Here is a 72,089-nt window from a genome sequence, read left to right as displayed (position 1 = left end):
TGTCAATGGAGAAAGCAGCGACTTAAATCTGCATAACAACCGTACCTGTGCTGCCTGGTAAACGCCCATAACTGGCTCCCCCTCTCCCCAATATCTTCTGTCTTTAGCTGGAATTGGTATTTAAGGTGGTGGATTGGGCCATTTCTGGGAGTCAGTTACTCAGTTTTCCTGGGTATTTCCTGTAGATACAGGCAGTAACATGTTATTACACTTCTGTTTGTTTTTCTCCTGTTTATCTGTTTTTTATTACAGAAGATCTCTGCCAAGAACCTGGAAGGATCGAGGGAAAATTATTTTTCATCCCCTAGGAAAATTACTCCACTAGTCGGTGGAGGGAGTTCTATTTATACACTCACACTGAAAGTCATTGGTTGAGGGCTGCTCCTCAGAATATTAATTCCTTGGCACCTCTGATCTGTGAGTCCTAGGACAGAGCAGCCTTCAGACAAAGTCATCAGACGCAGACAGCCCAATACTGGTCTGTGGAAGCCCTGCCTTCTGAAGCGATGGGACTGAGGGATATGGGCTGGGCACTGAGAGCAGCTACTATAATCACTTTATTATCATCAGATTTAGGTTCCACGTTTTGCAGCATTTGAATAGCTCTTCTAATCTATCCTTATCAAAGATCCATTTTGCTATGACAAAAAACTATTTATTTTAGCCTTTGGGGGAGAGATAGAATTGCAAACCTTCTTTTAGAAAGGTCACGTTCCTTAAAATAAAAGGGCTTAGTAAATTTGAAGTCTTTGAGGATTTAATTTGCCTTCCAATGTCAAGATTGCCTCCCATGTTCACGCAAGGCAGTTTTTATTTCCATCTGTGCAACTACCAATGTGTTCAGTTGGTAACGATTTACCTTTATTCTCCCAAACATTTAAAGAATAATAGGGCAGGGTTTTCTCTCTTTTATACCCCAAATGTGGATGTTGATATGCAGAATGAAAGTTGCAATGATAGTGAGTTCAGGCAAGCCGACTGTACAGTGCCTGCATAAGAAGCTCTTCTGGTTTAGCTGATGATAACATACTTTAAAAGACCAAAATAAATGTGTTCAATAATATACCCAAAGTATTATAATCATTTCAGAAAATCTGGATAATGCAAAAACATATAAAGAAGAAAATAAAAATCACCTATAGTTGTACTATCTAGCAATAACTACTATCATCATTTGTGATATTTACTTCCATTCTCTTTTATGGACACTTATTTTCACATCATTAAAATAATATGTATAAGCCCTTTTCTCATTCTATAACAAAAACATTTCATAGGCTAGTAGTTCTTAAACTTTAGTGTGCCTCAGAGTCATCTACAGGCTTTATGCATAAAATGCAGATTGCTGGGCCTCACTATTTCTGGGCCTTCTAATTGGGCAGGTCTGGGTTGGAATCTGAGAATTTGTAAGTTAGAGAATCTAACAAGTTCCCACGTGAGGTTGAAGCTGCTGGTCTGAGGACTATACTTATAGAACCTAGGTTTTTAAACTTTTACGCATTGCAATGAAGGTAATGCTCTGTTTCTTGATCAGGGTATGAGTACACATGTGTGTTTATTTTGTGAAAATTCTTCCAGCTATGAATTTTTATATGTATGTTAAACATCAATAAAACTTTACAGAAAACTTCAAAAGCATGATTGCAATGACTTAGTAATATTTTATTTATGTAGGTGCCATAATTTACTATGCCTTTATTTTTATTTGTTTCTAATGAATATTAGTGTATTCTAATATTAATTCTAATATCAATGTATTAATATTTTAGAGAATTTCAGATTGTTTTATAGCAATGCAGATCCAAGATAAAAACAGACATGAATATTTTAGCACTTGGCACATATCACCATAATGCTTTACCCAAATTATAATAATTCATATTTCAAACAACAGTTATACAATTTCTTGTTTGCTAAATGGGTGATTGCCCTCTTTGGATGAAGGTAGTATAATGTTTCCTCATTGTTTAGGTATATGTATATATCTAAGTGTATAAATATTTATATGTATACTTGTACATTTAATTTTCCTGAGATTCTTGAACCTAAATATTAATAAGAGCTGAAAGAGATTTTCAGTACATGTAATTTTTCTGTGTTCAGAGAGAATCACAGATATAGTAATCAAATATTGTGTATCACTCATTTTTTTATCCAGTAAACACTTCTTATAACTGACAAGTATTCAGCTCTCTAGAGTTAATGGAATAATTTCCAATCTTTCCCAATATTACTTCTTTCTGATGAAAAGGGATTTGGGTAGACTGCTATATGTGTTTGGACAAGAGGGCACATGGTAAGTGTAAAGTAAAACTGGAATTTTTATGAAACTGACACACAGTAGGTGCTCATGAATATCTTATACAAATATATTAAAACTAAAACTGATCTTTCTTTAACTGGGTCATGGCTCTGGGCTAGAAGTCAAAGGCTTGATGATGGAAACAGTTGCTGGTTTTGTTTCTTGTATTTTTCTAAATGTTTGGGAGATAAATAATAGGGATAAAAATCAAAAGATAAGGGAAAAAAGGACAATACAGTATGTTCTCCAGATATTGCTTGCTTCTTTCATTTCCTTTTATCTGGATGTTTACCCTTTAACTGTTCCACAATCTGAATTTAATTTATTAATAAAAATAGAAAGAAAACATTTTATGTAAAGATGTATAGATTTTAGGTATTTCAGGATTCTGTATTTTTCCCTCCTTAAACTTTCTCTTGCCTTTTTCTTCATTCTTTCCATATTTATCATTTATATTTAAAATTTGGCTGGATGTATCACTCGGCTGCTATAAAAATGTGATAGAATTATATACAATAATGAAAAGAGAGTGAAATCTGTATGAGAGAGCTTCCTTGGGTCTGGTGGGAAGACCAGACCTTCCCTTTTGCTCTCCAGTTACTAGTATTATTAGAATTTGGAAAAAGTGTTTGATTCAAATTTTACCATCTCAGAAAGTCTTTAAGAGAGAAAACAGGCAATCATTTTCAATAGTATATTATTAGGCACAATATAATACCAAGATGGGTAAAGGTATGCAGCAACATATATATGTCATTATTAAACTATATATATCATTTTGTATATATAAAATGTGATATATATAAAATGATATATACTACATTTATATTCGTGATTTTATATATATATACCACAATTCATCTAAAAGCATCACTGAGCACTTCTCAGCCAATTACTGGTCTTAAATGTCAGTGAGTGGATGTGTTAATTTTTAAGCAAAACCAGAATGACTTTCCTATCTGAGCAGCCTATGAAATTCTGCATCTAAGGGATTTTCTCCCACAAATGCCAAACTGGATATATTTGCATATGTTCTCTCCGATGTATCAAGAAGTTGGAAATTGCATGTGACTTTAAAACAATTTAAGAAATTACTTTTACAAGCTGGGTGTTTACATCTATGTACAATTATTTTAATTTTTGCTGTTAGGTGATTGCAAAAAATAACTAATAAAAATTGATTTCTGTTTTTTCTTGTCTATTATCTAAATGTAGTTAAGCTTTTAACATTGATAACTTGATATTCAAGTTTATAGACTTAATATAAAGTATAATGATTATTCCTAGACCAAAAATGTAAATATAATTGAAGTTTGGTACATCAGGTCAAACAATATTACGCTTGAAAGCAAATAAATCAATTCAGTTTTATTATATCATTTGTGACACTTAAATTATTGGGGACTTCTCATTCAAACCTACCACAGAGAGCAAGTGGTCATATGGATCTTTCCTTCTTCTGATTAGCTAATTGATTAACTGGCAGCTGAAATTCATAAGCAACAATGGTCTCAACCCCTCTTCACTAGAGGAAACCATTGGTCACTAAGTTAACTCCTTTCACATATATTCAGAGAACCATTAAACTTCTGTTTCATTATGTACCTTTATATATAATCAAGAAATTCACCCCATATTTCATACAAGCTTCTGAATAAAATTTATATCTAAAGTGACAACATTCACTTAAGAAGAATGTGTGCCTAGTAACAGTGAAACATACTGGATTATTTTGGTGCATTTCAGGGCTTATTCATATGAAATTATATTTTAACATACAGCATAAAAACAGTAAATATGCAATAAACACTATGATAATTATGCAGAATTGCTTAATAGCCCATTGCTATTACTACCCAATTTTTAAACAGCAATCTTTTCCTGCTCAGACACCTAGAACCACTCTGTGAAGTGACAACCAGGAGACTATGAGTACATAATATTAAAAAAAAACTCCACAAAGTATGTATAAGTACTTAATTAAATGGGTACTTTTGGTGACAGACCACCAGGATAAAAAAAAAAAAAGAAGAAGAAGAAGAAAAAGTAGCCATACAAAAAGAAACTAAAATAATCCAGGCAGGAGGTAGATTTCTCCTCCTTTTCTTCTTTTTCTGCCAATTCTAGCTGTGAACACCAAGGTGAGGAATAGGGAAAATGAGAAGACATTTTATTTCAGGCTGGCTGTCTCTAATTTCCCTTGATAAGGCAGAGGTACATAAAGAGGTATCCTCACATGCATAATTTTTCATAGTGGAAAAGAATTTCCTTAAATTTGGAATTTATATTTTGACTGATTGTGACAAAACAATCCATCCTGAAATTATTTATTAACGATAGATAGATAGATAGATAGATAGATAGATAGATAGATAGAACTATCACGTATTATTATATGCGAAGACATTGTTAGGAATAAAAAGCAAAGATAATACCACACAGTGCTCCCTTTCATATTTTCCCATAGTTATTATGGCCCAGTGAAAACTGCATTATTTAGCTTCAACCAGCTTGAAATGAACTTTTTAAACTTTGATATAGATTCTTTCTATTCATTCTTCTTAATTTCTTTTTCTAATATGTTAGTTAGTGCTCAATGTCCTAACATTGAATCTACAGTGAATTGTTCGATCTGGGAGTACCATAAATCTTCATTTAATATGCCTGCTGTATACCAAGCATTGTACCAGGTGCTATGAAGATGATGGAAAAAAATAAGTGTTGAGGCCTTTTCCCTAACTGGTGTTAACCATACAGTTAGAAGTGTTAATGAACTCAGAACTAAAACAAACAAACAAAATGAGAAGCAACAAGTCTGAAAGGGAAAAAATTCTCCAAAGTGTGCCCTTATTGGTATTGAAATATTCAATAACTAACAAAGATCTTACCTTCTTTACATCAAGGGGTGGTTTATTCAGATCAATGAACCCACACATTTACGGAGATGATTTGCACAGCAAATATGAAAAACAGCTCCTAAATAGCATCTATTGTGGTGATTGCAGTTGGTCCATTAAGAACCTCTGGGTGTCCACATCAGTCATTCCTAAAGTGTTGCTGTTAAAAAGGAGTCACGAGCTAATGCCTCCTGAGATGGCGAGTGCCTGACCTTGTCTGGGGCTCAGGCACTCGCTCAAAGGGAGAGACATGGTGGCATCCAGGTAACTGCAGGTGAGGTCCATGCTCTGACCAGAAAAACTGTTCTCAGGAGAGGCTATTTTTCTCCAAGTCTAGATATTTTTATGTGCTTGTTTTTAAATAAGGTGGGAGTCGATTGCTTTTCCTCTTCTGTGGTTTATCTGAGATCTCTAGAGAAGCACTAAGAACTTATGGATTTTAGCAACAATGATGTTTTGTATTTCTCATGTCAAGATTTCAAAGCATTTTAATAAGAACAGGAGTGCCCTCGCTGGGAGAAAATGTAGAGCAGGTTGCAAGGGAAGGCTCTAGTCACTAGCTCACACTGCTTTCATTCAGAGTTTTATGATCTCCTGTGCCAGACATATGGCGGCAGAATGGTATCATGGTCTCTTCTTTCATTGTTCTTTTCCTCAAGACAATGTGGTCTCCATTTAAAGAATGCTTGTGAAGCAGGAGGAGTCTCTGGGGATGCAAGTTCTTTGTTTATTTACAGAGCCAGAGGATTGTCTTTCCTCTCTTTTGTTGCCTTTAGATATTTTGTTGAAAGGGGTGAAGACCTTCATGACTGTGGGCATTCTCTTTCAAGAACACATACGACACCAGGCAGAGCCTCTTGGCGGGCACTGGGCATTCCAGGACCGGCATCTCATCTCTCTCCATGAAGTCTCTTAAAGATGACATGACTTCAGATTTTCTTCCTTATGTTAGAACTTTGAAGGGCGGAGGTGTGAAATCTGGCTTCCCCTAAGGCTCTCATATGAGTGTGAGTGTTGGTTTCACAAGCCATCTATGAAAAGTGTGTATGAACAGACTGTATAGATGCTGCGTCTGACTTCATTGTGCCAAAGAAACTGAAGGTACTCTGCCACCACATTTTCTATTCCAAGACGGCTTATGTATTTTTGCTTGTTTAATTTTTTACAGGATATTTTGTTGTTGTTGTTGATAACTCATCTAAACCCTGTGGTCAGTGAGATGGAAAATGGCTAACGTATTCCTTTCTAGCCGGACATCTCAGATTTGTGAAAGGAGTAAAATCCTCAAGTTGTCATATGTTCACACGGTAAAACATTTTAAAACTTGATTTGAATATTTGAAAATAAGTGGAACTAATGTCTTCATCTTTAAAATTTGAATTTATTTGAGTGCAAGTTGCTCATTTCTCCTCTATCTCCCTCTCCCAAGGATCACATGCCTATGAGACTTCCACTTCCTGGGCCGCACAGCATGAGATATCTGTGTATCACCATGTGAGTCATACAAAGGCACATCTCTGGCTCTCCCACCTGTAATTCCAGAGATTCTAGCCCCATTATAGCTTCCCCTTCTCTTTCTGAGCATTTTTAGTAAGTGCTAATGAACTAGCTCTTGACTTGTATGTGACTCTCAGCATTTCCCTCCCCTCTAGTGGTTTTCTTTCTTGTGTCTTCTCTGTCACAAATGTGGGCTGATCCAGCCTGCTGCTCTGGCCCTTTGTCCCTTCTCTGCCTCAGTGAGTTCCAACAGTTGCCCCAAACAGAGGTTCTTGCCAGGATCTGAAGCAGGTGAGCAGCGAGGCCATTCTGGTCCAATACCCTATTTTAATGAACGGCTCTTTAGATTTTTATCACTGTTGAGTGGTACTTCGCCTTCTCAGAAGTGAGACATTAGTTCATGAGAACAGGAAATGGATAGCAAACTCTGATAAAAATCACTGTTTCCTTTGGAGACCAGCCTATAATGCCCTGGACCAAGCTTCTTCCTTTAGGACGAGTTCTTTCCCAGGCAAGACCTGGTCCTTCAAACATACCCCGAACCTGTCAGAATAAAGGGTGAACATAGTTGTCTTGTCAGTGGTGATCCATGCTCCCTTAGCATTACTCCTTCATTGATAGGTTCAAGATGATAAAAGTAAAATAAATTAAAACTTGAAATATCTGTATAAACAATAATAATATATTTTTTGTGTGTGTGTGAGGAAGATCAGCCCTGAGCTAACATCTGCCAATCCTCCTCCTTGTGCTGTGGAAGACTGGCTCTGGGCTAACATTGTGCCCATCTTCCTCTACTTTATATGGGATGCCGCCACAGCATGGTTTGACAAGCGGTGCGTCGGTGCGCGCCCGGGATCCGAACTGGCGAACCCCGGGCCGCCGCAGCAGAGTGCGTGCACTTAACTGCTTGTGCCACCGGGCTGGCCCCAATAATAATTATTTTTAAGTTGTTAGATTCTTAATTTAAGCGTCTCTTTCCTGTTCTCCTGGACTCTGATCAGTACTCATATTCCAAAATATGCATTTTTTAATCTTATTTTTAAACACGTTAATTGTTAACTCAAATGGCTGAGCAGTTTAAATACTTTGCCGTTGGAACGAAGGGAGGTAATAGGCGTATGAGAAAAAACACACTTCTGCCAAAACTTTGGACACCACACTGCTAAATTCTTTGGAACTGTGACACCATCAAAAAAAGTTCTGTATTGCATATTTGAAAGTTGCTAAGAGAGTTGATCTTAAAAGTTCTCATCACAAGAAAAAAACATTTTTGTAACTATGTATAGTGACAGATGTTAACTAGATTTATTGTGGTGATCATTTCCCAATGTATACAAATATCAAATCATTATGTTGTACACCTGAACTGAATATAATGTTACATGTCAATTATACCTCTATACAGAAAAAAAAGTTCTGGACATTTAGAAATTCAAATGGAATTGAAAGAAAGTTCAACTAAAGCCTAAAGTAAAATCAGTTATATATTAGCCTGAGAGGAATAATAAATAGGTATTACTGCAGAAAAGAACTAAACTAGGTGACCTTATTTGTCTATTTATAGAACTATATGTTTTTAAACAAATATGAAAAGAATAATATGAATACATATATTACAATTCTCTGTAACTTTTTAAAATAGAGGGTACAATTGAGAAGAAAAGTATGGTAATCCCAAAGTTATGGGAAGTCTGTCTGTCTGAGACTCTGGTTATAAGCAAGACACCACTATTCCTCTTCTAGCAAATAGCTCTAATTATAGACAAAGCCCCTAGGTAAAAATAAAATCTCAATGTAAGCCTTTCAGCAGAGACCACTCACTCACCAAATCTGTTCTTACTTTCTTCCAGAGTGATAGAACCTTGATTTGTAGCCCAGTACATGGCCTCCTGGAATAGGCTACATTTACCAGCCTCCCTTGGAGCTAGTAGTGGCCCTAAAAATATAAACAAAAATGTCATATGTGATTTCCAGAAAGTAACCTTAAAAGAGTGGGTAATTAATATCTAGAATATATAAAGAACCCCTACAACTCAGCAACAACAAAAAAACCTGATTAAAAAATAGGCGAACGGCTGGAATAGACATTTCTCCAAAGAAGATAGGCAAATGGCCAATAAGCACATGAAAAGAGGCACACCATCACCAGTCATTAGGGAAATGTAAATTAAAACCACAATAACATGTCAGTGCATACATATTAGGATGGCTATCATTAGAAAAAAAATAAAAAAAAGAAAGACAAAAAATAACAAGTGCTAGCAAGGATGTGAAGAAATTGAAACCCTTGTGCATCACTGGTGGGAATGTCAAATGGTGCAGCCACTGTGAAAAACAGTATGCCCATTTCTCAAAAAGTTAAACATACAATTACCATATGATCCAGCAACTCCAATTCTGGATATATTTATATTCAAAAGGATTGAAAGGAGGGACTCAAACAAATATTTGTACACACGTGTTTATAGCAGCATTGTTCACAATAGGCAAATGTGAAAGCAACCCAAGTGTTGACCAATAGATGAATGGATAAACAAAATGTGGTATATACATAAAAATGGAATATTATTCAACTTTTAAGAGGAAGGAAATTCTGACACATTCTACAACACGGATGAACCTTGAAGACATTAGGCTAAGTGAAATAAGCCAATCCCAAAAGGATACTTATTGTATGATTCCACTTATTTGAGGTGCCTAGAGTAGTCAAATTCACAGACAGAAAGTAGAATAGAGGGAAGGGCTGAGGGAAGGGGCAGGGAGTGGGGAGTTGTTTAGTGAGTATAGAGTTTCAGTTTGGGAAGATGAAAAAGTTATGGTAATGGATGGTGGTGATGGTTGCAGAACAATGTGAATGTACTTAATGCTATTGAAGTGTACACATAAATAGTTAAAATGGTAAAGTTTGTTATGTATATTTTATCAGACACACATCAGACAAAAAAAAAAAACAACATAAAAGAGAGGGCACGTGCTTCTTTCTTTCTCTGGCTGGGATATAGACCTGACAGGTGGAGGTTGAGCAGCCCCCTGGGGCTGCGAGGTCGAAGCCACAGGTTGAAGGTGGTGGGGCAACAGGACACGAGGAGTCTGGGTGTCTGATCATCACGGAGGTGCTGTAGCTGTACTGGGCAACTCATTTTAGATTTTGTTTGAGTGAGAAATGAACTTCTATCTTCTTTGAGCCACTATTAATTTTTCTGTCACTCCTTACTGAACTTAATCCTATTTTAACCACCTTAACACTGATTTGCTTTGCTATAAATGAGTGCCCTTCAAATTTTTAACCAGAGTATTTGGTCTGTGCTTTACACAGAACTTCGCTATTCTCCGCTATGGCTGTGACCAGCAATGGCAAATAAATCCACAGGCAATAAGTCATAAAAATGATGATTATCTTCCTTCTTTATAAAGAGGAGGTGCAATAAACCAGGTAGGAATGTACGATTTTAGTCTTTGCTTCCCTTGAATTTTCCTGCACTTTGGGTAGATTGTTTCTGTAATTTGCCTCGGTCACTTACAACTTTAATTCAGTCTTCTGGGCGCTAGCAACCTGGCAATCCTGGTGTCATTTATGCTTAATTTTCTCAATTTTGTAGTTAAGATGTTTATAAAAAATATTAAGTGATACTAGACTCAGTGTCAAATCTTTAGAAGCGCCGTTTGAATTTCCAGCCAGTTGGAGGCCAACCAAGAGATTACTCCTTTGGGGGCAACAAATGCAGGCATTTCGGGAAAAAACACAAAAAATAAAACCCAACTCTTCAGACAACTTGTCTTTAGTTCATGGTTTAAAGTAGATTTACAAAATTAGGTAGTGTCTTATGATTCATAAAAGTTACAAGGCATTTTCTTAAGTAACTGATAGACTATCCATTCATTACTATATATTCAAACCCACAATAACCTAATAACCTAAACTGAAATTGTACCATTGTTTCACACTGGAGGAGACCAATTATCAGACCCTCAAATCCTTGAAGGTTTGAGTTGAAAATAGTCATTTGCACATAATCATTGTCACTTTTATAGTTTTGGAATGTAACTATCATGCATAAAATACAAATATTTCTACTATCTAGTGGAGAAAAAAATCCCTATGTCTTTTCTTTATAAATATTTACTTAGTCTATTAAATCATACATGCCAAAGAAACTAATATAAACTTCTGGCAGCCTCTGGGATTATTTTATATTTATTAGTAGTCTTCCAGGAGAGCTGAGATTTGGCCATTCCTGGATTACTAATTGACTTGATTGTAATGTTGACAAAAGAAAGATGTTCAACCTGGCATGAGAAGAGAATGGGAAAAGGTGAGACTGGAGGGTAAGGACTCTCCTGTGCCTTCAGGTCTCATCCCCTTACTGAGAAGATGACCTTATCATCAGATTAGTTATTCCCTGCACTCTTTGGAACTCCATCTACCACCTTATCTGCTTCTTTCACCCATCCTTCTCCCCTCCCTTCCAATTCTGGAGGACAAGCTGTCTGTTTTGAAGTTCGAGGTTAATTCTCCACATAGTGTGTGTCTCATCCCTCTGTGTCTCCTCCAGGTCCTTGTAACATCTCTTTTATCTTCCTTCTCCTTTGGCTCATTCCCCTCAGCTGATAGAGTTATTTTCCTTCTTTACAAAGTAGCAACCAAGTTTTTTCCAACTCAACGTATTGATCTGTTGCCACTATCTCTGTCTTCAGCCCTTCACCATCAAGCTACTTGAAAGAGTAATCTACGCTCACCATTTCAATTGCTTGCCTACCATCCACTCCTAACCTGGACTCTATCCCTCCCACTCCACTGAAAGTGCACTTGACAAGATTACTGATGATCTCATCAATGCTGAGTCCAATAGGTACTTTTCTGTCATTATTTTACTAGTACTCTCAGCATCCTCTAGTACCTCTTTTTCTTTTTCTGATTTCATGTTATTTGACATTTTTCCTCCATCTCTCCCTTAAATATGATTGTGTTCCCTTGGATTCTGTCCTTCACCCTCTCTCTTCTCATTCTCTGCCACTCTCCCTGAGAAATCTCACCTCCCTCACAGCTTTATTGCCTGTCTTGTCTTTCAAATCTATTTCTCCAGCCAGCCTAGACGATTATAACCTCAGAACCCAATCTTTCCATTTGGACATTCCATGGACATGACCACCTCAACATGCACGAATTTGGGCTCATCATCACTAAGCTTCCTTGTCATCCTATATTCCCTCTCTTGATGTATGATGTTACCTAGGCTTTCTTGCAGTTTCCCAAACAAACAACATGTGCTTTCTTGCCTCTATGCCTTTGCATGTGCTAACCCATCTGCAAGGAATATTTACCTAGTCCACTTTATTTAGCTAGCACTTTTTGTCATTAAGATCTCAGACGAAATGCTATTTCTTTCAGAAATCTTTTATTGAATCCCAGGTCTGGGCTAGAAGTCCCTACTGCATATTTTTCTTGACCCTTTTCGCTTGTCTATAACCACTCTAAACTGTGAGTTCCTTGAGGCTTAGGGCTGTGTCTTATTACTGTATTAACGGAGCCGGGACACAGTACGTGCTATATATAGATATATATAGATATATATCCTGAATGACGGAATTAAACTAGAACCCTAGGAATCATCCTAGACACTTCTTGTTTATTCCACAATGTACCACGTTCTAGTGATTCAACTTCCTGGATTACTACTGAATCAGTTTCTTTACTTTCTTCACCTAACCTGATTTCTTGCTTGGTTATTGCAATAGTCTTCTTATTTGTCTTCCTGCCTCTAGGCATATTCTTCTCAAATTCATCACATATGTTGACTCTATAATTATGTTTCTAAAATATAAATCTGATCATGTCACTTACCTACTCAAAATCCTTCCATGGCTCCTCATCTATCGTGTTATGTCAAACTACAAAACATGATATACAAGGAGATTCATGCTTTGTTCCTTGCCACATTTCCACATCCATCTCCCATCTCCCACACACCCACATGACATTTAAGTCCTGCCAAACTTGCCATAGTTCCCCAAATGAGATGTCATATTTACCCCCTGTGCCTTAGTACAAGCTCTTTCTTCTGTTTACAATATCCAGTTCAAAAGTTGACTTTTAAAACTTGGATCAGGTTTCACTTTCTCAAGCAGGACTCTCAACTCGTTTAGAGCAGATGAGGTGCCCTCCTGCATGTCTTCATAGAATCTTCTGCTTAATTCTATATTTTAATGTGGGCTAGAAACTCCAAAGGGTTCTTGGACGCTGACATATATGTACTTCTGAAGGCTGGAAGTCTTGATGTTACCCTGTGGCAATTTTATCTTTCCAACTCAATTTATTTCCTTTGAGATTTTTATGATTTGTAAGACTTAATGCTAAAATCTTCTCACATTTTTCAAGGCTGTTATTCATGACTATAGACTGAATGCTTTTGGTCTGCTGAATGTTAAATATCAAAACAGAAGCAAGACCTAGTCCTTCTCCCTGGAGCGTGACATTCCGTTTCCTTTGTAAACGTTCTCATTCCTCATAGCTGTACGCTTATGGGCACTTTTCTTTCCTTACATGTTCTCCTGGGATTTCATTCTTACATCTGCCTGGCAGAGAGAATTCTGTGGCACATAGCAATGTTTTGAGAGCTGCCAGGAGAAAGAAAAGAGGTACTTCACCGAGCAGTTATGCCAGGGAGCACCTTCAACCACGCATTGGGACTCTGATCTGATATGCTTCCTTTTAGTGCAAAAAAATACAACTATGCCGTAGACCTCATCTCACTCCACTCATTCATTTGTAGATCCCAAATAATTATGGCAATGCTAGCTGCTGAGGATACGAAAATGAATACAGCAGAGCTCTTTTCTCCAGGTAACTTATAGTTCAGTAAATAGAATAGTTAAGTTACAAAATGCATGCATAAAGGTCAATGATAGACAAAAAATATTCTCCAAAAGTGAGCCTGATCAATTCTAAGCAGTGGAGAGAATCAGAAATGAAAGACGATAGCTTTTATTTCAGCCATACTGAGTTTGAAGTGCTCGTGTGACATTCAGGGGGAGCTGTTGCATAGGCAACTGCCATTACAAGCGTGACAGTCAGGAGATGATCCTATCTTGATAACATAGATTTGGGATTCACTACGTGAAAGAAAATATTTGAAGCTGTGTAAAAATCTCATAGAAGAAGGCTAATGGCAGTATTATTTAAGGGATATTAGAGAGGAGAAAAAGAAGCCAGCAAAAAAGAGTCAGTGGAGATAGAGAAAGAGCTGGAGATGGGGACAACATTTCAGAAGCCAAAGAAGGATATTTACAAAGAAAGGAATGGTCACCAGCCAGGTGTTGCCAAGGGGTTAATAACAAGGCCTTAAGAAGAGTCCATTGGTTTTAGCATTGAGGAGGCCTTTGGTGACCATTGTCTGAGCAGATAGAGCAGAATATGGGAACAGAAGCCAGATTGGGGGACCAATACAAGGTAAGGAAGTTCAGATGGTGAATACAGAGTATTGTCAAGGATTGTGGCTATGAATGGATAAGAGCAAGAAACGAGAAGCCAGGAGAAGCATGGCTAAAAAATACCCTTTATATTTTAAAAATTTGGAAGACGTGAGAATGCATAAATGTTAAGGAGAAGTCAGTAGAGTGGAAGAGATTGAAGATAGATGAGAGAGAAGAATGAGCTGATAATAAAACAAGGTCCCAGAGAGACAGGAAAAGATGCTATCATGCTCCCCATTTCACACATGGGGTTGGACAAGAGAGCAATTCAAATAGATACACAGGAGCTCACGAAAATCCAGCATCACTGGTGCTCTTAGGAAATCTCTCTAGCCCCTTTCAATTGCCTGTTGTGTAGAGACCTCAGCAAATGTGATGAATTTATTTTTTAGTTCACATTAGCAAATAAGAAAAATGTTCCCTAGTGCCGCAGAAGTAGTTCCAAACATTCATTTCTTTAACTAGAACAAATCTCTTCAGTTCTCTCTGGTACTGGCGAGATCACTTAACTGCTGCACTGAGAATCTTCAGCTTCCCTCACTTCACTGATCATCCAAATGAGCTTCAGCTGCGTCTTGAGCAAAGCCCAGACTGTCTTTGCAGTTCCTAAATCAGACTGAAAATCGGGTCACCACCACAATATTTATTATGTGCTCAAACCACCTCGATCTTTTTCTCCTATCAATAGTCCATAATTCATTACCAAATGCCATACAAATTCTAATGATCATAAATAATTTTGTTCTCTCTTTATTTAAAATAAAATCCATAATAGTTTGACCAGCTGGCCATCACCAGCACCCATTACACAACCAAGGACTGATTTCATTTGCACAATTTTAATATCTCTAGATTGTGGGAAATAAATGCCTTCTAAATTGAGCGGCATGTTGTATTCTTGTGGATCAATAATATTAAAATGGGAAGTGAAGACTATTTACATTATTTTGCCCAATGGAGGGTAAACAGTTTTCGTTAAAGGCAGATATCTGAAAATGGAGGGTCTTGTGATCTAGGACTGCAGTGTTGGGGACAATTGGGGCTATTGTTTTCTGGGCTGGAATACTATTTCTCTAGCTTTAAGTCTAGAAGTGTCTCTTTCTGAGACTGTCTTTGAAATCTCCAGCATGAGTGAGGTCTTCCTCCTCTGAACTCACATCTCACCTGCATGCACAGACAATGGCAGTGAAATTGCTGCTTTACTTTGTCTACACCACCCGACGAGACTGTCTCGTTAACTATTGCACCACCCAGTCCTAGCCCAGGCTCCAATTCCTAGCTGCCCTTTAATAAAATGCATTGAATAATGAAATGAATGAATGATTCTGTCCAAATATTGTGATGTTGATTTGGACAGTTACAAAAATAATCTGTCTAATATGATGAGGGGCTAACGCCTCACCATGGTGTGTTTGCTGCTGCTTAAAAGCCATGATTCTGTCAGTACAGTTGATACCGGAAGCTTTCCTATAATCTTGTATCCTCGGAAAATCCCATATTCTCAGAACACCTGGAGGAGTATTTTCCAGCTCCCAATTTAGTGGATAATTTTCTCTTTCTTTTTTCAAATTTTCATAGATTTTTATGTCTTTTTTTTTTTTTCTTTTTGGCATTTGCCACAATTTGAGATGTAATAGCTCTACTAAAAAAAATAATCCTGTTTTCTTACTGGCTTGTAACTTACTTGAAGGGAGGGATTGCATTTATTTCATTATCTCCAACAGTGCTTTACACTGAGCTTTGCTTATAGGTAATGATTAATAAATATTTGTCATATTAAACTTCATCAACAACTACCACTTAAATGGGGCAGCAAAATGCTAAGGGACTGGGGTGCAGCAGTGGTAGTTGATGGCATGGAAGTGGGAGCAACGGATGATGCTAATCACCACCGAGTGATGCCGCCTCACAACAGCACGCTCCTCCGGCTCTGACAAAGCCAAGTGTGGCGCCAGGGCCTCCTGCTTGGCAAAGGCGGGTAATGACTGAGCTAATGCTTATCCCAATCGCCAGGAAGTCGTTTACTAAGTAGATCAACACAGCAGTGAAAGAAACTCAACCAAATGGGAAGGACCTACAGGGACACTTAGGTGCTTGCTAAGCTAATACTTCTTAGAGGAAAATAAACCCCAATACCCCTTAACTAATAGAATTCCATTCACAGTTGAGGTCTCTCAGGATACCTGGCACTGATACAGTGAGGTAGGATTGAATGAAATAAATTAGAAATTTGCGGTTTGTTATAACAAAAAGTACCCATTACAGCCAAATAGATAATCTTATCTGAATACGTAATATTAACTAGTCAAATATCTACGTATATGAAAAAGAGATGGGACAATGTACATTCAAAACCAGTGCCAGATATCTCCTTTGTCATATTATGTTCCTCAGTGTGTTTAAAATCTGTATGAGAGTGCATTGCACAGCAACAATTGAATTTCAGCAATGTTTAAAACATAGCTTAAAACGCATTATCTTTTCATTTACTAAAAAAAATGAATCAGTCATCCTATAAAATTGTTCAATATCCGTAGGATTTATGAAGCTGAACAAAATAACCTTTCCATTTATAAGAGGAATAAGAAAACAAAGATAAACATGGCAGCAGCCCATCGTTTATCACACTTAATAAATTAAGGTGATTTAGAGAACTGTGGATTAGAAAACATTTCCTGCCAAACACTAATTTTGGAAACCTGAAGTTATTTAGGAGATAAAAAGTGTTTATGTCTGTATCTTAAGTTCTGGTTATGTAGAAAAAATAGTATCAAAGGATGGCTTTATTAGACTTTGAGGCTATGTTCGAGACACAAAGGAAATATTAAGAGAGAAATAGTACAATATAACTCAAAGTTTAATGGTTTCTATTACAACTACAGAAATTACACAGAGATCTGTGATTGTTGAGTTAATTACAGTAGAAAGGCTGGTTAAAAATTCTTATGCATAAGGGGCTGGCACTGTGGCATAGTGGTTAAGTTCGGCATGCTCCACTTCAGTGGCCTGGGTTTGTGGGTTCGGATCCCAGGTACAGACCTACACCACTCCTCAGCCATGCTGAAGTGGCGACCTACATACAAAAAAATAGAGGAAGATTGGCAAGATGTTAGCTCATGGCTAATCTTCCTCAAGCAAAAAAAAAAGTTAAGAAGATTGGCAACAGATGTTAGCTCAGGGTGAATGTTCCTCACCAAAAAACATAATTCTTATGCATAAGAATAAATGGTTAATTCAAAATATCACCCTCAGATTATTTATTAATTACAAAGGGAGAAAGTATCTTTACAGTAGAGAAATCTGGTGGATGCCACAATAAGTGATAAAACCTATAACGGACAAATGAATACACATTACCTTGACAAACTGTTTAACCTAAGTCTAATCATTGGGAAACCGTAAAGCAAATCCAAATTGAAGGGCATTCTTCAAAACAATTTTTCTGTACTCTTCAAAGATGTCAATGACGTGAAAAACAAAAAAACATGGGAGAGCTATCCCGGATTAAAGGAGACTAAAGAGATGTGACAAGTAATCGCACTGTGTGATCCTTGGCTGGATCCTGGATCCAAAAAACTCAAAAAACTATAAAGGGCATTATTGGGACAACTGGGGAAATAGGAATATGGATTGAATATTTGGTAATATTTGTGGATCAATGTTAAATATCCTGAGTGTGACAATTAAATTATGGTTATAAGGGAAGATATTTTTGTTTCTAGGTGGTACGAGCTGAAGTATTTGAAGTGTTTTTATGATTGCAACTTACTCTCAAAGTGATTGGTTAAAGACAGAGAATAGATAGAAAGAAAATGTGGCAAAGTGTTAACAATGAATCTAATCTAAAATACACTTTATATGGGCATTCATTGTACTATATATTTTTCAATTTTCTATATATTTGACATTTTTTAAAAATATAAAGTTAGAAGAAAAAAGGTTGTCAAACCTAAGTTTGAAGAAGAATCGCCAGGGGTATTTCTTAAAAATGTAAATTCCTGGGCTCTACCCTCATACTTTCAGTGGGACTAAAGTGAGGCCCGACTGGACAAGAGCTGTATAGGAATTAGAAGTATCAGCTTTCTGCAATACTATTTACAAATGCATTAGTATTCTGCTGACTTTGTCCGTTATATCCATCCTGTCACTAAGCTACCAACAGAGCCAACAAAAATGGGCAGGTGAATACAAATGTCTTGGTCTGGTGATCAGGAAGGGATTCTGGGACCACCATGTTGCAAATGAACATGAATCTCAGGAGAAGATTCTAGTCTGTCCACCATTAATGGGGTGGAGATACATTCCCAGTTTTGCACCTGGGCTCTTACCTACTCACAGCACTCCTGGTTACCAGCAACAGTCTCAACTCTGTCTACCTTTTTGGGAGTGTGATATAGAAAGATCAGATGCCAGTACAACCAACATGTGGATGTCCATTGAACTATATCTGATCTGGGTTTTATTAAGATCTTTAAATTTTTTTTAATTGAGATGTCATTGATACAACACACAATTTACTCTTATAAAGTGTACAATTTTAAAATGATTTTTATTTTATTTACAAAGTTGTGCAAGCGCCACCACTTTCTAATTCCAGAACATCTTCATCACTCCGTAAATAAATTCTGTACCCATTAATAGTCAAACCCCATTCCCCAATCCCTCCAGCTCCTGGCAAATGTAATCTACTTATTCTGTCTCTATGGATTTGCTTATTCTAAACATTTCATAAAAATAGAATCATGCAATATGTGGCCTTTTGTGTCTGGCTTCTTTCCCAGAGCATAATGTTTTCACAGTTCATCTATAGTGTAGCATGTAACAGTACTTTATTCTTTTTTATAGCTGAATAATATTTTATTGTATGAACATAACATATTTTGTTTATCCATTAATTACTTGATGGACATTTGCTTTTTCCTCATTTTGTGGCATTCTGAATAATGCTAACATGAACATTTGTGTACAAGTTTTCGTGTGGACATATGTTTTCATTTCTCTTAGGTATAATTTACCCAGGAGAGGAATTGCTGAGTCATATGGTAACTTCATGTTTAACTTTTTGAGTAACTGGCAAACTGTTTTCCAAAGTGGCTGCACCATTTTATATTCTTACCAGTAATAACATGAGGGTTTCAATTTCACCACATTCTTGCCAGCACTTGTTATGTTCTGGGTTTTTTTTAACGTAATATCCATCCTAATGTGTGTGGAATAGTATCTCATTGTGCTTTTGATATGCATTTCCCTAATGATTAGTGAGGTTCAGCATCTTTTCAGGTGCTTATGGGCCATCTGTATATCTTCTTTCGAGAAATGCCTATTCAAGTCCTTTTCCCATTTTTTGAATTAGTTTTGTTGTTGTTGAGTTGTAGGAGTTCTTTATATATAGGATGTTAATCTATTCTTCATTTTGTTGCCTGTGCTTTTCGTGTTACATTCAAGAGATTATCGCAAAATCCAATAACATGAAGCTATTCCCTATATATTTTTTTGAGTTTTATAGTGTTAGCTCTTACATTTAAGTTCTTGATCCATTTTGAGTTAATTTTTGTATATGAACTAAGTAACTTCATTCTTTTGCATGTGGATATCCAGTTTTCCCAACACTGTTTGTTGAAAAGACTATCCTTTCTCTGCTGAATGGTCTTGGGACCCTTGTCAAAAATCATTTGACTATATGTACGGATTTATTTATGGGATCTCTAGTGTATTCCATTGATCTATATGTCTGCTTTTATGCCAGTAATACACTTTATGCCAGTATGGTAGCTTTGTAGAAAGTTTTGAAATTAAGAAGGATGAATCCTCCAATGTTGTTCTTTTTCAAGATCCTTTTGGCTCTTCGGGATCCCTTGAGATCCCATATGAATTTTATAATGGATTTTTCTATTTCTGCAAAAAAACATCATTGGGGTTTTGGTAGGGATTGCGTTAAATCTATAGATTGCTTTAGGTAGGATGGATATCTTTACACTATAAGTCTTCCAATTCACAAATGTGGAATATCTTTCCATTTATTTGTGTCTTCTTTAATTTCTTTCAGCAATATTTTATAGTTTTTTTTGTGTGTGTGTGTGAGGAAGACCAGCCCAGAGCTAACATCCATTGCCAATCCTCCTCTTTTAGCTGATGAAGACTGGCCCTGGCCTAACATCTGTGCCCATCTTCCTCTACTTTATATAGGACGACGACACAGCATGGCTTGACAAGCGGTGTGTCAGTGCGTGCCCAGGATCCACACCTGTGAACCCCAGGCAGCCGAAGTGGAGCATGCACTTAACCGCTGTGCCACCAGGCCAGCCCCAATATTCTACAGTTTTAAGTGTACAATTATTTTGCCTCCTTGGTTAAGTTTATTCCTGACAATCTTATTCTTTTTGATGCTGCTATGGACTGAATGTTTATGACATCCCAAAATTCATATGTTGAAACCCTAATCCCCAATGAGACGGTATTTGGAGATGGGGCATTTGAAAGGTAATTAGTTCATGAGGGTGGAGCCCTCATGATGGAATTAGTTCCCTTGTAAGAAGAGACGAGAGAGCTTTCTTCCTCTCTCTCTTTTTTTTTTTTTTTGTGAGGAAGATCAGCCCTGAGCTAACATCCATGCCAATCCTCCTCTTTTTTGCTGAGGAAGACTGACCCTGAGCTAACATCTATTGCCAATCCTCCTCCTTTTTTTCCCCTTTTTCTCCCCAAAGCCGCAGTAGATAGTTGTATGTCATAGTTGCACATCCTTCTAGTTGCTGTATGTGGGACCCAGCTCAGCATGGCCGGACAAGTGGTGCTTCGGTGCGCGCCTGGGATCCGAACCTGGGCTGCCAGCAGCAGAGTGCGCACACTTAACCGCTAAGCCATGGGGCCGGCCCCTCTTCCTCTCTTTCTGATCTCTACCGTGTGAGGACCCAGCAAGAAGACAGCCATCTGCAAAAAAGGAAGAGGGCCCTCACTAGAACTCAACCATGCTGGCACCTTGATCTCAGACTTCTCAGCCTCCAGAAATATGAGATATAAATACTTGTTTCAGCCACCCAGTCTATGGTATTTTTGTTATAGCAACCTGGCTAACTAAAACAGATACTGTTGTAAATAACAATGATATTGTTTTCTTAATTTCCTTTCTGAATTGTTCATTGTTATTGCATAGAAATGTAACTAATTTTTGTGTGTTGATTTTGTATCCTGCACCTTTACTGAATTTATGTTTTAGTTCCTACAGGGATTTTTTGTGTGTGTGGAATCTGTAGGATTTTCTACATATAAGATAATGTTGTCTACAAACTAAGATGATTTTACTTTTTCCTTTCCAATTTGGGTGCCTAAACATTCATTTTTAAGCCAGAGTTTTTTGTGGTAAAAATGGAACGATTGTTCACATATTCATTTCAGTTTTGAAGTTACGCTTGAAATCTTACACATAATTGTAAGAGAGACTTCGATGTCTCTTGTGTTTTAAACAAAAGGACAAATTATAGTAAGTACTCACTGGTACCTGTTATTTTTATCTTCTTACCAGATTTTGGCTCCTCCATATGACCAGTTCCAAATTCAAGCAATGACATTTAAAATGAACTGATTTAACTGCTTTGGCAAACAGGACTGGTTTGTAAAAAGAAAGGAAAATCTTATTTTACTACCTACATTTCTACTGGCTCTGGGCTGGATCTATATAATTGATTCTTTCACATTGACTGTTGAGAATTTGATTGGTTCTCTGTGACCAACATTAGTGACAGAACCCAAAACAACTTGGCCTACAAATATTGAACTTGGTAGTGTTATGAAATGTAACTCACATCAAGCAGCCATACAACAGTTCAACAGCAAACCCGTTAGTCGGCTGAGGAAGGAAAACGCCACAGAGAAAAAGCCATTTGAGTGATGGGGCAAATTCTTCCAGGTCAACTCCATCTGGAAGATATTCTTTCTCCATCTAAAATCCAGAGTTTCATAAAAATTTTCCAGGGCAACCGTAGAAACTTAGTAATGAATTTGCCCTGCCAGGTGAATGTTTTGTGAGTGAGAGTTACATAAAAGTGGGCTGTAAGCATTTAGTATTCCCTGGATTCCCCGGTTTGGGGAAATACAAAATAAGACCAAAAATAGAGGCAAGGATAGCAAAAACAAGAGAAATTGAAATTCAGGTGTTTAAATTTATGTGGTTGATGCTGAAAAGTTCTGTCCTCTAAGGATTCTTTGGATAGGTGTACGGAGAGAATCTAAAATCTGTTATTCTCTTTGACCCCAGAAAATGACAAAACAAGTTTCCTGAGCTCAAAAAATATTATTAGCAGTGTTTTGTGTCCATGTTAGAACTCATTAGCAGGTAAAGTAGAGAGGATTTATGTTTTAAGAAATTTTGCTTTTTCTGATACAGGAAATGAGAGCAGATTATTGCTACTACCACTGGTCTGGCAGGATTTAACTAATCAGCTTCTGAAAGAAAGTAGTTCTGGTTTGCATTTTCCAAGTACCACTGAAAAGGGGCTTGTTTATTATAGTAATTATGCTATCAGCACACATTTAAAGAAAACTGCTATGGGAAATTTGATGAAAATGGGCTTCAAGCTTTCTTTGGACCCCATGATTTAAGCTTCCTTTTAACAGGGCAATCTACAAAAGCCTGAAGCTGCGAAGTGGCATTTTTCCACCCATCGAAATTCATGTTGAGAATTAAGCACTGGTAGAGTCTGAAATGAGGAACAAACAGTCACTTATACAGCATATATTGCAGAAATATCCCATAAAGATGCAAGAATCTGCATTAATCATCTGAGTGGGACAATGGGTGACCTTTTCTAACAAGAACTGGAGCATCGAAAGTGAACATTAAATTTCACAGCAGCCCTATCTGCTGTCTATCTGTGGCATTCATCACTGCTGAGTTGTAAACGTCCTGAGACTTTTGGACTCTGACAATCCTACCTCATGGAGAGGGAATGTTCTGAAGCACAGAAAGCTTGTTCACCCCCAAAGTTTGGCAACCTTAGGGCCATTACGGCTTCATTTCTCTTTCATCATGAAAGTAGAGCAGCTGTTGAGTGAGCAAGGTTAACAACCCTTGGAAAAACATTCAAGTTAATTTGTTTTTAGGGCTTTCCTAACCCCAGAAGTTGGAAGAAGATTATTTTATATGGACCCATTAGTTTTTCAATAGTCAGATCTGCAGAGCTACTTATAAGATTTACTCTTTGGGTTTTAAGTAGATATTATCAAGGGTAGGCATCTGTTTAACTGGCATTTGGAGTCACTAAGGGCCGATGGGTTGGCCTAAAAAGTGCTTTGGACTAATGACCTGTTCAGAGGCTGGAGAGTCATGAAATCTCAGCTGAACTCCTGACATTTAAAAAGACTTTGAAATTAACTAGTCAAGAAAGTTGATGTTTACACAGAATCAAAACATCTAGGTGGAGAGAGGAAAAGTAAGTATAAAAGGTTACTTGGGTGAATTCAAACTTTTAATTTAAAATCAATAAATTTAAGTCAACCAAATTGGAGCAGCAGTTTGGAAATACAATGAGAATGGCCTTTGGGTCAGTCACATCTACTTCTTAGCTACCCAAAAGGTATGTGATCTTCTCTGAACCCGTTTCTTCATCTTGAGATTGTTATAATGTGTGACCTGCAGATTTAACTTGAAGATTAAATGTAATAGATAATAAGATTAAACATAATCAAGTCCTAGAGTTCACATTTACACGGTTGGTGATCTACACAAATGATACTGAGGGCTGTACAAATAGTCTGAGGGATATGCATTTCAAGACACTCTAAGAGTCTTTTATATAGAAAAACAGAACACTTTTAAGACTTAAGGAATTAAATCATAAATGGCAAAATTTTTGGACTGTTACAGATGGACAATAAGGAAGATTTTTTTTTTTTCCTAAGGAAGACCAGCCCTGAGCTAACAACCAATGCCAATCCTCTTCTTTTTTTTTTTTTTTTGCTGAGGAAGATTGGCCCTGGGCTAGCATCCGTGCCCGTCTTCCTCTACTTTATATGGGACAACGCCACAGCATGGCTTAACAAGTGGTGCATCAGTGCGCGCCCGGGATCCGAACCGGTGAACCCCAGGCCGCCATGGCAGGGCGTGCACACTTAACCACTTGTGCCATTGGGCCGGCCCCAGGAAGATATTTTTTAGGAGACCTGTCCACTGCTATTCAAAACATACCAATTTGGGTTAAATATTCTGAATTTGAATTCTAGTCTAAATGTTCTCTATGTGAATAAGTAATTGCCCTTATCGTGGGCTGTGAGCTGTATCACCTGTTTCTAGGATAGGGGTGTAGAAGCTCAGCGGCTGAGGGACTCCAGACCAAGGGTATCGATATATCAATGGGAGAGTTGAAGCTGAAGATCAATTTAGAACAGAAGGCTGGGTCTGAGTCTAAGAAGTTGGGATTTGGAGGGACAGAATTCCTGGGGCACTAAGGAGCAAAAACACTATTGACAGGCCCACATGAGAAGGCATGAGACCTGTGGGAAACTGGGCATTACCTGGAATTATCATTAGCCTAATGTGGGCTGTTTGAAGCTACTTTACCTTCCTACTCTCCAGGCCCTTAATGACCTCAGACATTTTGCTGCAGGCAGACTGGTTGTGTGGTCCGGGACCTCGAGATTTTACTGCGTCCTATCAGTCTACACTCCTCCGTCTTGGACAGGGTATGTGGTGGAATTGCGTACACAAAGCACTCAGCACAGTGTCTGTCACAAAATATGAATTCAGGGAAGCTTACTATTCTCAGGACGAGTGTGATTGGAGAGACTTCGGGATTCCCACCAGGCGTCTGAGCACTCCTGTATCTGGGCATCCGGTAAGGACGTGAAGAAGAGGCCAGTGCTGAGTGCTCAGTGCAGGGTGTCCTAAGGGATTTCCCAGGAGAAGGACGTGTCATAGTGGGAAACTGTCATTTACTTTTAAATAGAAGATAGGAGGGCAAATATGCTTAAAAATATTTTGATATTTGCATTGACACTCAATAAGCTGAGAGAGGGAAGGGCAGCAATTACAAAAAAATTGAAAACTAATTTTTGAAATTGGAGACCAATGATAGAGGTACTCTACCTTTCCTGGTTCACAAATTTATTTTGTGTTGGGAACTGTTCTTGTTGTTTTAAGTCATCTAATGCTCTCACTTTAAGCCTACAAAGTTGATACTACTATTATCACTTCCATTAAACAGAGAGTTTGAATACTTTGTCCAAGGTCCCAGAGCAAAACCAGGACTCAGACGCAGGCACTACAGCTCTGGCGTCCACACTCTCAAGCCCTCTGCCAAACTCCCCTTTGCTGATGTCTCCGTCATTCTTACTGCCACTTAGTTTCCATAGACTAGGATGTTGTCCTACTGCTTTGCTTCATCATCATTCCCAGGGATATATAAAAACCACCTTTGTTAACTGGAATTGAGCATGACTAACATTGACAAATACAATCAGCTCTCAACTTGCTGGAATCAGTTCATGTAAATTAGACATTACCACAATGTCTTTAAAAGGAACTCATTCATTAAATTAACAAGTACTCATTGAATGCCCCCTGCATGGCTGGCAGTAAGCTAGATCTATAGGGGTGTGTGGTGGGGTAAATGCCATTCCGCAGCCTCATCTGACTCTTTGGTGACACCTCTGAAAATATAGCTTCAATATCTTAAAGTTGAAATATTCTGAATGATCAGGTGTCAAATTCACCCGAGGAATAAACTTTAGAGTACCAAATTCTAGGCCTCAGGAGGTTGCCTACCTTTGATAGGAACCAGCAAAAAACAAATTTAAAAAAAACAGTATATGCATATATATATACACATACGTATATTATATGTAAAGAATATATATATCACTTTAGATATTGTGTACAAATAATGGAGACAGACTCTTGTATAAGAAAAATTGATCAATCAAATTACAGATGAGTTCATGCCTTTCTGATACGTCTACTTTAGAAATAGCACTTTTGGAGGGGCAAGGGGAACATTTGAGAAGAAAACAATGATTTGATACAAATCAATCAGCAAACAAGTATAGAAACATGACAAGAGTGTTGGTCAAAGATTTCATGCACCATGCTTTCAATGACCTCTGAAAGCACAGTATCAGACAATTGGTTACAGAAAGAGTGAAGGTTGCAGTTCTATTATATAGTAATTTCATGTCAAAAAGGAATTAATTGTCCAGTCTCTTTGTACTCTTGATAGTTGTGGTCAATGAATTGATCTGACACTGAAAATTAATGCTTGCCATATATTTTGTGTGAAATGATGATACTATGCTCACCAAGTTGTCAAGGCAAGCTGTTACCTTCAGTGAGAAATCTATCTGCAGATTAGCTTTTACAAAAAATTGGAAAGTTGAGATGTTTTATCAACCAACCATACTTTCTATTCAGCAATGAAGTTCTGCATACCTAACCAGAAGATCGAAGTTATCTTGAGTTTTACTCCCAGGTAAAACATAACTGAAGCTGTTTACATGTGGCACCACGAGGACACCTAAATTAGGACAAGAGGAAACTGATGAATGGGCCGTGCTCTCCCAGGCAGCAGCCCGTACAGAATAATCCTTTTAGGAAGTTAGGTGATGCAAATTCAAATTTTGCTCAAGTCCTTAACACATAGAAGACACACATACGTTAACAGTTAGTTAAATCTTAAGATGGGCTCAAGTTCTTTTGGTGGGGGGCAGGAGAGCTTATCTGCCAAATGTAGATAATGCCATCCTTGAACAATGTTAGAGATCAACGAGGTAATACGTGTAAAATGAAATTGGTTGTTCTAGGAAAAAAAACCTCATCTAAAGGCTAAATATTCTGTATGTCAATTTTTATCTGACCTTATTGTTAATGAAGCAAATTAGTGCCATTAAAAAAGTCAACATTAAGTAGCAAGTCCTCCATTTGAGAGTCCTCCACAAAAATCCTAGATGACTTTTGTCTAGAATGGAGAAAGGCTCTACAAATCAATGTCTGTCATAAGCATTTCATTTATTAGTTTGAAATATATTAACCATACTTTACTTTGTTTTTACTTTGGCTTTATTTTGTTTTCTGTAGAAAAACTAAGTTAGCTGAAATATACCATCTTAGATAATCATAAGTACAATTATTATTTAATACATACTTGATAATCAACATGTTCTACAGAGAATGCAAAGCTTTAAATAGTAAGCTGGATATTTGCATCTTCTCTTTTTATTCATGTCTACTAAGAACAGATTTTTAACATATATAACATGTATATATGTATACATATATGTATAATATGTATATGTGTAATATTATATATAATATATATACACACAATTATTTTTGGATATCATAGCTTAAAAATGTATTTTAAAAAAATTTTAAAGATATTGATTATCTTCCAAGAGGCGTGATTTTCTCCTGTTTGCATTATGCATTTTTAAAATCTTTTATGCAAGTTGTTACTTTACTAATTACAGATCAGCAAATGATCAAGAGAACTAATAAGGGCATGCAGAGTTTTCTTTAAAAAATTCAGTTGTAACATTAATAAAAGGGGCGAAGTTACAGTGTCAATTGAAGAAGTGTTTTCTTTTCCAGACACTTGTTCTTAATGATGAGTTATACTTGAGGAAGACAAATACTATTCTTTCCTAAAGAACTCATTTTTCCCCCATGATGGCATTTTGAAGTCTATGATTTGTCACAACTCTCAGCAGGAAATATAATGGCCGAGCATGGCTTAACATGTCATTTATTCAAGTAACATTGTCTCAGTTCTGTGGGTGACAAAAATCCTCAGTCTCTGATTTGCCCTTGGCCACCATTTTAGTCAATGATTACAATGAAAGAATCAAGTTCGGACTTTCAGAGGTGCTTTATTCTGGATAAAGTTCACAGTCACCTTGCTTCATCCTATGGGAATAGCAATTAGATTTTCAGTAAGGAAATTAGATGTTAGATAGAGGAATTAGATATTACATATAGGAAATTAGATATCCAGTAAGGAAAACGACAACAACATCACCAACCACAAGTACCTTAGTTACTTTTCCATATGTGGAAGGTAGCCTGAGACTCTAAAGAGACCCTTTTCCAAATATGGTGAAAGTTCCCCTGGAAAAATGTACAGATGAAATAAACATGCAAGTTTTCAAATATTTTCGAAGAGCACAGCCCACGTTGTAACCCCTGGAGTAAAGAAAATGGTAGCTTTACAGAAATCAGGGATTATTCCAGAAATATTCATGAGTATGCTGCAAGCCTTCAGGACTGGATATCCACATTGGCAGCTGAATGTGGTTCATATAAATGGAAATAAAGTCACCAGGCTTGAGTTGCTGCCACTTAGAAGAAAAGCCACCAGGAAGGAACTTTCCCCAACAATGAGCTTTTGACACAAGTCCTCTGTCTTGGTTTCATGGGACATGTATATCACTTCTTTTCATTTTGTCCTCCTAACTTTTCTCTCTTAAATCATCCTATGTCTTCCAGAAGCCCATGTGTCCTTCAACCACAATTTCAAAAACTCCAGTTTGAAATGTTAATAGTATACAACTTTCCCCTAGTATTATGTTCTAGGTATGCATAAAAATTAAAAACCTAAAGTCTTGTCAAATATCCCTGAAAAATCCCTTAAATATTTGATGAAAAACAGTGCAACACAATTGATTTTGTTTGTATTACCTGCAGATGTTTTTTTTTTCAGCTTTTTTTTTTTTTTTTTTGGTGAGGGAGATCAGCCCTGAGCTAATATCCGTGCTAATCCTCCTCTTTTTGCTGAGGAAGACCGTCTCTGAGCCAACATCTATTGCCAATCCTCCTCCTTTTTTTTTTTCTTCCCCAAAGCCCCAGTAGACAGTCGTATGTCATAGCTGCACATCCCTCTAGCCGCTGTATGTGGGACACGGCCTCAGCATGGCGGGAGAAGCAGTGCGTGGGTGCGCCACCAGGATCCTAACTCGGGGCCACCAGTATCGGAGCGCGTGCACATAACCACTAAGCCATGGGGCCGGCCCACCTACAGATGTTTTTAAACGTCATTCTATTAGTCAGGATTTTTCTATGACCCTCAACTAATTATTTAACACTTTCTCCAGGGTTTAAGGAAGCCGTCATCAACCAAATGCCTGGGCATCTTTGTAAATGGTCAGAAAACCCTTATAATTATTCATACATTCCTTTCATATATTTCACTGGTGTACAACAACTGTTTAAAGCTTCGTTACATTCATTGCTTACAGTACACAGTCACTTAAGTGGTATTTCTGAGGGAATTCCTATACTATTTAAAATGCTACTTTCTTTTCTTTCTCAATGCTTTTATTATATATTTATTATATACTTTAGGACATGAAATAGTAAAAGCTTCTCGTTTAATTTAAACTTTGAACACTAACCCACACAAAATGGTATGGTCTTTCTCAACTTCGATTTGTCAAATTATGGGGAACTAGCCCAGTTAAAACAGCAATTTGCTTCTTGTAGGATTAAAGGAAATCTCTATGGGTCCCGGCATCGTCGGCTGAACAAATGAGTTAATATAGTGGAAAGAGCATAGGGGTCAGATTACCTGGATTTAATTAAATCCTGGCTCTGCCTTTTCCTATCCAGACAACCTGAAGCTCATTACCCTGTCCTGAGTCTTGGTTTCCACATTTTAATAACGATGATCATAATATTATCAAGTCCGTAGAATTATTGAGAGGTTGAATAAGATCTTGCATTAAGACAATCACTTGTATGGAAAAGTGCCTTCTAAATATCGTTCTTACTGTTTTTGTATTTTTTTTTAAATGTGCAGTTTGGAGAATAAAGTGATTTAATGAGTTTGAATAATTATATCCAAAATGGTTTCTTTCTATGAGTTGTTCATACAGTCTTATCAGAGAGCAGTTTAGAAAGAGCCACTAAGGAATAGAGATGTCCCTTCTTGCACGTTTCCTTCTCGTCCATGCCTGATTAGGGGTTCAGGGATTTAGGTAAAGCAGTATATTTGGGTTTTATTTTTTTGTTAGATTTTTAAGAAAGGACTTGGATAGGGCTGATGGGGTGCTTTTTACATTTTAGAATATATTGTCTTTAACAAAGTGGCCAGGACCTCCTAACTGAGTTACATATTATTGGCCTTCATTCTACCAGCTCCTTTCCCATCTTCTAATTTCCTCACAAGTGGAACATCTATGTGGCATATAACTGAGACCTGAACTGGATAGCTGTTTGAATCAGAGCATAAATTCTCCAATCTCATGCATTTTGCTCCCTACATCAGAGTGACATGTGCTAATCATTGCTTACATAATTGAGGGCACATAGTATTTGTGATCCCTTTTCTTTTACACGTGTATGATCATCACCCCTGTTGTTAAATCTCCATTCTCTTTCATGTGGCTATGTCAACTGAAGCTGTGTTCACCGAAGTCACCGCTGGCTGACTCATGGCTTAACCCTGAAGCCTGGTTTCATGTTTCCTTGGAGCACTGGATAAGTTCATCACATCCTTCTTTCACAGGCTCGTCTTGATTTGTCTCTTAATTACTAGCATTTCGTAATTTAGTAATATTGCTAGTATTTCCCCTCAGTCTTCAGTCTTCTTTTCTCATTGCAGACATAAACACTCAATGAGATCATCATCTCCCAAGGCTTTAACTGGCACTTATGCAATGATAACTTCCGAATCCTTATCTCCAAAGTATTGCCATGTATTTCCACTGTGCAATTGACACCTACAAATCAAACATAATGCCATAATTCAAACCTCATTATCTTTCCAAAAAAAGAAATTTGCCATTGCTCCTGTAATTCCTGTTTCAGTTAGTTATATCACTTTTCACCCAATCTTGTAAAGGCGGAAAACTTAGGAAAATATTTGACTCTCTTATGCTCCTTTACTTCCCATAGCTAGTCAGTCAGCAAGCCTTGTCAAGTGCCGTTTTGAAAATGTCTCTTTAGTCCATTCATTCTTTTCACCACCAGCTACAGGTCCTCATCAGCCTCTTAACTGTTACATCTAACACTTTACTGGTCTCTTCTTCCTTCCAACTACCTTCCGCACAACCACCTAACTGGTCTGTCTAAAACAAAATCTATGTCTTTTTCTGCTTAAAAGCAAAAAACTAAATAAAAACATAAAAAGTCAATAATTCCCACTTATGTAAGAATAAAGACCATCATCATTAGCAAGTTACTCTCAGCATGTGTCTAGATTCATGCCTCTAGGGTTTTACACATTTTCTTTCTGGTATATGGCACATGGTTGCCTTTTCTACTCACCCTCCGAGACTGCTCAAATGAGTCTCTTTCTGACTCTAGCTAAAGTGAATCCCTTCTTACTCTCTGCTCTCTTAGCACTTTGAATGTGCCTCAGTAGTAGTAATGGGGACCATATTTCCTTAAGCAAAAATAGGAGCATTTAGCCTTACAACTGCGATTGTGCTTATTAGTAGAACATGACAGAATATTTGAAGTGGGCCATGTCCCAAGATATTTAGTAAGAATGGTCACTGTAAAGATGACATGTATCATATTCAAATAAAGAGAAGTATAGTGTTATTTTTTTTCATGTCTGTCTCCCCCGCTCTACTGTAAGCTCCTCTGTAATCACAGTGACTAAGATTTATTCGAGTAGTAATTTTCCCAGAGTCAATCACAGTTGGCACATTCTAGATGCTCAATAAAAGGTTGAATACATGAGTGAAAACAATGAACACATTTCTCAGTTGTTTGTAAAAGTAGGCTAATTTCATGGCTTGAGTCCTCCTTATGTGCCCTATATAATTTGACTTGGGAACAAAACTCAACTCCTCCTAGTGCAAACTCAACTGCACCAGGTACCAGGTGCCATCAAACTTAACATTTCCTCCTTTCTCCTCGATCTTAGCTATCTTCCTCCTATTCCCTGAACAAATGGAAAAGAAAATTTCCCTACGATCTCGTCACCATATCTACCAACCTACTTATATTTGTGTGCATAGCTCCACTTTGCTTCCTGTTAAAATGAATTTTACATGCACTATTCAGTGCCTTCACTGGGACACTGGGTACCACCCCCTCTTGACTACTGAAAGACAACACTCCTGCAGGCATCCTCTCTGTCACTTGTGTGGTACATTGTTCTCTTTCTACTGGATAATTTCCTTCACCATATAAACATGCTAAAATAACTCACTTTTTTAAAAAAACTGCTTTCCATGTCCCTTAAGAGGTAAGGCTCCATTTTTTAATTCACTTTTTCAGCAGAATTCATTCAAAAAATTGCCTGTATTCAAGGCCACTCCTTCCCCCACTTCTCTCTTGATTTCACTCTAATCAATTTTTCATCTCTGGCAATCCACTAAAACCTCTCCTGTCAACACTAAGTATGACTTCTATGTTGCCATTCAAAGTCATTTTGGTTTTCATCTTACTTTGCTAGCATCATTCAACAAAAGTAATCTCTCCATTTTTGAAACAATTTCTTCACTTGAACTCCGGGCTATCATTCTCTCTTGAATCTCCTCCTTCCCTTCCCAAGAGCCTTTACTGGTTCTTCATGATCTTCCAAATTCCAAACATTTGAATGCCTGGGGGCTCAAACTTCCAAGTCTTCCCTGCCTACACTCATTCCATAGTTGATCTCATCCATTCTCATTGCAACAAATTCCACACTTAAACTCACTTCCAAATTTATACCTCTGGCCTTGACCTTATTCCTGAACTTCAGACACATTTGTGCAATTGCCTATTTGAGATTTCACTTGGATGTCTAATAGGCCTCTTACATGTTCAAAATCGAGCTCTGTCTCTTCCTCACTGTCAAATCTGCTCTACCTATAGTCTTTCCAGCTGAGTTATTGTCAACTCCTTTCTCTATTGTTCAGGTCAAAAACTATGGAGGCATCTTCGGCTTTCTTTTTTGCTCACACCCACATCCAATGAGGTAACTTCTCACCCCCCTCACTGCTACTTTCCTAATCTGAGCCAAATTATTCCCACATTTACACCATTGCAGTGATCTAGTTTGTCTCTCTGCTTTCGTCTTTGTTCCCCTTTGGTCTTTTCTCAACATAACAGCCAGAGAGATCCTTTAAAATGTAAGCGAGATCATACCATTCCTCTGTTCAAAGCCATTCATGCCTTCTCATCTTCCTCAAAGTAAACACTTAAATTCTTACCATGGCCCCAAAGCCTTCTATGGCCTTGCTTCTCCATCCCTTTCAAATCATGATCATCTGCTAGCATCCTTCCCTCACTCCCTCAGCTCTAACCACACCGCCTCCTTCCTCTGTCTGGAGCATGCCAAGTATGCTGTCGTCTCAGGGCCTTTGTACTTGTTTTGTCTGCCCAGAAACCTTTTCCCTCATATCCATATTGTTTTCTTCCTTCACTTTCTTCAGGTGTCTGTTCAAGCACCAATTTATCATAGAAGTCTTCTACCACAACTTCATGTAAGTGACACCCCTCATCATTCTATATCTCCTTATCTTACTTCCTAATGCTTATCACCTTAGCAACATTTGCTATTTAAGTCTAATTTATAGCTTTACAATGTAAGCTCCAGGGAGGGCTAGGACTTATCTGTTTTAATTTGTTGATAATTTCCTTGGATCTAGATGAGTGCCTGGTATCTACCAGGAACAATAAATATTTACTGAATAGACAGTTAACATTGTGCCTATAGGACTATGTAAGCAAGAGTTAAAAAAAAAAAATAAGAAGTTCATCACAATTTCTGTCAAAACTATTCAAAATGACTGAGGGTGGCCTGTCATTTCAATAATCTGAAGAGGGCAGCACGTAGCATTTCACTTTACATTTCATCCAGAAAGAAACCTTAATAGTAATTTAATTTTTAGCAAAGACAGTGGTTCTACAAGGACAATTGAGCAGTTGAAAAAGAGAAGAGGATTAACATTAGTGAGACTGGAAAACCAAGAGGAACTTAATGACTAAATCAATATCACTATTTGATCTTGGCCTCTGATCAACATGCACCTGCCAGTTGACCCCATGGAGATCATTAGGACAGTGTTTACTTTTGCTCCCACTCTCCTAAATGCTAGTGATAGTCATGCACAGACTGAGAAGTGGGTAGTTTATAGCTGAGAATTGGTTCTTACTACAATTAGAGTGAAATGAACCTGACCGATTAACTGGGCCAGTGCTTTTAAACCATTTTTCCCCCACAGCAAGATACCTGCCAGGAAACATTTACCTGAGCTTCATACTCACATCATGCACTTGAGTTTGCTGCATTAGGTAATATATCCTACGCGTTCTGTGCAATCCTCAATCACTACCTAAATACCCCTCCCCGGGAGCCATTTCTCCCAACTATTTACACACTCACAACATGAGGCTGGGAACTGTTTTCTAGATGAACCTTGTCATTTTTCAGATAAGAAATCTGAGACCTACAGAGAATAAGTGACTTACCCAAGATGACAGAGAGAGGGAACTAGAGATCTTGGAAGTCAGAGACTTGGAGATCTAAGAGATTGACCAAGACATCTTACTGGCCTAGTTTTTATTTCTCTCATAGTGAGAAACTAAATATACAAAGGGACCATGGCCAAACGATATATAAAAATAAAACTGACCCACAACCTGCAGCAACCAGCCCCAAAAACCAACCTACTGTCTATAGTAACCAATCCAAGAACTCAGACTGCTCTCTTAGAAACAAGTCCAGGAGGCCAAACATAACCATGTGACAATTGGTCCAAAATGGGTAGGACGTGATTAGTAACTGACAGCTCCCCTAATTTTTGCCCTATCTCCCAACTTAGGACTCATCAGAAAAAGCCAAATATGTACCTCTAACCATCACATAGGATGTTCCACTTCTATTTAGCCCAGCTGCAGTGTCTCCATGCTTACAGCCTCCAATCAGGGCACACTTGAGGCCACCCATTCTTCCACTAGAAAGTTTTCCCACTCCTCTGCCTGCCTTTGAGTTTCTGCCAAACACAAGTGATGGTGACTGACCCCCTTGCTATAGAAAGATCTGAATAAGGAGCCTCTTCTTGTTCTCACTTGGGTGGGTGACTTCAGTTATTTTCACAATTCTCATGGACATCCCACTGAGACATGGTATGCCCTGGCCATTGCTGTGGACCCCACGCTTTGACCAGGTGCTACCAGAGAAGATAAAGATGCCGCTTATGTCCAGCTCCTCACAGCTTGTTGAATCTGCGCTGACACGGTGAGTCAGCAGTGGATCTGAACTCTGCTGTCTTTGCTTTGAATTTCTCAGCTATTTATTCTGTTTAGTACCCAGGTTTTGTTTTGGTTCCCACTTGTTTAGTATCCTTGGTGGAATCAGGCATTTTCATCCCTTTTTGCTGTCCTTTTGTTGCTGTTTTATGTTGTGCTGTCTAAAAGTACTTTTTGTCATAAGAAAAAGAATCATATGGTGGAACACCGGCATAGGCCCTGTAAGTCTGTTGTTAGAGCCAACCTCACAGACTGGTGAGTTTGTGCTTCTCACTCGACTGGCATCTACGTGGACAAACTTTGCCGTGGGTCACCAATAAACCGGATGAGGGTCTCCTTCCATCTCTATTTTTTTCTTCCTGAGAGCTTGACTTTGATCCAGAGAAGGCATTCTCCCTGTTAGAGGATGTGCTTTAGACAACTGAGAAATGCCTGGAAGATATTTGACACTTGCTTCAAGTTAAAATATTGATAATAGAAGTAGAGTAGTGTGTAGTTTTAAATGGGAGGAAAGGGGAGAGAATATGAAAAGTAGAATATACTCACTGATTGCCTTATAGGTATTACCTGGGTATAAAATGTTGTTACCTTAAGTTGTATGCTAAGCAAGAAGAGGAAGATGAAAAAAGAGATTACTAAGTAGTTTAAATTTTGCTCACAGAAAGGAACCAACAGTCACCATCTACAAATGAGAGGACCAGGAGTATTTTAAAAGGATCTGGTATAAAGATAGCCATCAGAAAAGAAATGCAAACCTTCCAAAATTGCAAAATAAATATTAAAAAAAGAAAAATTAAATAAATAAAACGGATCATAGGTCAGAATTAACACCAAACATATTGATCATAACAATAAATGCAGATGTGTGTAACTCACCCATTGAAAGATGAAGATTTTCTGATTGGTTAGTAAAACAAAATTAAATTCTCTTCTGTATACAAGTAACTCACATAAACCAACGGAATTCAGAAGAATTTTTTTAAAAAAGGCAAATACAAATAAAAAGAAAGAAGGATTGCAATACTGATATTGAGCAAGGTAGAATTCAGGCCAAAAAACTTAAATAGAAAAGGAACAAATATTATCATGGTAAAGACTATAATTTATAAAAACATATAGTAGTTATTATATTTATGCACCCAAACACTCAGCAATGACTTTTACAAATGAAAATCTACAAGAGATTCGAGGAAAAATAGACAAAACCAACACTAAATATAACATACTTTACTATATGTCTCATAATCTAAGACCAGATCAAGTTAAGAAAAAATAAGCAAGGCTGGAGAAGAAATAACAACAAAATCACAGGGTAGGTCTTCGTCTCCACGTGCAATTCTACACCTCAGTAATAGAGTACACACCTTATCTTACCAAAGAACATGGTAATATCACATAAATTGAGTACATATTAGACCTCAGAGAAAGACTCATAATTCTAAAATATATAAGGAATATAAACACAATTCTCATACCACATTGCAATAAAACAAAGTCATGAACAAAAAGGCTCTTACAGCTAGAATTTTTTTAAATACAATATTCAAAGGAGAGTTGGAGATTTGAATCAAAGGGGAAATAAAATCAAAACTGTAAAGTTCCCTGAAAATAATAAAAACTCAACACATCAGATTCTATCCTCTATTGCAGAAGTGGTGCTCAGAGTAAAATTTATATTATTAAATATATATATCAATAACAATGCTAAAAACAAAAACAAATGAATTAAACGTAACTCAAAAAGCTAGAAAGCAAAGTGAAAAGTAAACCAAAAGAAAGCCAAAGGAGGCGTTAATAAAGATAAAGTGAAAAATTAATGGATAAGAAAACAGTAACATAAATAACAAATAAATAAAAAGCTGGTGCTTTGAAACAATAAACAAAAAGATAAATTCCTAACTGGCCTAATTAAAAAAGGGAGGGATAGCAGAAGCACAAATACACAAAACAAAATTGGCAAAGAGAAAAAACGTTAAGTGAGAAGATAAAAAATAATCATTGCATATAGTTTTGAGCATTACATGAAATTAAATTTGAAAACCTGGATAACTGAATAACTTTGTAAAAATTTGTTTACCAAAAATGACTCCAAAAGAGATAGAAAGCCTAAACAGATTAATTTTATATATATATATTTTTTTGTGAGGAAGATCAGCCCTGAGCTAACATCCACGCTAATCCTCCTCTTTTTGCTGAGGAAGGCTGGCCCTGAGCTAATATCCGTGCCCATCTGCCTCCATTTTATGTGGGACGCTGCCACAGCATGACCTGACAAGCGGTGCGTCAGTGCCCGCCCGGGATCTGAACCCGGGTTGCCAGCAGCGGAGCTCACGCACTTAACTACTATGCCAGGGGGCGGCCCCTAAACAGACTAATTTTAATAAAAGAGATAGAGTTATCAAGGAGCAACCTGGCATAAAATGATCATACTCAGTTTCCCAGGGAAACTCTGCTAAAACTTCAACATCAGGTAATCTCAAAGCCATTTAAACAATTTTAGAGAGTAGAAAAAGGATAATCTTCCAAGTTCACTTTATAATGAAGTATAACGTTGATACCCAAACTTAACAAATATGATGAAAAAGGAAAACAACCAAGCAATCTCAATTATGATTACCAATGCACAAATCATAAATAAAATAATAGCAAACAGAAGTCATCACTACTACTTTGAAAATAATACATCCTAACCAAGGGGAGCTTATTCTAGAAAATCTATTAAGACAATATAACATATTAAAAGACATATTTCCAATACCAGGCAGAACTGTATTAAAACACTAAGAATAAAGTTGGACTCTAACTTAAAAGCAAAATAAAATCCAATGACAAATATTTTGAGTAATAAAATCTATGAGACTAGGACAAGATTGAGAAATTAGAATATACTTTAATTTCATGTATATAAAATATTATTATGTTAAAACTGGAGATCAAATATTTTTTTAAATGGAAAACATAATAAGATAGATAATATTAAATAGCATCTTGAGGGATGTATGTATTTGTGGAAGGTGAGGACTAACATCTTTTATTCCCCAGCTTTATTGAGATGTAATTGACATATAACATTGTGTAAGTTTAAGGTGTACAACGTGATGATTTGATATATGCATATATTGCAAAACATATTATGATTACCACAATGAGGTTAGCTAACACATCCATCACCTCACATAGTTCCCATTTTGTGTGTGTCTGTAGCAAGAACTCTTAAGATCTACTCTCTTAGCAACTTTCAAGTACACAATACAGTATGGTTAACTATAACCACCATGCTGTACATCAGATCCACAGAACTTATTCATCTAATAACTAGAAGTTTGTACTCTTTGAACACCTTCACTTAGCGTAATGCCCTCGTTTCATCCATGTTGTCACAAATGGCAGGATTTCCTTCTTTTTTATGGCTGAATAATATTCCATTGTACATATATACCAACTTTTCTTTATCCATTCATCCATTGATGGACACTTAAGTTGTTTCCAGGCCTTGGCTATTGTGAGTGAGGACTAACATCTCTTGAGTTCCTACCAGATCCTGAGAATTGCAGCTGTGTATTGCACATTATTAAGTGGCTTTGTCTTCCATATTTCCATAAATCCACAGTGTGTAATATGTTTATTATTTTCAAGAAACTTTACATTATTAGTAGTAGTATTCCTAATGTTTTAGTGCTTTCTGCCAGAGCTCCTGGCAGAGAAATTTGGCTCACTGGGCAAATTTATCCAATGCTAATTCTGGCTGGGCAATTTTTGGTTCTGACATGTCACTTTGCAAGGTGCTTGCATATTATAGACATGTTGTAGATATTTGTTTTTCCATAAGAGAAAGAAACAGAGAAGTGGGGGAAGACAACTACAAAACATCAAGCTGATGTCAATATTTTTATTTGATCTCACATTAACTCCATGAAGTAGATCTTATTATCTGTGTTTTAAGCATGAGAAAAAGGAAGTTTGGAAAGATCAACTAACCTTATCAAACCACACAGCTAGTAAGTGGTGGATTCCAGATGTAGAAACCTATTCTGTCTAGTTTCGCAGCTTATATTCTTTCTACTTTGCCACACCGTCCCTCACGGCATAAATACAATCACAGTTTGAAATATGTGGTAGAAGCTGACGAAATGATATTAAGACAAAAATCTTTACAGAATAAAATTTTTTCAGGAACTTTTGGTTAAGGTGGAAGAATCTGGGATCTTTGTTGCTAGAATTCTTATTCCAAGCTCTGGCTGCTGAAGCAGGAATTCAGCACAACCTGCTCTCCTAGTTAATGAAGTGTGTGCTGCCCTCTACTGGCACACAGAAAATGCTACATCATGCTTTGTGTGGGCTCAGCGTGGTTTCTGAAAACCAAGAAAGTAAAGATTCAATTCTCCTGTGCGATATCAGAGATTTCCAGTGGGTCTGGGTTCTTTCTATCATATTTTCTCCCAGAATAAACTTATGAACTTCACTTCTCTTCTCTGTTAATCTCATCTGGTTATGGCATTCCTCTTAATATGTTTAAAGTTTAGCAGAGGTGTCTAGAAAAACTAAAGCTACGCCTGCAAAAATGTAAATCGAGGATATTAGAAATGGGCATATATTCTCAGGTCGAGGATGCATTAGTTCCTGTTATTTGCTCTTAATATTGCCCTGTATTACAGATGACTGCTACGTAAACTTTTGAATCCTTATTCTTTCCTGCACTATATAAAACAGACTATTGATTCTCAGTAGGGCAACTTTAATATTCAACCTTTTATTTAATCATTGTGCCACCGTGCTAATAGTGGGTAGGTATAAGGAAGAATAACCTACCTCACATTTCAGTGATGGAGATGGGCGTCTGAACAAATAATTGCGATCCAGTTTAAATAATGCTATGATATTTACAAAGTGTTGTGGGCCCTCAGGAAGAACTAGTTTTTGCATGAGTATGACAAGCAGGGTTTACAGAAGGAGGTGTGTTTACGCTACAAGATGAGAGTTTACATGACTGAAAAAAAATGGAGGGGCATTCCAAATCGAGAAAATGGCATGCACAAAGACGTGCGGATAGAGAAATATGGAAGACAAAGCCATAGCACCCAGTTCCATATGTCGATCATGAAAAGTATTCAGGGAGAGGTGGGAGTTAAGTCTGAGATATAAAAAACAGAGTCAGGAAGGGGCTAACTTCTCTGCATAAGGGGCCTGGACTCTGTTACGTATATGGAGAGAAAGAGCAGGGGAAACTATTGAGGTTTGATATTTTAAGTCCATGACACTTGTTCTGGTTCTATCTTGTTCAATATAAAGTGAGAATCAACTACTGTAAGGGAAAATTTATCAATATAAATACTAGTTTTACTTAAGAAAATGCACGCCCTATGTGATATTTTCTTAAATCTTCCAATTGATGGCCTAATTAAATGGATAACTACTGAATTCCACTGAACACTATATTATGTAATCCTATATAGGCTCTACAACATTGAAGTGAATTTGACAGTAAGAAATTTTGTAAGCATCTCTTGAATAAGATAATTAAAACAATCTTCCTTCTCCCATATCCACCATTCACCCCCCTTCAGAAACATAAAATTCTTCATTATATTTTGCTGGTATAAAAAATGTTTCTGGCTACATTTTATCTACTTTATACCAGTTTAATTTTTTTCATGAATATTACTTTTGTATTATAAAAGTAGTATTTGATATAAAAAATTCAAAAAATAGAAAAATAGTTAAAAATATTCCTTTATACCCAATTCCTAAAGAGTCCCATTTTTAAGTAGGTGTTTTTATAGCCCAGGAAAATAGCAAAACTTTGCTGCTGACAGTTTTTCAGGCTACATGTTTTATGTTAAGACTTTAAAATATCTCATCACTATGAGCTCATATGGTATCTGATTCCAGTAGCAACAATCATGGTTGAATTTGGTATTCAGATGAACCTTCCATGGCCATTGTAATTTATTGTAATGAACTGATAGTTAATAGAAATTTAAAACAATATTACCTTTCACACTCTGGTATGGTTACTACTTGATTGTCTTCATTATTAATTAATTTTCTATTTATAGAGAACCAATAAAGTTGCTGTAGAAAGTCTGCCATGTTATCACATTTAGCTAATAAGTTCTTTAAAATTAGTTTTACCTAACGTCTAATTAGAAAACTTTTCAATTAGGCAGCAATATCTTATTGGGGGCTAGGGTGTGGGAGAAAATGATATGAAGGAAAGCCTCTTACATTAACCAAAGAGTTTACTCAAATTTGATTAGCAGTAGATTTCTGCTCAAATCCGTTTCTGAAATCTGTTCTCACTTTCTGCATCTCTAGTGCTTTTGGCATCATTACATACAAAACATCTAAATTCTATGAATGTATTATTTAAGAATGATATTAGTTCCAAACTCACTTTTGGATGATCACCACCTATTCTTTTATATGCTGAAAACAAAACAAAAACACCCAGAAACATGGCAAAGAATGACGTGTCTTAATTCTTTTGCCTTTCTCTCCTTAATTATCCATTAGCAGTTCCAGATCCAATACGCTCCTGCTTTGTAAAGACGTCTTCTCCTAGCTGCAATTGATGTAGTTAGTCAGCTGGCTGGCGAAGCAGACCCAGTAGTGAAATGGCTCTACCATTTAGAAATTTGCGTACTGAAAGTCTAGATTTTTAAATACCACTTTTTCCCAGATGGAGCATGCCTGTTTCTATAGCAGGCCTGACTCACTGGGAGAAAAGCTCATAATTCACTTAAAACAGACACTAAGCTGGAGATTCAAATGCAAAATACTAGCAGGTGTCACCTGCTCCCGGTGTTGGGTGGAGCTGTATTCATCTTTTCCATAAAGAACATTCTCCAACTGTATCACTTGTTAGAGGAATATTTGCTGCTGCGTTTTCCTTTCTAGGAGGTGGGTAAACATCAGTGTTTTCTGAGATCAGCTTAACCTCTGAGGAAAGCCAAGACATGTTGGCTCTTCAGATGATTTTGAATAATCTTAGTGGTTTTCTGAATGGCTAGAGATTCTGGTCATTCTTGTTTCTGATATAGATAAATATTAGACTTATCATTTGATCTGAAAGATATTTGCTGTTTCCCTTGACAGTTGAGAAAGTCAAAAGCCAGATATTTGGAATAGCTTTTATTTGTCCCTCTAGATCCATTCTCACCTATCTCCACCTTGCTCTCTGCCCTTGGAGGCTGATTTCTGTGGATTGCATCAGTCAGTCTTCATTGCCCTCTGCCTTTCTGTTGGATTAGCTGGGGGCGGGTCAGGCAGCAGACAGAGAACTGGAAGAAAGAAAAGCTCTGGTATATATTCCCCAATCCTCCTGCTAGACCATGGGCTGGCAGAGGCTGCATTCCTCACTGAAGTTCATGGATCCCATTGTGGTGGTCTGCTCTGATGACTAGAAGTCTCACCCAGTGCTGGTAACTGCTCCTCTCCTTTCCCTTCAGGTGTAGGGGTGGCAGTGACTTTCCATAGCCTAGGATTTCTCCATCCCTGTGGGTTTCCCTCCACTCTGCTAAGCCTTTGTCAGTAGTCTTGTGGCTGACACACCCTAGGATGACACCCCTCCTCCACCAAATGGCTCATGCTTGTGTGTAATCCCCTTTCCTTGAGCAGAGGTAGAATCTGTGGTTTGTTTCTAACTAATAGAATATGGCAAAGGTGATGGGATGTCATCCCTATTAGGTTGTATTATGTGAGGGTCTACTGACCTTGAAAAAGAAGTCATACTGTGAACTGCCCGTTGAGAGGGTTATAGGGCAGAGAACTGTAGATGGCCTTTAGAAACTGAGAGCAGCCTCTGGTCAACATGAAAAAGGGGACCTCAGTCCTAAAACCATAAGGAGACGAATTCTACCAACAACCTGAGGGCACTTGGAAAGGACTCGTTCCCCAGTCAAGCATCTGATGAGACCAGAGCCCCAGCCAACACCTGGATTGTAAACTGCTGAGACTTTGAGCAGAGGACTGAGGTAAGCTGTGCTCAGACTCCTGAACCACAGAAACTATGACATAATACATGTGTGTTGCTTTAAGCCACTAAATTTGTGGTAATTTGTTCTGCAGCAACGGAAAACTAATACAAGTCCCTTCATTAAATCCTCTTTTGAGGATGACATCTGTTTCTTTCCAAGACACTAAATGATGCAGATAAACCAGGAGTTGGCAATTATTATTTGTAAAAGACCCAGATAGTAAATATTTAAAGCTTTGCAAGCCATAAATGGTGTCTGTTGCATATTCTCTCTCTCTTATATTCTTCCAACCATTTAAAAATGTAATAATGATTCTTAGCTCATGGGCTATAAAAAAACAAGTGGTATGCTCAATTTGAGCATGGGCCTTAGTTTGCTGACCCCTGCATTTGACAAATATATGGTATCTGGGAGATGTGTATGTCATATATTCATCATTTTGTTATATATTCATCAAAATCTGTTTCCTCTACTTCCTAAGCACAAATCTAGGCAATATTTCCCAGCATATGAAGTATATGTGTGGCCATGTGCCTGAATTCTGTCCCGTGGAATGAGGGTGTCAGTGACATAAAGCAATTTCAGGTCTGGTCATATAAACATCTTGCACAATTCTCCACACTTGCTGATTCTCCATCCCCTGGCTGGAATGAATATCTCCAAGGTCTTCGCGGATGGAGGTACCACAAGGTAGAGGGGCCCTGGGTCCTCACATCTCAGCATGGAAGACTGCCTACCGAATATTCATGTTTAACTATTATATAAATGAGAGATCAATTTTTATTATGGGGTAAGCCACTGAGATTTGGGGATTCATTTCTTTGTATATATCTCAAAGCTGAAGGAACCAAGGAATAGCTCATTCTGTTTGTATTTTCGCAAGAGAATGTCCCAGAGATCTATTTAGTTGCATCAACAAGGGAAACTTTCCTGATTTCGTATGGTGAAGGTGTGGTCTGTGGAAACAAATAAGAGAAGGAAAGACCCAACAAGGTTACATTATGGCTTAAAAATCCACATCAGATTAATGGAAAAATCCTCATCTAAAGACCTTCAGTCCTGTGCTCTTGCCACTACCTTGTGTTTCCTCTGTGTCTGAGACAGAGCTCTCCTCTCTACCAGGCTCCCTCCCAGAGAGGCTTCCCAGATCTCTGGACACACATCTGCTCTACCTCGGCAGGGCAAGAGGTAATCACAATATCCTCCCGCTCCTGATGCTTACTTCTCATGATGTCCTCACAGTTGCCACTCTAGCTTGCTCTTTACCAGGGAACCAAGACTTTCATGTTTCTAACAACGCATCCCCTGAATAGCTTCTATTGAATGGCACATAAACACCCCCATAAAATGGATATGAATCTTTAAAGTCATTTAAATCTCATTATTTTAGACCCTTGGATAGGTAGTTCCTATTCAACAAAATAATATCTCATACAAGGAAATTATTGTATTTTGTCTGATTAATTCATTTGGAATACAATAGTGGGTTTCTTTCCTGAGTTTGTCTTTGCCCTGCAATGCAAAATGACTTGGTGGTCTGTGGGTTTCTTCTGATATCTTTGGCTCAGCTATTGACAACAATATCTTTATGGGGTTTGGAATTGATAGGAATAGAGTAAATAGACATGTTATTTTTACACATGGGTTATTGCAACATATATCTATTTATAGTGAACTTCATCAATATGGATGATTGCCTTAAGCTACCACATTGTCTTTAGCATTCATCAATTTAAAGCATTCAAAGAATTCAAATGCCAAGCATATTAAAGAAGCATGTCTGGAACCCAGACTATTCAAATATAAAAGAGTCAATAGAAAGAGACGAAAGTTTCCTAAATAATTAATTACTAAGATCATTGCTAAAGTAATTGATCTCTCTTTTTCTCTCTCTCTCTGTCTCTCTCTCAATACAAAGGATGGTGTCTCTGACACAAAGGCAAGGGATCAAGTCGAGGCAGTGCTTATCCAGTAACACTAGGTGGCAGCAGTGGGTTTTTAGCCAAAGCACTCTCCCTTTTCCAATGGGCAGAAGTTACCATGATTAAAAGCAAATTTGCGATAGAAGGGAGTATCAGGAATGATGTGATTATAGTCTATGAAAATTGAAAATAACACACATAAAATTAAGAGCCTACCTCTTGCAGCAAATAAACTATTCCTTTAGCAGAAGCAATGGTTTCACAGAAGACTTGCATTTAAAACATTAGCAATTGCTACCAGCTAGACAGTTCTTAGCAATTTGTAATGTGAAAGGGACTGACTTGTCAACAAATGATTGATATTTGAAAGGTAACTTGAACTTTCGTTGATTTATTTTGTTGCTACTCAGTATTTTTTTTAAGACTCTGGTGTAAATATCTTTTAACATGAGAGAAACCTATTTATCCTTCTGGAAAGAACTAAATTGTGTGTCAATTTTTGAATCAAGAAATAATACAAGATTAACAGTCTGACCTTACTCTGGCATGTTGGGTCAAGAAATAAAGATTGGGTATTTTCTCAGATTCTAACAATATTTTATTCAGCATTTAATCTGAATAATTGAAAACAAGTTCAGAGTAATGTTACCAACAGAGGCAGGATGATGTGGTGGATGATGTGGTGGAAGGAGGTCTGGACAGAGTCTAGATTTTCCTTCTAGCCTGCCTCTAATCTATTTTGTGACCTTGAGTCAATAATGCAGCAATCTTAGATGTCGAGTGTTCATTTTTAAATATGTGAACTGTGGATGTTGTTTTAGATGAATTCTAGATTCTCATCTGATTTTGTGATCAACAGATTCCAATTTCTTTGCCCAATGATCAATTGGTATATGTATTCGGCATATAATGTGTAGAATTTATGTGTGTGTGTATGCCAGAGGATTGACCTTGATTTTAAACTCACAGCGAAAACAACATAGCCATAAGTGCTGCATTTTGTGCAGAACTACACTTTGTATTTATTAGCTTACTTTACAAAGAGCTCTTGAGAACATTGTGCAAGTCACTGTATAATGTTGTAGCCAGGAGAAAGGAACGGAGACAAGAACAAGTGATTTTGTTACAACCACAGAGAATTATTTGCATTTTCCATCATTATTTTCTTTACTCTCACCTACAGGATGCAAATTGAGCACCTTTACTTGAAATCTACCACAGGGAGTGATTTCACTAACGTTATTACGTCTTGGCTTAAACTCCACAAGATCAGACTCTTCTGATTCTGCTAAAATGAAGAAAGTCATTGAGTCCCAGAGAGACATGGCTAATGAGATTGTGTTTGTCACACACATTGGACTCTATGACATTTTCAAAAATGGTGAGCTCAGTGTGGCAACTTGCAGATCTTTTATTTTTTGGCGAGGAAGATTGTCCCTGAGCTAACATCTGTGCCAATCTTCCTCTATTTTGTATGTGGGACGCTGCCACAGCATGGCTTGATGAGCGATGTGTATGTCCGCACCTGGGATCTGAACCTGTGAACCCCAGGCCGCTGAAGCGGAGAGTGCGAACTTAGCCACTGTGCAACCAGACCAGCCCCTCGGGTCTTCTTTTATTAGAAATATGTGTTAGTTAGGGGAATGGCACCATCATCCAGTTAAGTCATGGTTATGACATGTCATGAAATTGAAGTTGGGAAGAGTGGAGTTTATGAGTCTATGGGAGGACTTAGAGTTCTATGTCTGGCAACAACTAACATTTATTGAGTGTCTCCCATGTTCCAAGCTCTATTCTAAGTGCTTTATCAGTAGTATCTCATTCCATCTTCATATGGGAATATGAAATTTGTAAGATCAATTTATAGATAAGTAAACTAAGCTGGAGGAAAGTTAAGAAACGTGCCCAAGGTAAGAAGGGGCAGAACCAGGATTCAAACCCAGGAAGTCTCAGTTCTGAGCCCATGTTCTAAACTATCACTTCCAGTAATTGGTGTCAGTGCTGAGCCTTCTGCTGTGTAAGCATTGGGATGCAAAAATGATGGGACTCTGTTAAAGAATTAATGCATTTAACATGTAGCGGTTGTCTTTTAGGTTTATCAATCTCAGCATTACTTTGTCTCTTTAAGGAAGAATTGGAGTATTAATATCCAACGAGAACAATCAATTTGCAAAAACTCTTGCTGTAGCCTTCCCTGACATCATTAGTGGGAAGGCTTTCTGCTCTTAATCAATGCCACTTGCTTTAAAAACAAACAAAAACCTCAACAGTTTTGAAGGGCTGTTTCATTATTTTAGAATGAGTCGAATGAAAAGATGTTTCATCATTTTCTCTATGAAAGAATCATATTCCATTTGTTCATGTTTTTTTTTTACTAATGTGTCCACCAGTCAACAGATCAATGCTGCTCAGGAAGCTTCTATTTCTCTCCTGTTAGTGTTACAAAAGAAAGAAGCTCAGGTAGTTAAAAATGGCATAAACTATCACTATCAATAATTGCTTTCCCTAATACATGGTTAAAAGTACAAAAAAGAATAAATTAAACTGGCTAGATTCTGACAGCATACATATTCCATAGCTGTAAATTGGTTACATTATTTATAATTCTCAAAGGTGCAAGAGAGAGTAATACCAAACTCCCAATTAATGGAGAGGTGCAGACCCATGGGAAACCATGTCATTTGACCAATGATCTCTTCATTGGGGGCAAAATAATCTCTTTGGTTTTCATGTCATGTAGAAGTTAAATTTCTCCTTACCTCAACCAAAAGCTGAATATCACCAGGGACGATCATTTAATTTCACATTTTATTAAAACACTTAATGCAAAACCATGTTAGAACTGAAGGCAAAGCACAGGGCCTGGTGTAAGAAGCTCTTCTTCAGAACATAGTAATGAGAGAATTACCACATTAATCTATGTATAAAGGCCCTTTAGAGATTTTCATGCCTCCCGTGGTTTCATTTTCCATGGAAATGTGGAGTAAGAAGAGCTTCAAACAAAATTATTCATCGTTAAACATTTCATTTTTACAGGTACCGCTCAGTCAAGATGCTGCTTCCATGGCGACACACGATGTGACAATTTGTTTCAGCTGAGTTCTCCATGGCATCCGCCAGCAGTGCCACACCTTGATCCAGTGCATACTGAGCTGTCACTCAGCCAATAAATATATCCTGGACAAACTCAACCTTGTCTGTTATATAAAGCGACATCCTCCAAGTAGCAACTCCATTATCTGTCTGATAATTGTATCCAATTGATAGATGCTGGCAAATCAAAAGAACTCTGGGTAGTGTTCTTGCAATGCTATTTATAAATGGCAACCATCCAGCGTAGACTATCACCAGCCTGCTCAGCTCTCTCTGAAGTTTCAAAAAGGGGAGGAAAGATCAGAGGTGAGGCTAAAATTATTTTCATAAGTATGTGTCTACCCCCAGGAGTCTTGCCCTGTTTTCTCTTGTTCCAGAAATCAGCCAAGTGGATAATGAAGTGAGTGGCAGTAGGATGGAGCCTACTCGGTGAGCAGATGAAGCAGTGTTCATCTGGAGCTCCATCTGTATTTCCCTAGTCCTGACAGATGCTTCTGGTTGACCAAGGTTTCAGCACAAAATTTCTGTTATCAAGTCAACAGTCAAGAATATAAGAACATCAGAAGTTCGATAGGTGGTTAAAAAAAATCCCATGCAGAAATACTTAGCACATTCTGAAGTTTTAGTGATATGGTGCTAGGAAAGCTTTAAACCTCTTTATAATAGGCTAGAATGCTGTCTCCTTAGTAACAAAAGATAGTAGATTTTATATCAGCTAAAGCCAAACGCAACCTGCAGACCAGGCCCGTTACCAAATGGTTCTTGTTGCTATTAAAATGATCACGAAGGAGTTCAAGGACTGGGGAGTCGTTTGAAATGGCCAAGGAAAATGTGTTGAAAGGATTGCCTCAAACCATTTTCCCTGGTGCTTGTTCTTTATCCTTGTGCTCAAACATACTGTACATGATAAAATAGATCCTGTATATTTATAGTGTGTCTGGAAGATGCCAAAGTGCTTAAGGCTCTGACATTGTTTTCATTAGAGATGGATACTTTTAGGAATATAAATGCCAACTTTTCAAATTTGCTATGGGTGGAAAATCCAAATGATGCCAGCTTTTAAAAATAGTTTATACTGTGTGACGCTCTGGACCAGCTGCTTATGACTAGAATGGAGAAAATCTCTTGTGTAAAATGCGAGCACATCACCCCCAGCCCCAACAGGGATGCTGGTGGTCATACCAGCCAAGACCCAAAAACCTGAGTATTCAGCTAACCTCATCTTTCTTCAACCTTACCAATGCTGGTCAGTAAATCCGAGAAAGATAAAATCGATTTAAATGCTAATATAAAGGATACTAACATTGCAATACAGCTCATCCCTTCTGTTCTAGTCCGTCAGTTCCCACTTCTCATCCATTTGCATGTATCACAAGAATGGTGCTCCTTTACAGGTGTTCTTTTGAAGCCCTTAGCGCACAAGGGGCCACAGCTTCTATGCTGCTGAAAAGTACCAGGCTCTGCCTGCCCCAGCAGCTGCTCTTTGCTTTTCACTTGGAAGCCATCACATCAAATCACAATGAGCAGGCCAGGCTCTCTGTTTTTGCACCCTCCAGTTCCTCTATAAAATAGCCTTTATAAGAATCCAAGCCAATGCTTTTCAAATCATCCCCTGACTGCCTGTGAAATAAGTCTTCTGAGGTTTTCACACCGAATGAAAAGCTTAGAGTCATCACCCCTTCCAGGTAGGAGGCCAGATAACTAGAAAACTGCACTCAAACCTAATTTTGTATGCAAAGATGGCAGAACACCCCCTTGTAATTTTTCTTTAAGCACACAAGATGTAGTTATCCTTTTCTCAGCATGGGGATAATAGAAGGATGATAATACCTACTTCCAGTCGTGGCAGAAGTTGAGGACAGGCATAATAATGATGCCTCCTTAGCCATATTATAGTGATTCTGTTGTCTTCAATAAACATGTATTTATCACATAGTGTGTGCCAGATACTGTGTCAGATACTGGAAGTTCAAAGAGGAATAAGACACACTCCTTGTTGTTCAAGGAGCTCACAGTGTAATGAAGGAGCTAGATTCATAAATACATGAGACAGTGCAGGGTTGTGAGAGCTATGTTGATGGTTGCCATGCAGAGGGCATTATTAGGAGGACATACCCAGGGTCTCCCACTCAGTACTGGGAGGTTCAGAAAAAGTTTCTGGAGGGGAAGACAACTGAGCTGAAAATTCTGTAATGAACAAAGTTAATCAAAGAAGGGATTTGGGTTGCGGAGAAGTAACTGAAGTGGAGACAGGAAGGAGGGATAGATAATAAACGGAGTTCCAGGTAGAGGAAGCATAAGTGAGATTGTGACAAGCTTTGAAAACGTCCAATAGTTGTGCGTGGCTGATTGTAGAGCACATTACAGTGGCCATTACAGGTGAGGAGGGGAGGCCGGCAGAGAGCTGACCCTGAAGGGCTCTGGATGCTTTGACGAGAAGGACGTTTCACGCTGATCTGAAGGTTATGAGAAGCCAGGGAAGAATTTCATGTGGAGGAGTAACATGATCTTGTTTGTTTTAAAAGATCATGCTGCCCTTGAAATGGACTGTGGCCCAAGTATAGTGGGATTTGGAAGTGAGCTGGAGACAAATAGTGAAGGAAACCTTACGTGACATTTAAAGATAAATATACCTTTGACCCTCCCTTTTATCTATCACTTAGTTTAGGATTTTCAAATTTGTGCATACATATTTTTAAGAAAAATACATTCACAGTCATTAATATTTTTAGAAATATCTTTTTTTCCCCTGAAGGTGAAGAAATATAACCAGAGATAGGAAAGAAGATTTTGTGTAAGATCCTCAGTCTTCTAATAAAATGATAGCTGCCACAGCCCTAGAAAAACCAGCTATCCAAACCTAATATGGAGGAATTGATTCACCATCCTACATCTTCCAGGTCTAGGAGGCACTTTGAGATATGGATATGCTACGTCCAATTACGTTTCTGGGATATCAGATTGTATTGGCTTCTTGATCAACAGGTGCTGAGTTTACCATCTAGATCTTAATCCAAATAGGAACATTTTTTCTTTTTCTCTTAAATCCTAGCTAACATTGGTAGCTGTATTAAAAGAATCATGAAGCAGGTAGTGCCTACATAATCAGCAAATTGACCATTTAAAAGTTCATTCACTGGGGCCGGCCCCAGTGGCTTAGCGGTTAAGTGCGCGCGCTCCGCTGCTGGCGGCCCGGGGTTCGATCCCGGGCGCACACCAACACACTGCTTCTCCGGCCATGCTGAGGCCGCATCCCACATACGGCAACTAGAAGGATGTGCAGCTATGACCTACAACTATCTGCTGGGGTTTTGGGGGAATAAATAAATAATAAATAAATAAATAATTAAAAAAAAAAAAGTTCATTCACTGACTCTGGCTTTCTTATGTGGCAAACTTGATTGATTTGTTGAGTGTTCTGAATTGGTCATCAGAACAATACCAGGTTGCTTTTTTATATCAGGTACACATGGCCTAAGTTTATAGTTTTAATTTTAGGGCTATATCATCAAATGCAAAATTCATCAGTCAACTTAAATACGGTGGTTGCAGTAGACATTTGTTATTTTTTGGTTAGTCAGTACATGATTTCCTCTTGCTAATAGCATCTCGTTTCCTTTGGAGGACTTACCCTTCCCTCCTTGTGTGTCATCTTGGAAGGCCAGTAGTTGAGGTGCCCTTTCCTCTTGCTGAGGAAGCTGACAGGACTTGGGAGGCTCGTTGTGATAGATCTCTCTCACTGCTTTGTTGGGGCAAAGGGGGTACATTTGTGATCCAATCTGAGCCAATCAATTCTCCCTTCCACAATTTTGGATCCCCAGTAGAGGGCCACACTGATAGAAGGAATAGCTGGGGGAGAGTCATTCCAGCACCAGTACTAGGTAACACTGTGGAGCTGTTCCCGTTGGAGCTGTTCCCATACCCTCTCTAGCACCCTCATTCTCATCCATGCCATGCAGGTTATTTAATATCCCCTTTCAATCTCCGAGCCCCCTTGTATCCTTCTGGTCAATTCACTGTTTGCTTAAGTAAGCTGTGTGTGTTTTCTATCGCTTGTTGTCAAAGAATCCTAACTGATAGAATGGTAATAAATAATTTGCTTTTCACGGAAGCTGAAGTACATTGCTCAGGACTCACACAAACTCTAACAATATACTTACAAAATATGACGGAACCAGGGGGTATTAACTCCATTTTATAACAGAGGCAGCTAAAGCACTAAGACATTCAGTATTTGTTTATGTCATGGAGCTCATCAGAAGCAGAATTAAGAACAAAAGAGAGACCTATTGGCTTCTAACTCTGCTAATAATTAGCAGGGTGACCTTGAATAAGTTACTTAACCTCTTTGCCTTCAGTTTCTTCAACTGTAAAATGAGAAGATTGGGTCATGCTCTCTAAGACCTCTTCCACCTCTAAAACCGTTTGGTTTTTTGTCTGAGGCTCTTTTCTAGAGACGTCTGCTCTATGGTTGGAGACCCTAATCTGTGGATAGAATACATCAGTAGCTGAGACATAGTGTTCTTAGTAAAATATATTTTAATAATCTGTGAAAGCAAAATATGATAACAGATTTCTCCTTTGCATTTCCATAGGTTCTGTGGCTGTCTTTCCCTAATACCAAAGTTTTCCTTTTTTTTTTTCAAATAGAAATTTCGAGAAATCCTAAATGTTTATTGTCAATGGGAAAATTAGTGAACTTATCAGAACCCAAACTGAGCCTTTTTGGCTTTGCCTAGTGATATATTTGTATATTTAAAGTGGTTAAATATACAGGGAGACAAAAATACATTGAGGTCAGTGTTTCACTAACGTTATCATATACATTATCTTTTCCCACTTCTGAGGGACGTCTTCCTCATTCTTGTCATCTTGATAGTCAGCATCATAATTTTTTTTAACCTCAACTTGGTGAATATATTTGTTTCATCATATTGTCCAGCCTTGGACTTTAAAGAGCATATTTTCCAAAAAGAAAATCCTGCACTGTCAATTTGTACATACCGTGAGTATGATTGTCTATTTTTTTTTTGCTTTCTACAAGAAAAGGGAAGCAAATGAGAGAAATAAGTGAAGTAAAATTACAAAATGAGAATATTTAATTGGAAGAATTATCAGATATTATCATCTGTTTCACTCATAAAATGATGAAAGCACAAATGAAAGTTTTCAAAATGGTTTTTTATATCAAATTTCTCTAATGTTTTGAGGCACTTAGCTGAGGAATGAGAGTCGTCTAATATTAAAAGAAATAACCGTGAATTGATTTACTCATTCTTGATGGTTAATACTCAGAAAATTTTAAGCAAATCCTATGTAAGTAACAAAGTACCAAATTGTACTTAAAAGCTCATAATTTTTTAAAACTTGGTCTAAGATATATGTCACTTTTTACAATTACTAGTTAATAGTTTTCATATATTATTATTTTGAGTTCGTTGCTTCAGAAAAAGCACAAGTTAATACATATATATGGGGCTGGCCCGGTGGCACAAGAGGTTAAGTGCGCGCGCTCTGCTGCAGTGGCCTGCGGTTCGCCAGTTGGGATCCTGGGCGCACACCTCTTGGCAAGCCATACTGTGGCGGCGTCCCATATAAAGTGGGGAAGATGGGCATGGATGTTAGCCCAGGGCCAGTCTTCCTCAGCAAAGAGAGGAGGATTGGCAGATGTTAGCTCAGGGCTGATCTTCCTCACACACACAAAAAAACATATATACATGTGTACGTATACATATATATACACACACACACATTCATCCATACACCTAATGAAAATAGGTACTATGAGAGTGAGTTAATCATGTTGATAAGCCATTGATCATTTGAAGCATACAGGTGTAAGTGGCCACCAATGCCCACCATAGACAGCTATTAAAATTTCAGAGAGGGTGATTTAAAAGAAGTAAAACAATGTCCTGCTTACAGGTTTTCGCACCCAATTCTAGAAAATAAAAACAGTCTACACGTGTTCTGTATCAATTTTAGTTGGTCTCAGGTAGCAGAGAGCCCAAATCCCAAATTTATCTAGTGGGGGAATAAAAATTTAGTTGTTAACAAAACTGAACATTCTAGATGTAAATGGAGCTATGGGTGAAGCTTGATCCAGGGCTCACAGCTCACAGGTTGTAATCCAGACTAGTTTCTCCTTCCTTGTTTCTAGGTGTGACTTTCCCAGTTGAATGATGGTTTCAAGAGGCTTGCCAGTAGTTCTGAATTCACATGCTTATAGATTAAGATCCAAAGGTCAAAAACACGAGTCTCTTCCAGAAGACCCAGTAAATATACCATTGTCATGTGATGGCTCACGTATCAAGCATGTAAAGGTATGATTGGCAAGACTTGGATAGCTTGCCTTCTCCCTGAGCTAGGGGAGTATTAACTCCAGTGAAAGTACATTGAATAGAGGGAGAGGTGCACCTCCAGGAGAAAATAAGAAAAGAGCGAATAGATGCTAGACAAGGAGGAAACAAATTCCATCCATCTTCTCCACCGTTATGTCATCCATCTCCTTATGAAAATATGGTGTCTTGAAAGCTCAGTCTTCAATATACTATGCTGGGTTCTTCTGTCTCACTCGAGGAACTCATTAGCTTTCAGTCCTCAGGTATTGACTTTTGACTAAACTTGTAAGCTTAGCTCTGTAGTCTACTCTGTTGTTCTGAGTTCATTCCTTGTGAATTTTTCAAGTTCACTCCCACACTGGAGTCTTGAAAGCAGGCACATAAATCTGAGAGTTTGAGGAAAACAATTCACAGGGTACTTCTGCATAGAGGGTTTTAAGGGTGCTAATTTCGAGATTCTCAACTTCCATATGTGCTTTTTCGAAAAATCGATCTGCCTGAGAATAGATTTGTATTCAGATTGCCGTTTCTCCACTTTAGAAAAGAAAGGCAAACATCATACTCCCCAAATTGTACTGGGGTGGTTAGTTCTGGGCTATTAAAACTTCCTGGACATCAAAATAGTCATAATTTGAAATGCTGGTTTCAAAGATACCTCAATTATTGATTAATTAAGATATCTTAAACCTACATGGCTTTCTGTCCTTCCCTTTTACTCATGTTTGTTAAGAGAGAGGTTTGCCCTACCTTAGAATATTCAGAATTCAGAAAAACCAATGCAGTATAGGTCATGATGTTGATTTTTTAAAATATAGCTGGAATGTTTTCCAGGGTTACCACATTTTGCAAGAACACATTAGATTAAAACCCATTGATAAAATATTTACTGACTTTTTCTCAAATTCTGTGAACATTATTTAATAAAGTAGTTAAACCTATTTTAAATTAAATTGTAGTATATTATTTAATAAAGTAGTCAAACCTATTTTTACCAAAACATGAAATATTTATTCCATTAGAATAAATTTTCATCATATTTTACCCTACTAAATCTAATTTTCTCCCTCTAAATAGCAATTAAAAATAAATTTATTTAAACTCATGTTGTAAAATTTCAAAAGCAACTTAAAATGGGTCAGAGGCACATCAATTTTTAAAAATTGTAAGAGGTTATTATGTGAATTAAAATATTTGAACGCCACTGCCCCAACATGTAGGGAAATGAGTCTGGGAGCCATTGGTAGATTTAGCTACCGGTGGATGTGGAGCTGGCACATGCTGGTCTAAGTCAAGTTAGGAAGAATCACTCGGCCTTTTTTTTTCTTCTCAGTGTCCAGGACTTCTGCTTGTCCCGAGCTCCCTTCTGCAGCATGTGACAAGAACTGCCCTCCAATTTTCCTGACTTTTTCAGATGTTCCTTATTATCAAAAACAACACACTCACCAATTCCAAGCGGGTCTTGCTTTCTGCTAGGGAACTGGCAAGTCAATCAGAGTGAGATTATTTGTGAAAATACTATTTTCATCAAATAATAGATTTGGATTTTAATGAGAAGAAACACTTTCTAGAACAGATGCTACAACTTGGAGAAATTTCCTTGACTGTGGTATCACAAGGAGTAAAGAATTTGGGGGTTACACTTTATAGTATCTTTCAAGTTATTTTATCTATGTGAGCATGAAGCTCACTTGAGAAATAGTAAATGACCATTAGATATAAACTATAAAATATTTAGATCTGTTATGGAAATAATGATAGGCAAAAATGCAAGTAATTTGTATTGAATGTAAAGTTGTTGTGAATTTAATATGGTCTTCAAAAAAAAGTCACCAAGTAGATATCCAGCTGCTTTTAATTAGATGGTACCCACAAACTCAAAAAGGTTACTTCTATCCTCGTTAAGAAGCAAATTTAGAAAATAGAATTGAAATATTGTCAATTTAGATGAGATTTTTTTTCAATTGCATACTTTAGTGTGTGCTATGGTGTGAATGTTTATGTTCCCCCAAAATTCATATGTTGAAATCCTAACCCCAAAAGGTGATGGTATTAATAGGTGTTGCCTTTGGGAGGTATTTAAATCTTGAGGTTGGAACCCTCATGAACGGGATTAGTGCCTTATAATAGAGGATCCAGAGAGATCCTTACCCCCTTCTGCCATGCAAGGATACAACCAGAAGTCTGCAAACTGAAAGAGGGCACTCACATGACCATGCTGGCAGCCTGATCTCATCCAGCCTCCAGACGGGGTGAGAAATAAATTTCTATTGTTTAAAAGCGACCCATTCTGTTGTATTTTGTTACAGCAGCCCAAATGGACTAGGATAGTGTAACTTCAGATATCTAACTTTTTATAGGATATATTCTTTATCTTAGCCTTAAACATATCTGTGGAGAGAACTTTCAGAATCATCAGGCAACTATCTTTTTTCTTTGCCCAGCATAAGCTTATCAACCTCCTTCTAACTATTCTGTATCAGAGAAATGTGAATGAGACCCTATGCTGAGACCCAAGATATTTTAAGTTATCCAGATGTCTGGAATTACATTGTTAAGGCATCAGGATATTTAATTGAACTGAAAAAACTGTCTGAATATTTTGGCACCACGCAAACACATAACGCAAAGAGTGTGCCCGTGCATACTCAATAGCATATCCTCAGAGTAGGCTTGTATAAAAGGCACATCTTTTCTCAGAATTATAGCTATGACAGAAAGCATTTCAAGTATTTTCTCTCATGCTATCATGGAATAGAGTTAGTTATTTTATATTTGGATTTGAAGGTGATGAGAGTTTTTATTAATCCTAGTCATAAACTTCATCTTAAAATTTCCTTTTAGACTAAAGAAAAAACAAACCCTCCCTCCAGAACAAAAACAAGCTGTTCTTTGAGGTATTATGTTGATAGACTCAGTCCATACAGTCTACTTGCTTTGAGCAACATGTGGAAATCACCTGGGAGAGGTGGCCTGCTATTTACTTGACTAACTACAGTTCTTTCAGCACCCTTACTTCCACCATTAAATCAGGAGAGAAATAAAATAATGATGCAGTGAATACTCTGGGTGGCTTTAGTAAAATGTGAGAATTAAATGAGAACCAAGACTATTAGGAAGCAGATAGAGTTCGATCCCTGACTCACATCATAATCAATGTAAGTTCCACATGGATTTGACATTTAAAGATAAAAAATGAAAGGGCAAAACCATTTCCTAAAAGAAAATGTTGGTGATTATTTACATGGTTCTGGGTGGGGAGATCATCATAAGCACACAAAAATGGGAGAAATCATAGCGAAAAAGAGCAATGGAGGTAAGAACCTTAAGTACAAACAGATGTGCACGCTCACACACATGCACACACACACACAACTATTTCTGGGTATTAAAAAGCCATTAAAAAGGCAAAGAGAAACTGGGAAAAATTGCCAATTGGCAATATATTCATATTTTCACCTATAAATAGCTCTTGTAGACCAACGGAAATAAGACAAACATCTCTAAAAACGGGCAACTCATAAAAAGGAAATGAAATGACCAATTGAGAGAAAAATATTATAGTATTACTAATTATTCAATTGAAGACAAAAGAGATATGACTTTTTACATAAACACTGGCAAAAGTGGCCAAAAATGATTTTCATCGTTAGTATGAAAAATGTGTATATTCATGAGCTAGTGAGCAACTTGGCAGTATGTTCCAAGAGCCTTAAATGTGTGCAAACTCCATGACACAGCCCTTCCATGTCCATGAATTTATCGTAAAGAAGTATTCATAGACGTGTGCCAAAGTAGAAATATAAAGCAAAACGCCGCTGATAATTCTGAAAAATTAGAATTGAATAAACTGATCAAAAATAAGTTTTTGGATATCCATATCAACCTCTATGTTGTTATTTAAAACTATTTTAAGTAACATTTATATACTTGCTTTTACTTATTTCATGTTATTTGGGGCACATTATTGCTACATAACTTTTTAAAAAGACTGATGAATACATTTGACCCTAATAACAGTTCTGTGAGGGGAGGCAGTTACTATAATTACCCTTATTTTGCAGATGAGAAAACTGAGGCCCTGAGCAATGATTGAGAGGCTCAAGGTCATACGACCAGTACATGGTAGAGCTGGTCTACCTGACCATGCAATATTGTCTGAACCGGTTACCTTCTATTAATATTTTGGCTAGTAGCATGTTTTAATTCTCAGGATTACAATATTCAAGTTAGGCTGGCGGAGTACAATGTACTAAAATATATTTCTTCTGAATTGTGTTCTCCTTCTGATCAAGAATTGAATTTCAGTACATATCATTCTATGAGGATGCAGGGAGAACAAAGTCAGCCTTGGAAACATTCTACCATAAAACCATTTTGAAGAATATGCAGATCCCGTTTTATATTATCCTTGCACAGTGCTCATTCAGTATAAATCTTTTTCTCTGAATGCTTTTCTGCTATGTACATATATAGCAGTCCATTTCAGTACACTCATAGTATATATATACATATATATATATTTATTCCCCATCCCCCGTGCTTTGAGTGCTGTCTTACACTCCAAGCTGAAGAATTACAGCAGCCGTAGCAGACTGTTCTGTACATTCTTAGCCAATGAGTTTTAGTGTGAATTCTCTCAGCCAGTAACCATTCTAAAGTGCTGTTCAGAATGGACTGTTCTGTACTGTGTATTATTTATTTTGTTCTGACCTCAATTTATGCCATGTATTTTATCTCTGACCAGGAGTTTTGACACACCGAAAGCTGGCAAAGATGAGCAAATGTTAGCGCCAGCCCTGCCCCAGAGAAACAGAAGCTGAGGATCTCTGTGCGTATTAAAATGAAAGGATATGTCTGGGAGCTGGGTGGGGGGGTGAGTGGGACGGAGCATAGCTCAAGGTAGAGAAAACAGATGGCAAGGACCAACAGACAATGAAGGATTGCTGGGAATTCGTTGACAATATGAAGGGCAGCATAAACATCACTGCCACCTGTGGAGCTTAACCAACATTGGATGGACGGTGAGGGGAGGGTTATGACTTTAGGGAAATTGAGAGGGAAGGAAAAGCAGTTGATGTAAGAGGCCTAAGCATATACTTACTGATTCAGTTACTCTGCCATTTCCAATTTCCATTTTCGTCCTTGAAGCCACTCCCCTCTCTCTTACTTCCAATATTGTATTGGGTTCTCAGTATTGCGAGGGGGGAATCCAACTCAAATACTTTCATCAACTTGAATTTAGATATCTCTTAATCTTTTAAGGGCCTAAGGGTAAAGATCTAGTTTTGGTACAGACTTGCCTCCATTACCGATCAAGCTAAAGTCTATAATCAAACTTTGGATCTCCATTTAGTTACACCTCATAAGTTAAATAAAAAGGATGGTTTCAAGAGGGCGTGGTCTTTCTCCAGGGCCGTGTTCCCCAAACTTGTGTTCCTCAGAAACAATCCCCAAAGTGTTTTGAAAGAAAAACAGCCAAGTTTCCTCTTGCTAAAAAAAGTTGAGGAAAAACTTGGTTAAATAAAATTCCTCAGTGTTCTTTACTTCTGGATTGTTCAACAACTTATATATGCAAATATATCTTGGGCATTTCCAAAAGGAGACTATACTACCATGTAGCATTTCCCGGAGAGAATTGACCTTGAGAACCCTCTTTCGCAGAACGCACATTACCATCTCCCCCGGAGCGAGAGCTCTGCAGGACACACTTGGGGAACGCTGCTGTGGGGCATGATCCAAAAAACTTCTTATTTGGGTTCTTTCTGTTGCCTCAGCTTTCTTTTTTTGCGTTTCCCACTTACTCTTTCATGGCAAGCTATTAGTAGAAGAACCCTGCCAGGTGGTAGTTTATCTGTTTAAAAGTTTTCCGTGTAATTTGAGTAAAAGTGGCATGGATTTTTTTTTAAAGTTTGCTTTTACATTATAAAACAATATATACTGATCACAAAAAGATTCTAATGTGAGAAAAGTATAGATAATTATGAACATGAGTAATCTCTCACCTATAGAAAACTTGTTTGCATTTTAGTTTAATTTTTTCCATTTTAAAAAATTCCTATCTGTTGTTGTAAAAAGTCATAGTTACAACACGCTTAATCATGCTATATATGATTACAACATAGTTAGTCATGGTATATAATAATTTTGTTTCTTTATTTCAACTTTACATCATATCATTATCAGGTTTCAGTTAGATTACCAACTCTGTGCAACATGATAGAATAAGAGCCAGATTATTTACTTAAGCCCTTCACACCCTCTATGTCTTGTCTCCCGCTTGTAGCTCCACTAGAAGATCCTAACCTTCTTCTCCTTTTTAACGGCCCTTTGGGCGTACTTGCATCCTTGCTAGTTCCCATCTCGGAGCTTTAACACTTGACTCTCTGTACCCCAGGATTACAGCATTTCTGCTGCTCTTAAGAAGTGAAATTCTGGTGTTGTTGTCAGTATTCTGTACCAATAAAAATAATCTGAAATTGGAATCATTGATGTTTGGAGATCAAGATAAAAAATTCAGTTATCCAATTTATATGAAAAGAAAACAAAGCTCAATGGATACATCTGGAGTGGTGGACGCCCATAGATGACCATGGATGGTGGTGGTGCAGTTTCTATTGCAATAATAATTTACACTTCAGTTCAAAGATATTTCAAATGAGTGGAATATAAATATGAGAGTATTGCTGCTGATTCAGCAACTTTTATCTATACGTGATAAAAGTCAGGAAATGACAAACTACACTTTTTTTTTTAAACAAAAACTGCAGTTTCCTATCAATAAAAACACTACAGTTTCTTTAAAAATACCAAAATAAACATATAAAAGAGTTTTCAAAAGATCTCTTCAAAGATTTCTGATAAGAGAGGGGATTATAAGAAGAGAGAAGAAAGTATTTCGAGTTATCACAAAATCCCGTCTCACTGTCTTCTTCATTAGTGGACAGTCAGAATAAACTTAGTTAAAAATGTACATATAATGACCTTTGCTACAAAATGATGACAGCCTTAATAAGGCTTAAAATAAAACTTAACAAGTTTTATTTTTTAGTAAATATGCTAAATAATGTAACCTTTGAAGTTTTCAGAATTAATTAAAATTTTCTCATCTTGTGGAGTGTTTGTTTTTAAGCAATAATTTTCTTCTAATAATTCCAGCTAATAATATATATCAGAATGATCATGCTTGTTTGACCTTTGAATTTATGAATGTATAGGTTAATTGATGTCATAATTTATTTATACGTTTTTATGTTTGAAATTATTAAATATTTAGCTTCATGGATTTTTATTTTATTTTGTGAAATCTGAACTTATTTATTTATTTATTTGCAAAATACCAGTAGGTCGGTATTTTGTAAAATAAATGATGAAATATCAGTATGTTCTTTTGTTTTCACTGTTGCATTCCCTAATCACTAATTTGAGTGCCTTATCAAATGTCACCATCTCAGAAAGGCCTTTCTGGTGCCTCTGCCCAAAACTGAGCAACTCCCCCACGAGGCCGTCTCTGTGCCTCATGCTCCTTAATCTTCCCAACGCTTAGATAGTGATCTGAGATTATATTATTTATTTTTTAACCTGTTTGTTACGCGTCTTTCCTCAAAGGAATATAAGCTCCCTGAGAGTAGGAATTTTTCTGTTCATGGCCCTAATGCCTAGAAAAATTCGTTGTATACTGTAGGTGATTAATACATATTTGTTAAGTGAATGTGATAATTAATGAATCGAAGAGCTTCTTATTCCAGTTTTTGAATCTATAATAATAACAATGGTGACTATCTAAGGTGCTACAATATAGGGATTACTAGTATTGATGCTGGGATGGGTATCTTTGTTATTTTAAATTTGGTATTATTTATTTAAGATTGAATCCCATGTTTTAAATTACTGGGTTAAAGGAATGAATATTCTAAAGTGACTAGAAATCCGTTTAAAAAATGCTCTTCAGGAAGATTACACAAATTTACATTTCTACCAGTGATTCATTCTCGCTGTACTGTTTGACTTTCAAACTTCTGTCCATAGGCTCTGTCTCCATCAGTAGTGGCCTCCCCCTGCTTTCTTTCTCTCAAATGATGGCATTAGATTTTTCTTTTTCTACTAAAAGCCACAATGCTCTTTGTTACAGAAGAAAAGATTTGCGAAAACAACTTGAAGCACCATTGTTATGTCCTTAGGAGCGCTCCATAAACTTTGTCATGGTAAATGATCTTAAAGATTAAAAACAAAATTTACTAAAAAGTCATCAATTTCTTCAAATACGCCCTTGCGATCATTACCATAAACAAGAAAAACTAGATGCCTTTCATAGGATAGACTTGAAGTTTGCGTTTTCATCTAGTTTATATACTAGCAAATTGTTTTATGGTAATTTACGTAATGTCTAACATTTTGAATTTTGCCAATATACAAAGAAAACAATCCTCTTTAGGTTTTGTTAACAAGTTGCTTGTCAAAATCTGTATGTGCATATGACCGTGGAGGCAAGTTTTTTTCTTTCTTCCCCGTTTTTTTTTAATACATGCTTTTATTTTTTTTGTGGCTAATTAATGTGGAGTGCTGTGTATACATCTGAAAGGTAGCACCTTTAGCTCTGCAGGCTTTCATCCCAGACATCTGATAATAATTACTGCATAAATAAATTCATAACACCAGGCAGTTAGAAGCAGTCTAATTGCAACAATTAATTTGTAGACTCACCTAATTAAATTTCCCTAGCTAGAAATGTGTTGTCTGCATACATCAAAGTTTACAAAGGAGAAGTAACAGAGCAGAATAAAAAATGACAGTGTCCCTAATAGAGTCCCTCGAGAGAAACTTCTAAGGTTAAAATAAAGATCTATCAATGCTGAACAAGAAAATATGCAGTTCAGCTGAAATGATGGATGATTCTGCTAACCTTCATGCAAAACGATCCTGACACATATTATTATTGAAATAGAAACGAGCATATCCTTGTCTACCTTATTGCTTTTATAAAGTGGATGAAATGGTTTGGGAGTCTGAAAACTCTTTTTTATGTTGTACTTGGGAACATTAAGACGATCCTGATCTCTTTCTTCCTCTTGAGACTTCCGTAGCTACTTGTTTATCTGCTTTCTTGGCTTCTTGTAAGAATTGAGTAATTGCACAAATGCACAGTGAGGACAGAAAACTGCATAGCGTGCACCTTTGGCTCGCACAAAAGTACCTGCCCTGCCGCTGAGGGACACGGGAAAAATTCAAGTTTTCCAGCCTTGTAGTGACTTATACAAGAACAAATGACAGTTACAGTGGCGTGTTATTTTTAAAAAGAAAGAAAGAAAAGTAATTTAGTGGCTAAAAGGAAATAGTACAGATCAGTTTAACTGGGATATGGTACAATCAAAAGTTTTTCAGGAAGCCGTTTTCTCTTTTTGCAAAAGCCTTTGCTTTCAGTCTTCTTTTATCACTCACATTGGTAGCTAACTCTGCTTTTAATCTCCTTGGTATTTATTAACATGTAGGGAATGCTCACTTCAATCTTGTATTACAACTAGTTTATGTACATCTCACTGCCCTTACTGAACCATAAGTGCCTGCCTAGCTCTGCTTGCCCACCACTGCCTGTCTCTACCTCCGCTCTTCCCACTCCCAATCCATGGCTGGCGATGACTGCCGTCTGCTGTATAAATGGCCTGCCCTTTGTGGGCTCCTGAGCCAATCTGGAGGAGGGCAGGCTGAGTATTAGGGGCCCAGTTCTCATCTGCACCCTGCCAATGGGGAGGGGTATGAATTGAGTCAGCATGGTTGAATGCTAATGGACGACCCCATCAGTAGAAAGTCTTCCTGTGTCTTCAACCTTTCTTAGCGCAGAGTTGTTGCCCCTGAACAACTAGCTCTTACTTGTGAGGAGTGGGGATGGGTTTTCTTACTAAAATAAAGTATAAATTAATTTGAAAGGGGATCTAAACAGGGATGTTATTAATAAAGAAAATATTATTTTAGAATTGTAGTGGGGATAAAGCCTTATTTTTAGGCACTGTAATATATCTCTTATTCCGTCTTGACGTATCTCTGGAAATGTAAGTAGGAGCAAAAGGCAGACAAGAGGGGATACATAGGAGTTTCCTTACAGAACCTTATGTTAAAGTTGTAATCTCAAACAAAAGAATAGATAACACCAAGGGAAAATTGAGAAACTGTGTCAGAGTGCAACGTGTGTGACTGCCATATCATAACTATTGCAAGATGTCCTTTTCCGTTCCATGCAGACAGTGTAAATTCTTAACTTTGAGGTAGAGGCATTTACAAGGAAATTTGTTGACTTCAAGTCTTTTATTGCTATCATCACTATCTCTTTATTTTCTCTTCCATTTTCTTTTCTTTTTTTCTTTAACCTTTTATTTTTTTGTAATTTTTATTTTTTTATTGCGGTAACATTGGTTTATAACATTATATAAATTTCAGGTGTACATCATTCTACTTCTATTTCTGCATAGATTACATCATGTTCACCACTCAAACACTAATTACAATCCCTCACCACACACATGTGCCTAATCATCCCTTTCGCCCTCCTCCCTCCCCCTGTCCCCTCTGGTAACCACTAATCTAACCTCTGTCTCTATGTGTTTGTTTGTTGTTGTTTTTATCTTCTACTTAGGAGTGAGATCATATGATATTTGACCTTCTCCCTCTGACTTATTTCACTTTGCATAATACCCTCAATGTCCATCCATGTTGTCACAAATGGCTGGATTTCATCAGTTCTTATGGCCGAGTAGTATTCCATTGTGTATATATACCACATCTTCTTCATCCATTCGTCCCTTGATGGGCACTTAGGTTGCTTCCAAGTCTTGGCTATTGTGAATAATGCTGCAGTGAACACAGGGGTGCATGTATCTTTACGCATATGTGTTTTCATGTTCTTTGGATAAATACCCAGCAGTGGAACAGCTGGATCGTATGGCAGTTCTAATCTTAATTTTTTGAGGCATCTCCATACTGTTTTCCATAGTGGCTGCACCAGTTTGCACTCCCACCAGCAGTGTGTGAGAGTTCCCTTCTCTCTACATCCTCTCCAACACATGTTGTTTTCTGTCTTGTTAATTATAGCCATTCTGACGGGCGTGAGGTGATATCTCATTGTAGTTTTGATTTGCATTTCCCTGATAGTTAATGATGTTGAACATCTTTTCATGTGCCTATTAGCCATCTGTATATCTTCTTTGGAGAAATGTCTGTTCAGGTCTTTTGTCTGTTTTTTAATTGGGTAGTTAGTTTTTTTGTTGTTGATATGTGTGTGTTCTTTATACATTTTGAATATTAACCCCTTATCAGATATATAGTTTGCAAATATCTTCTCCCAACTGTTAGGTTGTCTTTTCATTTTGTTTATGGTTTCCTTTGCTGTGCAGAAGCTTTTTAGTTTGATGTAGTCCCATTTGTTTATTTTTTCTATTGTTGCCCTTGCCTGATTGACACGGTACTTGAAAATATGTTGCTAAGACCAATGTCAAAGAGCGTACTGCCTATGTTTTCTTCTAGAAGTTTCATGGTTTCAGGTCTTACATTCAAGTCTTTAATCCATTTTGAGTTGATTTTTGTGTATGGTGTAAGATAATGGTCTACTTTCATTTTTTTGTGTGTGGCTGTCCGGTTTTCCCAACACCATTTATTGAAGAGACTTTCCTTTCTCCATTGTATGTTCTTGGCTCCATTGTTGAAAATTACCTGTCCATCGATGTGTGGTTTATTTCTGGGCTCTCGATTCTGTTCCATTGATCTGTGTGTCTGTTTTAGTGCCAGTAGCATGCTGTTTTGGTTACTATTTTGTAGTTTTGTAGTATATTTTGCTGTTTTGTAGTATATTTTGAAATCAGGGAGTGTTATACCTCCAGCTTTTTTCTTTTTTCTCAGGATTCCTTTGGCTATTTGGGGTCTTTTGTTGTTCCATATAAATTTTAGGATTCTTTGTTCTATTTCTGTGAAAATTGTTGTTAGGGCTTTGATAGGGATTGCATTGAATCTATAGATTGCTTTAGGAAGTATGGACATTTTAACTACGTTAATTCTTCCAAACCAAGAGCACAGAATATCTTTCCATTTCTTTGTGTCTTCTTCAATTTCTTTCAACCATGTTTTATAGTTTTCAGTGTACAGGTCTTTCATCTCTTTGGTTAAGCTTATTCCTAGGTATTTCATTCTTTTTGTTGCAATTGTAAATGGGACTGTATTCTTAATTTCTCTTTCTGCTACTTCATTGCTAGTGTATAGAAACGCAACTGATTTTTGCATGTTGGTTTTGTATCCTACAACTTTACTGTATTCATTTATTATTTCTAAAAGTTTTTTGGTGGATTCTTTAGGCTTTTCTGTATATAAAATCATGTCATCTGCAAATAGTGACAGTTTCACTTCTTCCTCTCCAATTTGGATCCCTTTTATTTCTTTTTCTTGGCTGATTGCTCTGGCTAGGACTTCCAACACTATGTTAAATAGGAGTGGTGAAAGTGGGCATCCTTGTCTGGTTCCTGTTCTTAGAGGGATAGTTTTCAGTTTTTCACCATTGAAAATCATATTAGCTGTGGGTTTGCCATACATGGCCTTTATTATGTTGAGGTACTTTCCTTCTATACTGATTTTATTCAGAGTTTTTATCATATATGGATGCTGTCTCTCATCAAATGCTTTCTCTGCATCATGTGATTTTTATTCTTCATTTTGTTAGTGTGGTGTATCATATTGATTGATTTGTGGATGTTGAACCAATACTGCATCCCTGGAATAAACCTGACTTAATCATGGTGTATGAACTTTTAATGTATTCTTGTATTCGATTTGCTAGTATTTTGCTGAGGATATTTGCATTGATGTTCATCAGTGATATTGGCCTGTGATTTTCTTTTTTTGTGTTATCCTTGTCTGGTTTTGCTATCAGGGTAATGTTGGCTTCGTAGAATGAGTTAAGAAGCTTCCCCTCCTCTTCAATTTTTGGAAGAGTTTGAGAAGGATAGGTATTAAGTCTTCTTTGAATGTTTGGTAGAATTCACCAGGGAAGCCGTCTGGTTCTGGACTTTTATTTTTTGGGAGGTTTTTGACTACTGTTTCGATCCTCTTACTGGTGATTGGTCTATTCATATTCTCTATTTCTTCTTGATTTCGTTTTGGAAGGTTGTATGATTCTAAGAATTTATCCGTTTCTTCTAGATTATCCAATTTGTTGGCACATAACTTTTCATAGTATTCTCTTATAATCTTTTGTATTTCTTAGTTGTCTATTGTAATTTCTCCTCTTTCATTTCTGATTTTATTTATTTGAGACTTCTCTCATTTTTCTTGGTGTCTAGCAAAGGTTTGTCCATTTTGTTTATCTTTTTGAAGAACCAGCTCTTAGATTCACTGATTTTTTCTATTGTTTTTTTAGAATCTATTTCATTTATTTCTGCTCTGATTTTTATTATTTCCCTCCTTCTAGTGATTTGGGGCTTTGTTTGTTCTTCTTTTTCCAGTTCCTTTAGGTGCACTGTTAGATTATTTATTTGAGATTTTTCTTATTTGTTGAGGTAGGCCTGCATTGCTATAAACTTCCCTCTTAGAACTGCTTTTACTGTATCCCATATATTTTGGCATGTCACATTTTCATTTTCATTTGTCTCCAGGTATTTTTTGACTTCTCCTTTGATTTCTTCATTGACCCAATCGTTTTTCAGTAGCATTTTGTTTGATCTCCACATATTTGTGGCTTTTCTGATTTTCTTCCTATAATTGACTTCTAGTTTCATACTATTGTGGTCAGAAAAGATGCTTGGTATTATTTCAGTCTTCTTAAATTTATGGAGACTTGTTTTGTGGCCTAATATGTGATCAATCTGGAGAATGTTCCATGTACATTTGAAAAGAATGTGTATTCTTTGGTTTTTCAATGGAATGTTCTGTATATATCTACTAAGTCTATCTGCTCCAGTGTGTCATATAAGGCCAATGTTTCCTTATTGATCTTCTGTTTGGATGATCTATCCATTGGTGTAAGTGGAGTGTTCAAGTCCCTTACTATTATTGTGTTACTGTTGATTTCTCCTTTTATGTCTGTTAATAATTGCTTTATATATTTAGCTTCTCTTATTTTGGGTGCATAGATATTTACAAGTGTCATATCCTCTTGTTGGATTGTTATCTTGATCATTACATAGTGCCCTTCTTTGTCTCTTGTTACAGTTTTGTTTTAAAGTCTATTTTGTCTGATATAAGTATTGCTACCCCAGCTTTCTTTTCCTTGCCATTTGCGTGGATTATCTTTTTCCATCCCTTCACTTTCAGTTTATGAATGTCTTTAGGTCTGAAGTGTGTCTCTTGTATGCAACACATATATGGGTCTTGTTCTTTCATCCAATCAGCCACCCTATGCCTTTTGATTGGAGCATTTAGTCCATTGACATTTAAAGTAGTTATTCATAAGTGTGTACTTACTGCCATTTTTTTACTTTTTTTCTGGGAGTTTTAGTAGTTATTCTCTGTTCCTTTCTTCTTCTCTTCTTCTTTTCCCTTGTGGTTTGATGGCTTTCTTTAGTATTATGTTTAAGTTCCTTTCTCTTAGTTTTTTGTGTATTTATTATAGGTTTCTGGTTTGTGATTACCATGAGGTTCATATATAATAACCTATGTATGTAGTAATCTATATTAAGTTGATGGTCTCTTTGGTTTGACCTCTTTCTAAAAGCTCTACTTGTATACTCCCCTCCTCCCACATTTTATGTTTCTGATATCATATCTAATCTCTTTTTGTGTGTCTGTATCCATTACCCTCTTATCATGGAAACAGATAATTTTTTCCTGTTTGTGGTCTTCTCTTTCCACCTTAAATAAGTCCCTTTACCATTTCTTATAGGACTGACTTCTTGGTGAAAACTCCTTTAATTTTTGCTTGTCTGCGAAACTTTTTTCTCGCCTTCCATTTTGAATGATACCCTTGCCAGTTAGAGTATTCTTGGCTGTAGAATTTTTTAAACCAATAGGAACCTTTAAATGCCAAGTGAAACACATCCCTCATAATTGTAACAGTCTTTTCTCCATTCTGTCGAGGAAGGTATAATTCCATTGGTTTTGCCAAGAAAGATTACCTTTGCTTAGACTAGGCTCTATTTATGTCTCATACCCGACATGGAGTGATGATGTGGTGGGCAAAGACGGGTGGATATAGGGTAAGAAAATCAGAAAATTCCTTGGTTAATTCTTAGTCAGCATATTAGTTTGACTTCGCTATTTTACTTTACATGTAGATTCCGAGAGAATTAGTTGCATTTAAATTCAAATGTAAGTGTAATGTCATCTCATGTAAAATACAGATGATCTTTGATCCTACATAATAATAGATTATTACCACCCTTTAGTAGAGTAGAAAATGAGAAGCTTTCAATTCCTGTACCTGTGACATATTATTTGATTTATATATCCGATTCAAATAAATTTGACTTTGAAATGTGTCTGCCACGAGAAGGGTCTACATATAGAATTCAGGTCAAAATAAAGTAAAAGTAAATCCTATCTTCTCATGTGAATTAAATTAGAAACTCTCAGAACAATAAGATGAAAGAAAGGTAATGAAGTTTGTGTAATGGAATTAACAAGGGAAGAACTCCTCTCCCCTTGACCTCTCTTGGAACAACTTCTCCTTTGCCTTCTGTGACACCACACATTCCTTGTATGCTTATTCTCAGTAAACTTTTCTGGGTCATTCTGTCTTACTTGGATCTCTTGAAAGCTTTATCTCAGCCTCCTTTTCCTCTGGCTCTGTTCTAATGGCTCTCCAAGTAAGGTCTCTGAATCAGCAGCATCAACATAACCTGACACTTGTTAAAAATGCAAATTTCAGGCCTCACCCAAGAATCTCAAGCCCTATTTACCAAATCAGAAACTCTGGAGTTGGGGCCCAGAAACAATCTATGGTGTAGCAAACCTTCCAGGTGATTCTGAATGCACACTCAAGTTTGAGAATCTCTACTCTCTTCTGAGGCTTTCTGATCCATGACTAGGGACTTCAGGTGTGATGTACATACTGTGGGAGATTGTATTTTCCAAAGATGGCCACAAACATATCTCCTGATTCATAAGCCCTTTTAGAACTTTGCTACTCTACTTCCCCATCAACAGGTGGAATCTGATTACCCTCCTCTTGAATCTGGGCAGAATTGTGACTTGCTTGTAACCAACAGTCTGCAGCAGGATTCAGTTTGAATAACTTCCAAGGTAAAGCCATAAAATGTGATGTCTTCTGTCTTGTTTACTAGAACACCCACACTTGGGGTCTTGAGCCACCAAGTAAGAAGTCTGACTTCCCTAGGGTTGCCATGTTATAAGGAAGCCAGCCACATAGAAAGGCTGTCTGCTCCACTTGCAGTCCTAGATTTCAAACTCTTCCTGCTCAGGGACCAGACATATGAGTGCATGTGCCGTCAGATGATTCTAGCTCCCATTTCTCTAGTCACCCTCCTGCCTTCAAGTCTTCCCAGCTTGAAGCTGTGGCTTGAATATCATGGAACAGAGGCAGACCATCTCTACTCTACCCTTTCTGTATTCTTGACTCATAGAATCCATGAGCATAATAAAATTATTCTTCCTTTCCCACTAAGTTTGGGGTGCTTTGTGACATAGCAATTACTGGAACACAAAGTGACATTCAAATTTATATTTCCATTTAAAACTTCTACTTGAGGTCCAGACATGAAAATCTAATTGTCAACTCCACTAAGGACTTCACAGGCATCTCAAGCTCAAGGAAAAACAAAACAAAAAGATAGAAATTTAATAGTTAAAAAACAGGAAAAAAAACACTATTAATAAATCTAAAGCCTTGTTCTGTGGGAAAAAAATCTACAAAATAGGCTTATCTTTAGTGAATTGAACTTTTATCAAAGAAGAAAGCAAAAATTCATAAAATGAGAAAGTTCAAATAGCCATCAAAAGAGGAGAAAATTAAAAATAAAATAAGAGACTTCTTAGCACCACTCTACACGAATAAATTTGAAAATCTGTATGAAATGTTTAACTTTTTGGAAAAATACAATTTATCAAAATTTACTCCAATAGAAATAGAAATCCTCTTCTGGTAAATTTCTATATAGGAGTTAAAGAAAGTTGTAAAAGAGTTCCTCCACAAAAAATGAACCTGAGGCCAAAATGCGCCCAAACCTCACAAGATTGGGTATTCCTAACCATATTTCACCATTCCAGAGCACTGCAAAGTAACAAAAATCTCCAAGTTCTTTTTATGAAACAAGTTTACATTGATACCGAAACTAACAAAGAATATACAAAAATAATTTAATACAAACTCACCCATGAATATCAACACAAAAACTTAAATAAATTAGCAAGAGAATCCAACATCCTTATAAAAATAACATGTATCATATCACGACCAAGTGGAGTTAATTATATTAATTACTCTTAAAGGAAAAAGCAT

This window comes from Ceratotherium simum, chromosome 14 (assembly GCF_057802395.1).
Source record: "Ceratotherium simum simum isolate JZ-2026a chromosome 14, ASM5780239v1, whole genome shotgun sequence".
Taxonomy (NCBI): domain Eukaryota; kingdom Metazoa; phylum Chordata; class Mammalia; order Perissodactyla; family Rhinocerotidae; genus Ceratotherium; species Ceratotherium simum.
The sequence above is the reverse complement of the archived record's forward strand: the minus strand, read 5'-3'. Positions refer to the sequence as shown.